This window comes from Notolepis coatsorum (assembly GCF_963971535.1).
Source record: "Notolepis coatsorum genome assembly, chromosome: 13".
Taxonomy (NCBI): Eukaryota; Metazoa; Chordata; class Actinopteri; order Aulopiformes; family Paralepididae; genus Notolepis; species Notolepis coatsorum.
The window spans coordinates 32,506,892-32,578,980 of record NC_140177.1 but is presented as its reverse complement, the minus strand read 5'-3'; the positions used below and the strand labels follow the sequence as shown (position 1 = coordinate 32,578,980).

Here is a 72,089-nt window from a genome sequence, read left to right as displayed (position 1 = left end):
ATATTGTCCACCGTTCAGTGATTTGAATAAAACCACTTGATGCAAGTTAAAAGAGACCTTGTTATTAAAATTGATTCCACGACATCCCCGTCGTCCAGGCAAATGATCTTTGATGGCAACGCGGGCAGACCAGAACCCTATGGCGAGTCGTCTGCATTATTGCTCTAAGGCCAGGGCTCTCCTATCAGCAAGTCATAACAAAGCTGCCGCCGGGCGATAAGAGACACTCCTAAAAAACACATTCATACGCATTGAACGAGATAAGGGAGAGGTTTGCATTATTTGAAAAAGAAAGTCGGTAGCAAGTGTGGAAACCTACCGGGTAAACTGGTCGGCACAAAGTCCCGGTTGTCGGCGGAGTAGCTCTCGCCGTCGGACCCCCATTCCGAGGAAGAGGGGGATGAGAGGGAGGAAGGAGGAGAGGGGGAAGAGGAGTAGCAGGCGTCCGCCTCCTCGTCCACCTCAGCAAATTTTCTTTTTAGGATCCCACTCATAGCTCAACTGTGCTGGTTAATAAATTAATCTGTAAAAAGGAAAAGAAATTACATGAACATTAATATAGTAATAAATACAAGGATAGATACTGTGATCAGGGACTGTACATGAATGCATAAGCTATCAACAAAGCCAATGCAAAAGTGGACCGGCACTATTCATTTGAATGAATGAATGAATGAATGAATGAATGAATGAAAAAATGGGTACAATACAGTACTGCTCAATACATACAATTGTTAAGGGGATGCAGACCTGAGAAAGACGCTTGTCTTGTTTCCATCAGGGTCCCCTGAGCACCAAATCAGACGTTAACGTTAATCCTTTAGTCAAAGTTGCACTAAAGTAACATTTTAGCAGTCGTAACAAATCACGCTCTCTCTCTCCCCGGGGGCCAAATGTACACAGTACGCGAAGTAACTGGATACTTCTCCTTTTGTCAGTGACACTTGGAAGGGGCAGGTCTCTCCTATAGAGCGAACCGGGGAGAGAAAGTAGCTCTGCCGGTCGAGCAGGTTTCATGAAATAAGCTTGTTTAAGGCTAATTAAATGTTGATCTACTCTTATCAGCCTACATTATCAACAGGAACACAAATGAGTATCACAAATCCACTGTATCTCAACACTAGCTCCAGATTTCAGACAGGGGGGGGGGGGGGGGGGAATGTCCCCCTCTGAGTAATTAACATTCCAATGATTCCTCAAGTTCTTTTTTTTTCTCTCATTCTGAAGAACACATGGAAACGAACTGTACAAACAGAAAGCTCTGGAGTGTAACTTGCTACTGTACTATTTTTGGATCCGGACCTGGAGAAGAAATTGCTACACGAGCAAAATACTCTAAAATATTCAGTGATCAGATAATGGGAGAGTGTGTGGCTATGAACGCAAGAAGAAGCGGCTGAGTACGTCGAGAGACAACTCGGGAGACGGGAGCCAATAGGGGCAAACACTAGAACAATAGGTTCAACTATTTTAACCTTTGCCTGTGCTAGCTGATGAAGGATATCACAGAAGAAGAACCTCACTTGCCCCCCTGTGTTACTGTAGCTGATGAAGAATACCACAGAAGAAGCACTATGCTTGCAGGGTTAAACTCAGCGATGCCTGTTCTTAAATATATGGAATATAGTTTAAACTTTGTCATCACCTTAGAACTATAAATCGTTTGGTTGCTCAACCCTAGATTATACAAATGGAAAGGCTCACACAGTGTACACAAGCTTTGTAAAGGTTAATAGTCATCTAAAATATAATCTATCAAATCGCCTAGTTGATTGCAATAAATCAGGAATCGATTTTAAATCGAATCGTTGACCCCAAGAATCGAAATCCAATTGTGATTCCCAATGATCTCACACACTCCCACACAGAACAGTCGTCATATCAGACTGCATGGGAGGCGCCACACAGTATCAAACATTCTCAAATATTTAAGCCCCAGAAATGAATTTAGACCACAAAATTGTATATCATCACGACTCACAAACACAACAATAACCACACTGTAACACTGATAAATGAGTCTGAAGATGAAGATGCTTTTCAATGAAAACATCAAAATGCCACAGCCAATAGAAATGAGAGGAGCCTGTGTTCTAGAGCGAGGGCTATAAGTAGTTCCACCAACACAAGACATGTGTTGTTTATAGGAGGTGGGTTGGTAGCTGGACACGGGACGACGACAACAATAATAATAATAATAATAATAATAATAATAATAATAATAATAATAATAATAATAATAATAATAATACATTTAATTTGTAGTGCACTTTACATTTGGAACCAAATCTCAAAGTGCTACAGGGTAAAAACATAGGCTTTAAAAACATAGGCAATTATAAAAACAAAGCATAAAAACATACAAAAAAAGGGATAAAACACACAAAGGCATTTATAAAAGGTTAAAACTAAGAAAAAGCTTTGGTGAAGAGGTAAGTTTTTAGTCCTCTTTTAAAAGAGTCAGTGGTCTCTGTGGTGCTCTCAGGTAGTCAGGGAGGGCATTCCACAGGCGAGGAGCAGCCGAGCAGAAGGCCCGTCAACATCAACAACAACAACAACAACAACAACAACAACAACAACAACAACCACAACTCTCAAAGACTCTGAGCCGTGCCCCCTCGTAACCCAGGCATGAAAACACAATGTCATATGCCAGGGCAAGAAAAGGAACTTCTGAATGTCATAGTAAGCAGTGTGTGTCACAGCTTCCTGGACTCATCAGCGAATAAGAAGAGCCGCTCACTGCAAGTGTCTGTCCCTGTATGAGGGAAATGTTTGCCGGCCTATGTTGCAATACAGTATTGTAACAGGCACTCTTGGTGAGTCACACTTTTAAAGAGTGGCTGTGTGCCTCTCTTCGGCTTGTTCAAGCCTTAGTGACTCATATGACAGTATGTGTGTGTTGATCATTCATTATATCCCTGAAATGACAGTGTCAGGGATATTATTAGTCACCTCGACTGTAGACCGTAGATTATATTCACCCACGACACGGCAGATCCTTTGTGTGCATGCGATAACTCAAATAGTTCTTATTCAAATGTTTTCTAATTTGCTGTGAACATACAGGACCTCTAGGGGAAGAACACTGTTGGATTCTGTTACCCCCTTGACCTTTCCTTTGAAAATAGCCCCCCCCCCCCCCCCCCCCCCCCCACACTCATCCTAAGCTGTTCACCTCTATCTATTCTCACAAAACCTGCTGTGTGGCATTTAGGATCCAACATCTTTAAATGTATCAGTAAAATGTAATGTACAGTTGACCGGCCAAACCATATAGATCCAAATGAATTCCGGGAAAACAAAACGGTAAACAGGAAGCGATGTGCTACTTGTCAAAGCTTTGTCCGATTTGCCTCAAACTTGACAAAATGAGTTTGTCCTACAATAGCAAGAATGCCTGTGAAACTTTGAGTAATTTCGCCTCATGGTGGCGCTGTTCTTGTTTTGGGGATATAGACCCAATTGTTATTGGCCTTCAACAGCATTAAGTCTAGTTCCTTACTGAATCACTGAGTATGTGTTTGTGGATCACTCATTCCTCGCTGAATCAGATGCTATGTGTGTGTTGCCAGTTGCCACTAAGACCAAATAAATAATTCAAAGTTTCAAAGCAGCACACACACACACACACACACACACACACACACACACACACACACACACACACACACACACACACACACACACACACACACACACACACACACACACACACACACACACACACACACACACACACACACACACACACACAGGTATTATGCAATTAAATCTAGCCTATATACCTAGTCTTTTTCATTTACATTTCTAAGTAGGCCTCTCTATTCAGTAACCATGTATGTTGGCTATATATGTTGTTGCATTTTAGTTGTTATTATTATTATTATTATTATTATTATTATTATTATTATTATTATTATTATTATTATTATTATTATTATTATTATTATTATTATTATTATTATTATTATTATTATTATTATCTTGTTTTTATCTGCCGTTAAACCGAGAACAAGGGTCGTCTCCTATTTGGCATACAGTCATTAACGCGACCTCAACTTCCGCAGCTGACCTCTTCACCCTTGGAGACACTACAGTAATCATGTCAGCTACAATGACAACATTGTTCTCCCTCTAGCCGACTGGGATCGCACTCAACAACAAACTATAAAGCAAAACATTGGTCACACACAATTCAACCAAAAACTCTAATAAACGTATATTATATCTCATTCTTGAAGCGACTCGGGTGGCTATGTCACGGTTTTCACAATAAAGTTTTAGAAAACAGTATCCAAAACAAATTAGGCGCATCTCAATATCACAAGTCTTTGTCTGGATGCGTTCGTAATATGAGTGTCATAGTTAGGCTACTTACCAAAATGGGATCAGCGGCATAATAATGGCAACTGAATCGGAAATTGTCAGTGTTCTCTCTGGTGCGTCCCAGCCGTCCCTGTCGTTGCCAGACCCTAAAGGGTTTGCCTGTTCGAGGCTCGACGGGTAGATCCACACATCTCTCCCTCTCTGTAATAGGCTATACGGGAGTACTAGTGCGCATACGAGAGCCGTGTACGTCAGAAGAGAACTCCCCTCTGCGTCTGACGCACACGCACGCACGCGCGCACACGCGCACACACACCACACACACACGCGCACACACACACACACACACACACACACACACATTCTGTACACACAGAGCGGCAACAGCAAGCCCACGGCTTCCTGTCGAAGGTGTGTCAATGCTCTCTAGACATAAATGGTAAATGTTGTAATAGATTCCCTGGACACAGGGAGGAAACTCCCACCCAGTGCAGTCAGACATGGGCAGGGTTAGTCATTTGGGTGTCAACTGTCAAGATAGCATTTTGTACCTTTATTGTCTTAGAAAGGCTTCCATTCCCTGACATGGGTTATTTATAGATTTGTACTGTATATGGTTTACAAAATAAAGGGAAATGCCACCCCTTTGAAGAATTCCTTCCTGTGCCCCAGGACAGTTCAGTATTACACACATGCACACACAGTATTATGCACGCACGCACGCACGCACACACACACACACACACACATGCACGCACGCACGCACGCACACACACACACACACACACACACACACACACACACACACACACACACACACACACACACAGACACACATCACTCTCCTGAAGCTATAGGGAGAGAACCCTCCAATCAGTGATGTCACTGGGATGTATGGTAATATCTGGTGCGGCTCCATAGACAATAAATTGGGCTCTGACTTATGAGGCGATACAGTGTTTGTGTGAGCTCTTACACCCAAATGAGGCTTATGTTGTTATGTAGGGGCGACAGTGGCTCAGGAGGTAGAGCGGTTGTTTGGTATAGTCGGAAGGTTCCTGCTTCGATTCCCACTCCTCCCGGGCAGCGTGTCAAAGTGTCTTTGAGCAAGTGAGCAAGTGAGCCCCTACTTGCTCCTGATGAGCAGGTTGGCACCTTGCATGGTTGCCTCCGCCATTGGTGTGTGAATGTGTGAGTGAATGGGTGAATGTGAGGAACAAAAATACATTTGTATTTGTATAAAATGCACCAATGTGCCATATTCTAGCATTGCTAGAAGGCCTGAACCAGAATTAAAACATCATTTGGGTGTAAGGGCTCACACAAACATGTTATGGCCTCATAAAGTCAGAGCACCATTCACTGTCTAAATGGAGCTGCCCCAAATACCGACCAACTGCCCTGGGGCACATAAGGAAGAACATGAAGTCTTAAAAGTGTGTTTTCTAACAATAAAACAATATTTTTTATCAACTTAAAAAAAAAAAAAAAAAAAATATGACCGGACTATGGCCATTGGAGCTTGAGTGTTTTCTGTGAAACTACGAAGTGGAAATAGTAACAGGATTAACATTCCAGTGTCTCTGGCTCCGCTTATAAGGATATAATGGTACGACGTGTCCCTGGTTAGGATGAAACAGAGGGAGCAATGAGCTCTTCACAGCTGTCATGCAGACAAACACACAATCGCCTGTGTTTATCATAATGCGCTGGTTGTTTGTGTGCTACTGCGCGTCTAGTCTACCAACCATCCACTGTATGCGCACAGGTTCTCCTGTTATTCATGATTACACTCGTTGCTGTCGCTTTCATTATCATCCCTGTATTCTGTTCATTTTAGCGGTTGAATTACGCAACTTTTTTAAACTTTGATTGTGGCTCTGCCTTTTATAGGGCATACAGACTCTCATTTGCACCTTTGTTTACACCGTTCTTTTCTTCTGTATGCATTTTGTATGAAAGTATTCTGTACTTCTGTATGACAACTATTAAAGAAACTTGAGAAACTTCTCATATTTTTATATTCAGAGTTAATTATATTGTTTATTTATAGAATAGAATAGAATAGAATAGAAATACTTTATTTATCCCAAAGGAAATTCAGCACTACAGATCGCTCACAGTAAACAGTGAACATTTAGGTAGTCAGAAACAAAAGTCACGAATAAGGATAAAAATAAGAATAAAGAATAAAATACGGTCCGTGATATACATTCTGTTATGTTTAATATTGTATTATATATTTACACTGTTTATTTTTCTTCATATTTTTATATTAAGATCTAATTTTATTGCCTATATTTATGTATTTCTACTCTTACCCCTATTACCGTGCCCACCTGTACCCCCCCCCCCCCCCCCCCCCCATGCTGCTATGTTGCACACATTTCCCCAAGAGGATCAATAAAGGAATACCTCTTATCTCAGAGCACAGTTCAAAAGCACGCATGGCTCTCAATGTGTCACTCCATGTTTTAAATGGATGGGCGGAATTCAAAGAATGAATGAATCATTACAGACAGACCGGTGGACGGAGTGACAGATATACTGTCTTGTAAATCAATCTCTTGATGGATATAATGGTAGTTAAGCTGTTTATTATTGCTTTTGTGTCTTGTAACTGTATGTAATAAAATGTGAATAAAATGCATCATTATTATTGTAATTATAATAATAATAATAATAATAATAATAATAATAATAATAATAATAATAATAATAATAATAATAATAATAATAATAATAATAATAATAATAATAATAATAATAATAATAATAATAATAATAATAATAATAATTATTATTATTATTATTATTATTATTATTATTATTATTATTATTATTATTATTATTATTATTATTATTATTAAATGGACACACAGACTTAAGCCTATTAGACAGAGACAGACGGAGACTGACAAACAGTAATCTAAAACACTCAGCTATAGCCGCCTGGACGAATGACGGCAGAGGACGAGTTATCCAATAGACACGGCCCCGCCAGCTGTCCAGTACATTACAGCCATGCTTTCATTGTATCTACAGTGGTACAGTCATACAGAACATATTGTATAGTTTGCTTTTGAATTTAAAACAAATTTCTGTCAGGCACCATTTTGGCATCTGTGTGCACATTGCATTATAGGTGACGGGGATAACTGAAGTCGTCATGACAGTAGCCTACATACTACCTGTGAATCCAAATGATCTGGTTGTCATGGGAAACGGTACACGTCTTCACTTGACCACACAATGGGAGAGAGTGACCCACATTGGCAGTCGGGATCACTTGAGTGAGTGAGTGAGTGTTTGTGTGAGTGAGTGAGTGAGTGAGTGAGTGAGTGAGTGAGTGAGTGAGTGAGTGAGTGAGTGAGTGAGTGAGTGAGTGAGTGAGTGAGTGAGTGAGTGAGTGAGTGAGTGAGTGAGTGAGTGAGTGAGTGAGTGAGTGTTTGTGTGAGTGAGTGAGTGAGTGAGTGAGTGTTTGTGTGAGTGAGTGAGTGAGTGAGTGTTTGTGTGAGTGAGTGAGTGAGTGAGTGAGTGTTTGTGTGAGTGAGTGAGTGAGTGAGTGAGTGAGTGAGTGAGTGAGTGAGTGAGTGAGTGAGTGAGTGAGTGAGTGAGTGTTTGTGTGAGTGAGTGAGTGAGTGAGTGAGTGTTTGTGTGAGTGAGTGAGTGAGTGAGTGTTTGTGTGAGTGAGTGAGTCAGTGAGTGTTTGTGTGAGTGAGTGAGTGAGTGAGTGAGTGAGTGAGTGAGTGAGTGAGTGAGTGAGTGAGTGAGTGAGTGAGTGAGTGAGTGAGTGAGTGTGCATGCATGCATGCATGTGTGCGTGTGTGTGCGTGCGTGCGTGCGTGCATGTGTGTGTGTGTGCAGGGCCGTCTGGGAGAAATGCGAGGCCCTGTGCGAGATTTAAACGCGAGGCCCCCCCCCCCCCCCCCCCCCAAAAGGTAAAAAAAAAATATATATATATATATATATATATATATTTTTTTTTTCCCCATACAGTCAACATATTCTTAAATAATAGCGCTGCCCGAGGCTGGGCATGATACAGTCAACATATAGCAAGAGAGAGAGCGAGAGAGAGCTCCCGTTCTACAGTCAATATACAGTGTACAGAGAGAGAGACACATTGGAAAGAAATTGAAATGCTATTTGGCCCTAAACAGAGAGTACACAGTGGCAGAATACCTGAGCACTGTGACTGAAGATCCTTGACTAGGTACAGACTCAGCGAGCACAGCCTAGCCATCGAGAAAGGCCGCCATAAGCAGACTGTGTGTGTTAGAAAGAGAGAGAGAGAGAGAGAGAGAGAGAGCATGTGTGTTTGTCGTGTGTGTGTGTGTTAGAGAGAGAGCATGTATGAGAGAGATAAGCAAAGATGACCCCCTAAAGGATATTCAACTTTTAATGAAAGAACAAAACAGAAGGAAAAGATAACTTCACAAAGGCAACATGAATATACATAGATCCAAAAGGACAAAGATCAACACTTAAATCCAAAGAGAAGAGGGTCTATACCAGAGAAAACAAAGCAGCAAGGAGCCATTTGGCCGACATCAGCTAAAGGCTAGCCAGGTAGGCTACTGACACCAGGCCACACACAGCTTTGGCCAACGGCCCAACGCTACCCAAGCTACACAAACGACCAAGACAATGAATTCACACACAGCACATATCGTATCTCCAAATGTTGTGAAGTAACATATGTTTTGCCTGGAAAAAAACATCGTTATTAACAAAACATTCGGGAGGGGAAGGAAGGAAGAGTGGGGTAATGTCATGACATTTTCATTAACCTTACCTGCACCAAGGAACGCAGGGCGAAAGGCCGCAACACAGGTCTCCACGTTGACGAAAGGCCTCTCGCTGGCGGGACAAAAATAAGCTGGAAGGCCGGAGCCTTGTCATGGTGCAGGCCCGACTACAGCTTCTGTCAAAGATGATGTCGTAGTCAGAGTGCCAGAACCCCCTGCTATTCTCACGACTAATGTCAATGGTCGTAGCACAAGCTAACAGCTAACTAGTCTCTAGGCTAACTGATAGCATCAAACGAACGTTCCCAGCCGAGCGCAGCCGGCAGCTAACGTCGTAGCTAAACAGCTAACTGGCTAACAGTTAGCTCAACCAGGCTATCGCTAACCATTAGCTAACGCAGAAGCAAGCTATGCGGCTACATACAGGTGCTGACACCAGGCCACACACCGTTAGCTACTAGTAGTACTACAACAGCTAGTCGGCCAGTTTAGCTCCAGAGAGAGAGAGAGAGAGAGAGAGAGAGATGTCCACGGCGGGAATAGAATAGTTAATAGAATAGGTTAAAAACTCACCAAACGTCCAAGAGGATGGAGACAACCGCGTGGAGTTGACGAAGTTCATCTGCCAAACGACCATCCTCTTCATCTTGGCTGCATGTCTCTAGGTTAGCTAACGCTAGTTAGCCTTTAGCTAACCTAGCTACTAGCCGACATCATCAAGCCTATATCCCGACTGCACCATGACAAGGCTCCGGCCATTTGTCCCGCCAGCGAGAGGCCTTTCGTCAACGTTCCTTGGTGACCGACCGACTGATAATGACCGACCTCTTCGTCTTGGCTGGCATAACTAAGCATAATAGTCAAAAGCTGCACGCGCGAAATAGTCAAACGCAGCTGACGCGCGCCGGCGTACTACACATGATGTAAGTAACCACTCCCTTCGTTGAAACCAATAGTATGTCTGCTGCAGAGCCCCAGACAGAGCTCAAATAGTGAGTGTCTGCAGACCCAGGAACAAGTCAGACACATTCTACAAACGTGTCTAATGTGAAATATATAAGCATATAAGCAAAACTAGATTTTAGGTCTGTGATGAAAAAGGGCCTCGCGGGAAGGGGGGCCTCGCAAAAAAAAAAATAAAAAAATAAAAAAAAACAATAAATAAAAAACATTTTCTTTTTATTTTCTTTTATTTTTTATTTTGTGAGGCCCCCCTTCCCGCGAGGCCCTGTGCGACCGCACTGCTCGCACACCCCCTGAGGCGGCCCTGTGTGTGTGTGTGTGCATGCATGCGTGTGTGTGTGTGTGTGTGTGTGTGTGTGTGTGTGTGTGTGTGTGTGTGTGTGTGTGTGTGTGTGTGTGTGCATGCATGCGTGTGAGTGTGAATGCTCACTGACCCACATACAGAATATACACCAGAGAATGCTGCAGGACAGCAGCCCAATCAATAGAGCATAGAGATATCCAAGCCACTGATCTATTGTACTCTGAAGAGAATCTGATTCATAACAGCCGAATCACGTGACGAATAACTCAGATGAAATTGTAGATCGATAATTGTATTGATCTAATTGGGAGTGAATGCTGATGTAATGTAATGGACACTGAACTGTGAAGGAAGGACAGTCCTCTGTATCCTCTCTGAGATAGCGCCGTAGACGACCGTGGTCTGACGCGCTCGTAACGCCTGATTGGAGCGCTATGCGAGGTTGAGGTTGAGGTTGAGGCTTATAATACGAATAGCTGCATAAGATGAATAAGGGTGTGTCTTGTTCATTTGTGCAGCCTCATGCGTTGTCTGATTGGGTGGCATGGGAGGGTAGAGGAGTGTTTTTGTGCTGTTAGTCATGTGCTGGTGATGATCCTGCCTGTGTTTTTAAATTCTGTATCACCAATAAAAAAAATAGATGTATTTTTCTTTTGTATATAGAAATGTCGGCCTTCTGAAAAGTATGTTTATGTATGTTCACTCAGTACTTGGTTGGGGCTCCTTTTGCACAAATGACTGCATCAATACAGCTAAATATATAGACTTTTCCACGATATTCTAATTTATTGAGCTGCACCTGTATATATACACCCTGTACGTTTTATTTGAGTACATATATACAGTAGTACATACAGTACAGGCACCGTATTAGCGCTGTTATTAGCTTCAGGGAAACAGAGTCTCATTAGATTAGATTCGATTGTATTGTCATTGTACAGCACAAGTACAGCACAATGGAAATACATCTAACCAGAGTGCAAGGTAGCAGTAAAGTGCACGACAATATACAGTGTAACAAGGGATTAAATGGAATATATATATATAACAAAGCTACTGAGTAAATATACTAATCTGATGTATGTACAGTATTATTATGCACAGTGATACAAGTATGAATACACTATGGTAGTAAGTCATACTAGCCAGTGGTATAACTAATAAGAGTAGGCATTGTATACATTGTATACTGTAGCACTCAACACTTTGATGAACATTGTTACTCAGCTGATAGAGTTGTGCCCTTCCTGATGACTTGTCGTACAAAACTTGTAAGTCACTTTGGATAAAAGCGTCATCTAAATGACTAAATGTATATGTAAATGTAAATGTACAATGTGTACAGTGCAGAGTGGGTACAGGTATGTATAACAGGAGTATATGCAGATATATTCATATAGATAAATATATAAATACAGTATATACAGTGTTATTGTACATGGCTATCATACAGTGTTATATGAGTGGACTATAGGTTGAGGTAGTCATTGGTTACTGGCTCTGGGCTTCACTGACTGACATGATGAAAAGTAAGGGGGGGAGAAAATTAACATTAAATGAATGTATTTTATTTAAAATACATGACTACATTACCTACTGCTTTCATGTCTACAACTGCCCTACACTGTAATCATCATAATCATAACTACTGACCTAATATTATAGTCTACCCATATAACTCTGTATAATAGCATGTACAATAATATATATATATATCCATACTTCTTTACATATCTGTAGATTCTATATCTGTATTTGTACATATCCCTTACCTACTCTTACTAGTTAGGCTGCTGCCAGTATGACTACTACCATAGTGTCTGTATCACTGTACATACAACTCTGTACATACATCTGATTAGCACTATACTCAGTAGTACTCATTTGTATATTATATACCCAGTTTAATCACCTGTACATTGTATATTACTATTGCACTTTCCTGTTACATTTGCACTCTGGTTGGAGGCCAAATTTATTTTTGTTATACTATACTTATGCTGTATAATGACAATACATTTAATCTTAATCTAATCTAATCTAATCTAATCTATTCAAAAGCCACTTGTGCACCGACAATAAATCCACGTTCTTCTCCACCGCAAGCGGCATCAGAACAGCGACGCTTTCCTCGACCGTCCGCTAAACAGATTCAACAGATGTGGCAAACTCTCCCTCCCCTGACCTGGAGAAAACCAAACTCTCCCCCCCCTGACGACCAAACTCTCCCCCCCTGACCTGGAGAAAACCAAACTCTCCCCCCCCTGACCCGGAGACAACCAAACTCTCCCCCCCTGACCTGGAGAAAACCAAACTCTCCCCCCCCTGACCTGGAGAAAACCAAACTCTCCCCCCCCTGACCTGGAGACAACCAAACTCTCCCTCCCCTGACCTGGAGAAAACCAAACTCTCCCCCCCCTGACGACCAAACTCTCCCCCCCTGACCTGGAGAAAACCAAACTCTCCCCCCCCTGACCCGGAGACAACCAAACTCTCCCCCCCCTGACCTGGAGAAAACCAAACTCTCCCCCCCCTGACCTGGAGACAACCAAACTCTCCCCCCCCTGACGACCAAACTCTCCCCCCCTGACCCGGAGACAACCAAACTCTCCCCCCCCTGACCTGGAGAAAACCAAACTCTCCCCCCCTGACCTGGAGAAAACCAAACTCTCCCCCCCTGACCTGGAGAAAACCAAACTCTCCCCCCCCCTAACCTGGAGAAAACCAAACCCTCTCCCCCCCTGACCCGGAGATGACCAAACTCTCCCCCCCCCCTGACCAGGAGACACCCAAACTCTCCCCCCCTGACCCGGAGACAACCAAACTCTCCCCCCCCTGACCTGGAGAAAACCAAACTCTCCCCCCCCTGACCTGGAGAAAACCAAACTCTCCCCCCCTGACCTGGAGAAAACCAAACTCTCCCCCCCTGACCTGGAGAAAACCAAACCCTCTCCCCCCCTGACCCGGAGATGACCAAACTCCCCCCCCCCCCCCCCCCCCTGACCAGGAGACAACCAAACTCTCCCCCCCTGACCCGGAGATGACCAAACTCTCCCCCCCTGACCAGGAGACAACCAAACTCCCCCCCCCCCTGACCCGGAGACAACCAAACTCTCCCCCCCTGACCCGGAGATGACCAAACTCTCCCCCCCCTGACCAGGAGACAACCAAACTCCCCCCCCCCTGACCAGGAGACAACCAAACTCCCCCCCCCCCCCCTGACCCGGAGACAACCAAACTCTCCCCCCCTGACCCGGAGACGACCAAATCATTACTGGGCTTTTAGTGCGGTGGCCATGTTGCATAACTTCTTGTTAACCTCCATCCTGGGCCGCCTCTCAGGTTGCTGCCGTTGGCTCTTGTGGCCCACTTTCTCGGTCAAGCTGTGCTGGTACTGATGGCCTACATACAGCAACACACTGGCAAAGTTGGACAAAGCTGGAGGCCCATGAAAATTCTGTCCTAGTTCCTGTTCCCTTGGATTCCGTCTCCAGATTTTAAGCGTTTCTCGGAGTGCCCTCCGTCTCACCGGGGTGGGACAGGAAGTATCGGATGGTGTCATGCATTGTTGCCTTCCGATCAGGGTGTAATCTAAAGCGCTAGCCTTTTTTGGGGCATTTCCATGTAACTGGAAATACTTACAGTACATCCAATGTTTCCCCCTAGTTTTTCCCCAACTGGGGTGGTAAGAAGAACCCCATCTTGCTGTGGATGATGTAGGAGGATCCATGAAGTTAATCCGAAGTGACGCAAGTTGAGGAAAAAGGAGCAGACTTTATTTGGTAAATGGACTAAATGGACAAAATGGTCTTAATGGACTGCATTTATATAGCACATTTACGTACAACAGTGCTGTATATACGGCATGTTTATATTCTTATATTTACTGCATATATCCATATTTGTCTGAATATACCTGCATATAACCCCTCTATATACTTACTTATACATCCTGCTCTGCATATAACCCATATCGCTGTATGATAGCATGTACAAATGCTGTATATACCATATACACTGACTACAGTATATATATTTATTCTCACCGCATATATAAATATCCACACCTGTCTGTACTTACCTGCACATTGTCCTTTTACATATCTGTAGATACTATATCTATATCTGTACATATTCTACTTTTACTAGTTACGCTGCTGGCCAGTATGACAACTACCATACTGTCTTTACACCTGTATAACTGTACATATTATACTTCAACTCTGTACATACATCGCATTAGCACTACACTCAATAGTACTAATTTATATATCTTGTACCCAGTTTAATCTCCTGTGTATATTGCTGTTGCACTTTACCGTTACATTTGCACTCTGGTTGGATGCCAAACTTCTTTTCTTTTTCATCGGGAGCAGTTAGGGGTTAAGTGTCCAGGACACTTCGACACGCTGCCGGGAGGAGTCGGAATCGAACCGGGAACCTTTCGATTGCCAGGCGACCGCTCTACCTCCTGAACCATTTCTTTGACACTGTAGTAGCTGGATCTTTTCAGCACAGCACAGGACAGGTCGTCTGGCTGCTTGTTTACACAAAGGACCACAACTGTTTGACTGAAATAGAATGATTATTTATATACATTATTCTTGGTGTGGTGGATGATGACCTTCACTGTGACGACCCACCGCAGTGGAAGACAAACACTGCTAACATGATGGTACTTCCTCCCTTCCTCAGAATTTGGTAAAAGAAATTACAAATATCCAATATGTATCTTAATGAGATACTTATTCCAGATCTTAGTAAACACCAAAACCGGCACGGACTACAACGTATGACGTATATCATGCCAGCTAGGGTACCTTGTGTATGTTGTTTACTTTTACTCATCGTATATTCAGATTCAAATTCTGTATTGCCTATATATATTGTAACGTTTATTCTTCTCATATTTTTATATTCACATCTCATTTTATTGCCTATATTCATATATTTCTACTATTACCCTGCCAATACCTGTTCCCCCCTCACCCATGCTGCTATAACCCCCCAATTTCCCCAAGGGGATCAATAAGGGAATATCTTATCTTATCTGTTGGATTAGGACGTTCTTGCCACTGTGTTTACCTTGTATGTCATTCTTCTCATGGCTTGTGGCTCTAAGTGCTGCTCCTGCCTCCAGGTGACAGGAGGTGTTTGAAACAGGATAAATAGATTTCAGTGAAGAGGCAATGATAAAGGAAGCATGATTCACTCACTCACTGATGGAAGACTCCTACTTACTCTCTCTCTCCTTGTCATTCATGCTCCTACTCTCTCTCTCTCTCTCTCTCTCTCTCTCTCTCTCTCTCTCTCTCTCTCTCTCTCTCTCTCTCTCTCTCTCATTCTCTTTCTGTGTCATTCATGCTCCACATCACTTGAGCTCCAATTATGAAAATGTCACATGGGCGCGCGCACGGCCGTTACCGCTGGGCCTGTTTTACATGTGATCTGATGTCATGTATTGACCGTGGTCACTATGGTGACAGGGGAAAAACAGCTGAGCGGTTGGTCAATGTTGTAACAGAAATGGATGAGGGTTGTCGGTAAGTCATCATCATCATCATCATCATCATCATCATCATCATCATCATCATCATCATCATCATCATCATCATCACTGTTTTTCTTTGTATCTTCTTCGTGATTTGACTTCTTCTGCCTCTTCCTCATTTTCCTCATTATAATTATCATGAATATCATCATCACCATCATCACCACCATTATTGTTTCCATTATTATCATCTTCGTCATCTTCAAGTTTCAAGTTCAAGTTTCTTTATTAGTTGTCATACAGAAGTACAGAATACTTTTATACAAAATGCTTCTTTCTGTTACGCTCCAGAGACTGTGCTAGGCAAAAATAGATAAGTATAAAATAAGTATAGCAAGTATAAAATAGAAGTCAAGTACGTAGACAAAAATGTTCAGTATTTACATATATACAATGCTCAATGTAGAGTAGAAGTAACTGAGTTACCATACAATATAGTACTATACAGTGCAAAGCAGAGGTGGGATGAGGTACAATTTAGGTACAATTTACAGTAAGGTGTAATGAGGTATGGGTTGTAGTGCAAATTCTTTACCAATAAATATAAAGTGTGCTTAGGTGTTCTAAAGTGGTTAAAGTGGGTGCTGCAGTGAGTTGTATGTTTAAAGTGAGTGTGTGCGTGTGGATGTGTGTGCTGTGAGTGCATTTGATGGTTGTTACATAGTGTTATTGTTCGTTGAGCCTTTGATAATTCTCTTAGCCTTGCCCATGCACCGCTTGTTGTAAACGCCCTGGAGAGTGGGAAGCCCCCCTCCAATTGTGCGTTCGGCTGAGCGGGCCACTCTCTGTAGTCTGCTACGGTCTTGTGCAGTGCTATTCCCAAACCAGGAGGTGATATTGCCAGTCAGGATGCTCTCTATTGTGCATGAGTAGAAGTTCTTAAGGATCTTCTGACTGACTTGGAACTCCCTTAGGCGCCTGAGGAAGTAGAGGCGTTGCCGTGCCTTCTTCACAACACTGTCAATGTGTGGGGTCCATGTCAGGTCCTCGGATATGTGGACTCCGAGGTACTTAAAACTGTTCACTCTCTCAACCGGTGCCCCATCGATTCCTGAGGGGGCTGTAGTCCCTGACCCCCGACCTCCTAAAGTCCACAATCATCTCCTTTGTTTTGCTGACGTTCAGGGAGAGGCTGTTCTCTTGACACCATCCCGCTAGAACCTTGACCTCCTTCAGGTAGGCCCTCTCGTCGTTTGCAGAGATCAGGCCCACCACTACTGTGTCGTCAGCAAATTTGATGATTGTGTTGTTGTTCCGCTGTGCCACACAGGCATGTGTGTACAGGGAGTAGAGGAGGGGACTCAGAACACAGCCCTGGGGGGCCCCTATGTTGAGAGTGATGGATGAGGAGGTGCAATCTTTCACCATCATCTCTTTCTTCATATCTATCATGTGAGGGCTGGGTAGGAACTGCATGCTTCCCAACGAGGGCGCGTGCCGAACATTCTACCTCACGCACCTGAGAGTGGTTCGCATTCAGCTCGTCGGGAGACTACAAGTACTGCCGACTGCCTTCCACTCTTTGCCAGGTCGTTCTGTACACTACCATCTCCTGCCGCGTCTCCAGGTGTGAGACATCGTGCCATCTCGTTGCTACCATCTACCGCCGCGTCTCTGGGGTGAGACGTTGTGCCATCTACTGCCCTACTCTCTCTCCGTGGGCCTCGTTCCTGGTGTGAGACATCGTCATCGCTCTCTATTAGGGATGCTCGATATTGGCTTTTTTACCGATACGATACTCCGATATTGTCCAACTCTTAATTTCCGATACCGATATCAACCGATATCAACCGATACCGATATATGCAGGGTTTCCCCCCCAAAAAAACTGAATAATTTCAGGTAACTAATAATTTCACTGGATATATATATATAACAAATATTGTTATTGTTTTTTTTTTTTTTTTAACCGATACCGATATTTTCCGATATCACATTTTACTGCCGATATCGGCCGATAATATTGGTCGGCCGATAATATCGGACATCCCTACTCTCTATGCTTCCACGGGAGGATGCCTATGTTCTTACTCTCCGTTTTCATGGACCCCTGTTTCCTGAGTTGCCCGTCGGCAGCATTCCTGGTGAGTCTGGCCAAGACCAGACTCAGAACTTTCACTTCATTCATGGACTCTAGAATATTCACCAGTGTATTCTTGTTCTCCCTTAAAGGGACAGCGCCGCTTTTTGTTTGTGAATAAATTATGCCCAGGTTTTGGCTAACTCTCATACCTTGTGTTGTGCTATTGGGGTCGCATACAAACCGTAACATATCATTTGTCTGTTGGTCAGTTAAATCTACACTGATAGGAAACCTATTTTTTCTCCGAGGAGCAGAAATATGTCATGACTTAGCTATGACAGACAACCAGTCAACAGAACTGTGTCATCATTAAACAAAACCAAAACATTAAAACGGCACTGTATCATTTTGGGATAGAAAATGACTCACCATAGTCACCATAAATCAAAACAGGCAGTGTGACCTAACTCCTCGAAGATTCCTCTTTGTAAAGTAAATAATATAATCACATTATGACAATATCACAAAGTGAAACAGTAACGTTGTAACCTCAGTGTTCCAAGGATCCCGTTTCCCGACATACCATACATAGTGCAGCTTTAAAGGTTGAATCTGTAATGCGGTCAAACAGTGAGCCCCCCCCCTCTTGGTATTGCACTTTGTAAACGTATTTTTTTTTATCTGATGTGTGGGTTGGAGTTTAGTAACGTATTATACTGTGAATTTCTCCAGACCTCTCTTTCTAGAGCCTGAGGTGTGGCCAGCAGTAGCAGCCCCTCCCCTACACCCGCTGAAATCCAACCCAAATATCAGACAAAGCATTACAGATTCTACCTTCATGGAACGACAAATTCATGACACGGACTCCCTGAAGAGGTGACCGCCTGAAAGGTGTTGGCACATCTTCCAGGTTTCATGTCAATCCCTTGATCCAAGTTAATCCAAGCGTGTCAAAAATGTCCGTCCGATAGACAATAAGTCCACTCTCACAGGCTCCCGCTTTGCGATGGCAGGGGGATAAATACAGAGGGTAACGTTTCACAACAATGACACCTTAAGCCGATGAGATAACTTCCATCTCTTTGTCTGTGCAGTGGGTTAATTTCAGGGGTTATTAACAGAGACACTGTGGTCGTTATGACAAGTCTTGGTCTCGCGCAAGGGAGTGTGTACCAAGAGCTACTACCTGGCCCACTGTCATCACCCAGCAGCCACAGTAGTGTTTAGGGTTGTTTTTTTCACCATAGGCTTGGTTTAGGGGGGGATTCCAGGGGACATGTCACCCTCAATATTGAGGAGAGATACATTTGTCCACCTCAAAAAATATAGCTAATTCGAAAGACTAATTCCCCAAAAGAGGTAAACAAATAAATAAGTAACGGTGGCTACGTGGCGTAGTGGGCAAGGCGCTCGCCACGAAATCTGGAGACGCTGGGCTTGCCTGTTCGAGCCCAGCGCTCCACATTTGCTTTCAGTTTAGCTGGTCGTCCATACTAATACACATTGGCCGTATTAGGGGGTGGGAAACTGATGGGTGGGGATCGGGCGTTGTGGACAGCGACTCCTACAGGTCGGTTGGTGCGCCTGCGCAGTAGAATCAGGAAGTGTCGGGGGCAGCGTGAGCCTCCCACGCGTTACTCCTCGCCACTGAGAGATCGAGCTGCGCAGGTGAAAAGATGCGACTGCTGTTACCTCAAGTACCGGAGGGGACTTGTGCTATGTATGACTTAGTCCACATTGCAGCCGGCTTGTGGGAGGCAAGAAACAGCGTTCGTGACAGGGGAGGGTTGAATTGGATGATACGAAATTGGGATGGGAGAAAATATAGAAAATGGGAGAAAAAAGTTGATCAAAAAAACAAATAAATAAGTAACTGTCTTGCACAATATGGCCCACACTATGTATAATTCAACAGACAAATATTGTCTTCTCTCCAGTAACTGTCATGCACAATATGAGACTTATAGAAGTAGCCTAATCTGATGTGAAGATGTGATTTCTTGTGATTTTGACTGTCATGTCAATATTTGTTGTTTGTTGATTTAGGGATGGGCAAAACTCACAAAATTGCTATTATAGTCACCCCCAACATATGATTTGGCTTTTACTTAATAGTGAACATGAGATAATCAAACAAGTGAGGTAACTGGCTGCTGTCATTGCTAACAGATAGATATTTAGGAGTCGCAGTAGGTCAACATTATTTCCAGGAACAAAAGCATTCATTCCGAAAGTTACATCATTGTCTGAGCTTCCATGTTAACGTACAGTATAATAGGCTTTTTTCCTATTGCTAGGTTTTTAGTGAGTTTTTCCTTACTTTCGCTGGGGTATGTCTGGGAGTGTTTTATTGGATTTCATGGTGGTTTTTTGTTCTTGATTTATTGTGATGTTTCTTCTTGACTTGTTTAAAGAAGACTTGTCCGCCCCATGGGGACATTAACTTGTGATTGCGGGCTTTACAAATAAATTAGATTTGATTTGATTTAGTGAGATAATCCAACAAGCGAGCTAGATGGCTGCTGTCATTGCTAACAGCTAACACTAGTAGACAAGCTAGCATATTTCCGGGAACAAAAGCCTTCATTCTGAATGTTACATCACTGATGCTTGAAATGTGTGAGCTTAGTGAAACAACATGGCAAACGTACAAAACATTACTAGAATGTAACATCTCCGGTCTCTCTTTCTATCATCTTTCTTTTCTGTTCTCCCAGCTGTAAACAAACTGTTTTTCTCCCTGGATAGCTAGCAAGGTGCCGGTAAAAACGATATATATATATATTTTAGACAAAACAATATTCTGCTAAAGTAAACTTTTTTTTTTTATAATTTCACAACTATTAGACTATTTGAAAATCTATGCCCATTCCTAACATGATTCTGAAAAAAACAACCCAAAACACATGTTATGTTCTGAATGTGAAGAAACAATATAGGAGAATAAATGTTTGAAAGCAATAAAGAATGTCTGAGAGCCTTACTGCATTATATTCCATTATATTTGTGTCAGCAGGTACCTGAATGTTGTCTTTCCCTTTACAAGACATTTCCACCATAAATTGATGCAGAAAAGGCACACATTGGTGCAGAAAAGTCCACCAGAATGCAGCAAATGCAGTGTTTGATGCTTCTGGGGGAGGACCCACGGTCCCCTGGTAGTAGCTAGTAAAGGGCTACATCTGCTCCTCCCTCCCCATCAACCTGGACCCCCTGCAATTTGCATACCGCCCCAACAAGTCCACGGAGGACGCCATAGCCCATGTGCTGCACACAGCAGCATCACACCTGGACAAGAGGCAGGGGAACTATGTGAGAATGCTGTTCATCGACTACAGCTCAGCATTCAATACCATAGTCCCCTCCAAACTCATAGCCAAGCTCAGGGACCTGGGCTTGAACTATGACCTCTGCCAGTGGGTCTTGGACTTCCTGACGGGCAGAACCCAGGTGGTGAGAGCAGGCAACTGCACCTCCTCATCCATCACTCTCAACATAGGGGCCCCCCAGGGCTGTGTTCTGAGTCCCCTCCTCTACTCCCTGTACACACATGACTGTGTGGCACAGCGGAACAACAACATAATCATCAAATTGGCTGACGACACAGTAGTGGTGGGCCTGATCTCTGCAAACGACAAGAGGGCCTACCTGGAGGAGGTCAAGGTTCTAGCGGGATGGTGTCAAGAGAACAGCCTCTCCCTGAACGTCAGCAAAACAAAGGAGATGATTGTGGACTTTAGGAGGTCGGGGGTCAGGGACTACAGCCCCCTCAGCATCGTCGGGGCACCGGTTGAGAGAGTGAACAGTTTTAAGTACCTCGGAGTCCACATATCCGAGGACTTGACATGGACCACACACATTGACAATGTTGTGAAGAAGGCACGGCAACGCCTCTACTTCCTCAGGCGCCTAAGGAAGTTCCAACTCAGTCAGAAGATCCTTAAGAACTTCTACTCATGTACAATAGAGAGCATCCTGACTGGCAATATCACCTCCTAGTTTGGGAATAGCACCGCACAAGACCGTAGCAGACTACAGAAAGTGGCCCTGTTGAGTTTATGTGTTAATATGATAGTATGTAACTGCTTAACTGTTTCCACAAGAGGGCGCTATAGGCGCAAGGAGACGTAGCTATTGTAGCTGACGTCAGGTAAGAGGGTATATAAGGGATTGTTCCCTCCCCCTCTGTCTCTTCCTCCGTCGCCTCTCACAGAGAGAAGGTCTCATGGTGCATATACGATGTGAAATAAACCACGCCGATTAAAGGCTAAAGAAGGACCTTGTCGTCATGAACCCATTATTGTTGCTCCCCAGGTGACTCTGTCAACAGGCCCGTTCAGCCGAACGCACAATTGGAGGGGGGCTTCCCACTCTCCAGGACATCTACAACAAGCGGTGCATGGGTAAGGCTAAGAGAATTATCAAAGACTCCAGCCATCCAAACAACTGCCTCTTTGAACTGCTGCGGTCAGGCAAGCGATACCGGAGTCTCATGGCAAGTACAGAGAGACTCAGAAGAAGCTTCTATCCCCAGGCCATCAGGATGCTCAACGAACAATAACATTATGTAATAACCATCAAATGCACTCACAGCACACACATCCACACGCACACACTCACTTTAAACAAACAACTCACTGCAGCACCCACTTCACCCACTTTAGACTACAACCCATACCTCATTACACCTTACTGTAAATTGTACCTAAATTGTACCTCATCCCATTTCTGCTTGGCACTGTATAGTATATTGCATATTATTATATTGTATAGTATATTGTATGGTAACTCAGTTACTTCTACTCTGCATTGAACATTGTATATACATACTGAACACTGGTGTCTACGTACTTGACTTCTATTTTATACTTGCTATACTTATTTTATACTTATCTATTTTTGTCTAGCACAGTCTCTGGAGCGTAACAGAAAGAAGCATTTTGTATAAAAGTATTCTGTACTTCTGTATGACAAGTACAACTAATAAAGAAACTTGAAACTTGAACTATCCAGTCCCACTTTATCCAATCAGGAGAGAGAACCCTAGATATTTCTTTTTTTACTTATTTCAAGAAATCTTACTGCACTGGTAGATATTTGCTTAAAACTAGTTTATATTTCTTATTTTTGCAGTGTGGAGTTCTCTCTCTTGATTGGATAAAGTGTGAACGGGATACCAGATGTATTTTGTGTTTACTGCAGAACGGAGAGACTGGGAGAGCCATGTTACTGACCAGACACTCTATATCAGTGATGGCTGTCGGGGACTGTAAGAGCTATTATTTTAACATGTAGGCCACTTGTATGTGTGGAAATTCTATTTGAAAGGGCTAAATCTGTTCTAGTCGGTACAATTTACAGACCGCCAGACCAAAATGGCATTTATCCACTTTTTCTCCTCCTGTTTTTCTGTGTTTTCCTCCCATCCCAATTTAGTCGTTATGCCAATTCCCCCCTCCCCTTCCTGGTCGTTGCTCGCATGTGCCCCCCACTGGTCGGTCTAGGGAGCCCTGAAGTCTATCAGATGCTTCCTCCGAGACATAGGAGACAGCTAGCAGCATCTTTTCACCTTCCAGCGCGGACTCTCATTGGTGAGGTGTAACGTGTGGGAGGTCACACTACCCTCACCATCTCCCTCCCTCGCTGTGCAGGCGCCCTGACCGACCTGTAGGAGTCGCTGTTTACAACGACCAGATTACCACCCACCGGCTTCCCTCCCGCTGACTCTGCCAATTGAGTCAGTATGACGGCCGGCCAAGCCGGAGGCAACGCTGACAGCCGGATTCGATACCAGTGTCTCTCGCGTTGGTGACGAGCGCTTAGTCCGCTGCGCCACCCAGCCGCCCTGGGGTTAAGTGATCATTATATTATATTCTGTACCCGCAAAAAGCTAAAACAAAAGGCCGGCTGTCACAAAACAGTCACATCTAGAGACCTCAAAATCTACTCTAGCGAGGCCTTTAACCTAGAACTGGAGAGCCTGGACTGGTCAGATGAGCTCAGTGGTACACTGGTTGAAGAAACATGGCTTGGTTTCAAAACCAAATTTTCAACAATACTAAACGACATGGCCCCCCTAAAAACCACCAGGGTAAAAAATTGCGCTGAGCCGTGGGTGCACTCCGAAATATTGACCCAGGCAACTACCGCCCTGTTTCTATCCTTACCTCCATCTCGAAAGTCATGGAAAAAATTGTATACGAACAGGTCGAAAAGTACCTCACGGAAAAAAATCTAATCTACGAATTCCAATCTGGCTTCAGAACATCCCACTCCACTGACACATGCCTTCTCTATTTAAACGACCACATCAAACAAGAGGTGGACGCGGGCAAATACTGCGGCATGGTCATGCTGGACCTACAAAAGGCCTTCGACACTGTCAATCACACCATTCTAATTGACAAGCTAAAAGCAATTGGTTTTGATAGTCTATCAGTGAGCTGGATGCAATCCTACCTGGAGGGGAGAGAACAGATGGTGGAGGTAAACGGTACCCTATCCCCCCCCCCCCTCACAGTGAGCTGTGGTGTTCCACAAGGAAGCATACTAGGACCGCTACTGTTCCTAATTTATGCAAATGACATGTCGTCAGCTTGTGACTGTTTGCGGACGACTCAGCCCTGCTGGTCTCTGACAAGAACAAGTTACAGGTTGAAAAAACCCTCAGCTCGGAACTAGGCAAAATCTGCATATGGCTCGCTGATAACAAACTATCATTACACATGGGCAAAACAGAGTCCATTCTCTTCGGTTCAAATAACAAACTCAGCAAGACCGACGGCTTCTCAGTTACAGTGGGTGACAATATTGTCACAAGGAAAGAAGAAATTACCTACCTGGGTTCCATCCTAGAGGCAAATCTTTCCTGTGACAAAATGGCATCCAATGTAATAAAAAAAAGTCAACCAACGAACTCGATTCTTGTACCAGATCTCCTCACTGGTAAACAAGAATACCCTGAAGACTCTGGCAGGAGCACTCATTCAAGGGTACTACGACTATGCTTGCACCTCATGGTACCAAAGCACCTCAAAGGCGCTAAAAACAAAATTACAAACATCACAAAACAAACTGGTCAGACTACTGCTTGACCTTACTCCTAAAACCCACCTCACCCCTGCCCACTTTGACAACCTAGGATGGCTTAGACTAGACGAAAGAGTACAGCAACTTGCAATGGGCCTGGCCTACAAGATACACTACACGACCAAGGTACCCATGTACATGTCAAAATACTTCCCAAAGGTCAGTGAATACCACGATCACAACACCAGAGGGAGCTCCACAAATCATGTTAAACCCAGATTCGACTCAAACAAGGGACTAAACACGTTTTGCAATTAAGATAAGATAAGATATTCCTTTATTAATCCCCTTGGGGAAATTCCAGCAACACACGCATACAGCTCATCGTCTCATTAATAATTATAACAAAACACAATCATTACATTTTTACAGTAACAATGGCACAGCATAAATTCAAACAGACATGTACATTTGTTGACACATGTCATCTACAGAATGCCTGAGACGCCATATGCGATAGTCAGACTGCATCAACAACAGAGTAGTTAAACAAAGTGTCGTTGCGCCAGGTGGGCGGGAGGGAGGGAGGGATGGACAGGCGCATCAATGTGGAACGCCCTACCCACAGCTGTAAAGGAATGTGAATCACTACCCACTTTCAAAACCACTCTCAAAGAGCACCTACGACAAGAGACTGCAATTCGAAACTGGTTTATGCTTTATTGAAAGTGCATAATATCATAAATCATGATTGGCTGCTCAGACAGGTCATCATGAGACGTCATCAGCCATCAGGCCATATAAGGTCACAGCTGTCCACTGCTCAGGCACTCTAGGACAGTGGTTCCCAAACGAAATAAAATAGAAAATGTATATAATATAATTTTAATTAAAAATAAAATTGTAAAACCGTTGTGTAATATAAAACATGGTATTATAGTTAGTTATTTTCATGTGTGTGTCGCTGTGTGCATGCGTGTGCGAGCGCACGTCCCATCTCCGGTCTAGCTGACTGTACCCCTGGCTCTCTTATCATCAGCATTATGAGATAGTAACTAAATAGTAACGCACAGCCACTTGGAAAAGTAACTGTAATCAGATTACTGGCTTGTAAAAAGTAACAAATTAGATTACTATTTACTGAAAAAAGTACTTAGTAACTAGTTACTGGCATCACTGCTGTATTGTACCCATTCTGCAATCTGTTAATAAAATGTTCAATTCAATCAATCAATTGATTGATTGATTGAAAACTTTATAAACATATTGCAGAATGGGTACAGTACAGTACAGCTCAATACATACAATTGTTAAGGGGATGCAGACCAGAGAAAGACTTTCGTCTTGTTTACATCAGGGTCCCCCATTTTCAATTCATCATAACATATATGACACACACGACATACAGATAGACAGTACTGCTACATCTATACATTTATGACATACCAGATTTGCAAATACAGTACTGTTTGTGATACAAAAAGAGTCTAGAAAAGAGAGAATATACATTTGACGTAGAAACTGTACATTGGAGGAGGTTGGGTAGGAGGGGTGGGTGGGGGACACTGTACAACTGTACAAGCAAAACTGTACATTGGAATATTGACAAAACCATACTTGGTAATTTACTGTACATTGGAGGGGGTTGGGTTAGGACATCACACACACACAGAACTGCGGACATATGTGACGGATCATATTGGTCTGCGTTGTGTTGTTAAATGTTAATGTCCCGAGGGGGAGTCGAACAGGGGAGCTCTCGCGCCGCGGGCGACGACACAGGCCACTGCACTAAGAAGTGAATTCACCCCTATGTACCGTACCTATGCGTCTGTTAACCCTGTTATGAGGAAGTGAGTTTAACTTACCAGCCCGTAATGCCACAGTCACTTGTCAACACCCCTGTTTCTGTGACTGTGGATATACTCACAGGCTTCCCCGTTACACATACACACAAGTGATCTAATGTTTTTAAGGCTAAATTGCTTAGCTGATAAGAGTACGTTATTAAGCTAACTAACCTGTGGTATATATAGAGATTCAACAGAGTCCTCAAAAAAGCCGTCTCAGTGTTTGCACTAGTGGCTAGGTACAAATGTATTGGTTACAACGAGCTAAAAAGCTAACTAGTTATTGATTGATTGATTGAAACCTTTATTAACAGATTGCAGAATGGGTACAGTACAGTACAGCTCAATACATACAATCAAATTCAGCCCGGGACATTCAGACGCACCAGCCCACACACACCGGCCCACACACCGGCCCACTAGGGTTGCCACCTTTGACCAATAGAAATAAGGGACACCTATCATCGAGCGTGCGCGTAGCGGTTTTGGGGGCGTTTTTTGGGCAAAAATGGGCGGATTTTGTCACTATTTTTTTTTAAACGTTATTTCGGTTTTAGGGTTAGGCTTAGGGTTATGTTATTTAATTATTTTGGGGAGCCAGCCCCCCAAACTCCTGAAATGCATAGAAATCTATGCATTTTGGAACAGTTACTATATATAGTCAAGAAAGCATTTAGTCATACTTAAAGTTTAAAGTGCTTTATTTGCATTTAACATCGTTTAAATAAATTGGCTGAACTATAGCCTCAACTTGAGCATAATACTGTATGAATATAAAGTGCTGTAAAAACAAAGCCTGGGAACACTTTTACTGAAAGGACAATAATACAATGAAACACTTGTGTGACCCAAATTAAAAGATTAATAAAAAATTAAGTGCAAAGAAGAGCAGGCTCCTGGCTGCCAGGGCAGGTAAATAGAAATACTGACATCTAGTTAAAAACACACCCAGATAAATAAGATGTAATATCCCATACCGAATCTGTTATGGTTTGTAACCGACCTCAAACACAACGGCACAGACAGGAAGTTCAGAGTTAGCCAAAAGCTAGGGCGTATTTATTTACAGAGTCAAAAGAGGGATAAGGTACAGAAATCAAACAAACGGGGAGACTGCCTCCGGCAGAGTCCTCAGCCGCTCTGCAGAATCCTCCTGGCGACAGTGGTGGGAATTTGGCATATGATGTTGTAGCGGCTCTGCAGATACTCCCAGCTCTTCCTCGAGGTGGGAAACGGAGAAAGAGAGAAGTATCAGTGTTTTCCCCAACACACAATTAGCAGAGTCAGTGCAAACAAAAGATGTCTTCAGTGCTTCTTCTATAACACACAATCCGGCTGAGTCCAGTGCAAACAAAATTATATCTTCAGTGCTTCTTCAATAACACTCAGAATTAAGAGCAAACAAAATTATATCTTCTGTGTTTCTTCAACAACACACAATCCAAATTATCCAGAGCAAACAAAATGATATCTTCTGTGTTTCTTCAATAACACACAATCCAAATTCTCCAGAGCAAACAAAATGATATCTTCTGTGTTTCTTCAATAACACACAATCCAAATTCTCCAGAGGGGTTTGGTTCCACTCACCCAAGTGCCACGCGTAACGGGTAACAAGGCGCAGCTCCAAACAGTTCTCCACAGAAAGGTCCTGGAGAGAATAAAGACCAGGAAACAGCAACGGGAAAAAAGCAGGCAAAGCAGTTGTATTCCAGAACAGTAGTACTCAAAACGACCCGGCATCGAATGACAGAAGGTCAGAGTATATGAAGCCTCTGGGGCGCTGATTAGAACACACCTCCGGTGCGTGATGGTAATTGATACTTGACTTAGAAGTGTGCGTTCGGCAACGGACCAATCATCACAGAATCCTCACAGTACCTTAAAGGAACAGAGCGTGTGGCGGGGAACGGACCAATCATCACAGTACCTTAAGAAGCCTGTGGTGGGGAAAGAACCAATCCTCACAGAATCAATCTCAGGAGATGTTTCAGTTATGAAGAACTGTGACACCTGTGCTTGGGTCCTTTGCGTTCTTATATTTCGGGAATATTGTTCTCCTGAGGCATGCTGTCTGATGTCAGTCAGTCCACCATGCGCCACAGAAAACACCTACATACTTTACAGTTTGCTTTGTAAACATCTCCACTGTTGCACGCTATCAAGCCAGTGGTTTGCCTCTTCCCACTCAGGTCTGTATTTTTGGAGGCGTTTTGTCTTTTTAGGACGCGGTGGAGTCAGTGTCTGCTGTAGACATTTTCAAAGCGTCTTCGAAAAGAAATCACGCAGCGCGCAGACTGAGGATTGGCACAACGGCACAGAACTCTTCTTAGCAACGTGAAAGCGCTAATTCGCATTGGTCGGTGAGCTGCTGAGCGCATGCCCATCATACCAGAGTTGCCAAGTCTGTTTATTTTCCGCAACTTTTGGACACAATTTTGCTTGTTTTTGTAGGTCGGCTGGCTTATTTCTCTCACTAAACTGGCAACCTTAAAATACGGGACAAAGGGCGTCCCGTATCAGTTCAATACGGAACGCGTCTTTTAGTTTCCAATTACCGGACGATTCCGTATTTTAAGGGACGGGTGGCAACCCTACGGCCCACATTAGTGGCCCACACACTGGCCCACACACTGGCCCACACACCGGCCCACACACATGCGCCCACATACTGGCCCACACACCGGCCCACACACCGGCCCACATACTGGCCCACACACTGGCCCACACACCGGCCCACACACTGGCCCACAATAGTGGCCCACACACCGACTCACTGTACAACTGTACAAGCAAAACTGTACATTGGAATATTGACAAAGCCATACTTGGTCATTTACTGTACATTGGAGGGGGTTGGGTTAGGACATTTGCAGGGGCCAGTTTCGAATTGCAGTCTTCCGTAGGTGTTCTTTGAGAGTGTTTTTGAAAGTGGGTAGTGATTCACATTCCTTTACAGCTTTGGGTAGGGCGTTCCACATTGGTGTGGCATAATTGCTAAACGTGTTTAGTCCCTTGTTTGAGCCGAATCTGGGTTTAACATGATTTGTGGAGCTCCCTCTGGTGTTGTGATCGTGGTATTCACTGACCTTTGGGAAGTATTTTGACATGTACATGGGTACCTTGGTCGTGTAGTGTATCTTGTAGACCAGGCCCATTGCAAGTTGCTGTACTCTGTCGTCTACTCTAAGTCATCCTAGGTTGTCAAAGGGGCAGGGGTGAGGTGGGTTCTAGGAGTAAGGTCAAGCAGTAGTCTGACCAGTTTGTTTTGAGATGTTTGTAATTTTGTTTTTAGCGCCTTTGAGGTGCTTTGGTACCATGAGGTGCAAGCATAGTCGTAGTACCCTTGAATGAATGCTCCTGCCAGAGTCTTCAGGGTATTCTTGTTTACCAGTGAGGAGATCCGGTACAAGAATCGAGTTCGTTGGTTGACTTTTTTTATTACATTGGATGCCATTTTGTCACAGGAAAAATTTGCCTCTAGGATGGAACCCAGGTAGGTAATTTCTTCTTTCCTTGTGACAATATTGTCACCCACTGTAACTGAGTCGGTCTTGCTGAGTTTGTTATTTGAACCGAAGAGAATGGACTCTGTTTTGACCATGTGTAATGATAGTTTGTTATCAGCGAGCAGATGCAGATTTTGCCTAGTTCCGAGCTGAGGGTTTTTTCAACCTGTAACTTGTTCTTGTCAGAGACCAGCAGGGCTGAGTCGTCCGCAAACAGGAACAAGTTGCAGTCACAAGCTGATGACATGTCAATCAATTGTTTTAACAAACAAAAAAATACCACTTACAGCATCTTTAACAGTAGACAGTAGACATGGATCATTCGTTTTCGACTCTTGGAGATAAAAACATGAAGATATTCTCCTTTAGTTAGAGATCCAACATGCTCGTGTCACGTGGCAGAAATGCATAAAATCAAGTTGCTTTCAGTAGGCCTAATACAGTCACATATTCTTGTTATCAGATCTTATCATTGAGGAAAACTGTCAGGTGCCGATTAGCCTGGTGTCAGCCTGATATCTGATACCAGTATCAGTATTAGTGCACCTCATCATAGTGACGTACAGAATGTGTGCAAGAAACAAGCGGTGGTTGCGAATGTACAAGTCAGAATTGCTGGCATATGAAAGCTATAACGTTTCACTGGTGCAGACAGCTACAGAACATGCGATGAGATCAATTATTATCTAATGCTATCACTTAAGTGCTTGTTTACGACTACTGTGGTGAACTGTAGTCATAGTCGTAGTGAAAATAGTTGTATCTATTTATTACAAAATGATTTGCACTACATCCATACCTAATTTTTGCATTCAAAAGAAAGTTTGCATTTTTTGTACCTCGTTGTCTATACTTCATTTATTAATTTTGTATAGTGTTTGGACTTTATTCTTTTTACTTTTTTACTGTATGAAGCACATTCTCAGGGGGCTCATACAGAACCAATTGCATTTCACTGTAAGTAATGTAGGCTACATGCATCGGCGTATTTAGACCACTATCAGTAGGGCACATGCCCTACTGATGATCATCTGTGCCCCACTGATTTAAAAAAAATATATATATATATATATTTTTTTTTTACAAATGTTTTTTATTTCCCCTTTTTTAACATGATCAAATTATCATTTAACATGATCAAATAATTATTATAATATTTTTTACTTCACTTTGAAATATTATAGTGAAATATTTTGCAATGTTGTCGCATTTATCTTGTTGAAATCCTCCAACAGGCTCTTTTTTGTAAGTTGACTGGTTTGCACACCAATAATACAGTGCAATAATAGAATAGTAGAATAGATAGTAAAATTATGCAATAGAATGGCCAGAGTAAAATAGTGCTACAGTACAATCAACAGCGGGGTGTATTAGAAGGCTATGGTGAAGAGGTACGTTTTTAGCTTATTTCTGAAAATATTAAGAGATCTAGCTTCCCTAATGTCCATAGGTAGTGTGTTCCATAACTTTGGTGCATAGTTACCAAAGGCTGCATCCCCGATTTTCTTTAGACTGTGGCTTGGAACCTTCAATAGTAGATGATCGCAATGTTTATACTTTGTATATAAGGAGGAGGACCTTGAAATCAATTCTAAATGTTACCGGAAGCCAGTGTAGGTTATTTACTTGTAACTTTGGGTTTGATCCAAGGAGTAAGTTGCCCCATATTGCTCTGTAACATTTCTCTTTTTGTTATAGGACCGACTAGTAGGATTTCAGTTTTGCCCTCATTTAATTTTAGGAAGTTGTTCGTCATCCATTTGTTTATTGCTAAGAGACAGGCGGAAATGGAGTTTATAGCTGTGTGATAATTTGGTTCAGCGGAGATGTACAATTGTGTGTAATCTGCGTAAATATGGAAACATACATTGTGCTTTCTAATGATGTCTCCTCAATGTTCAATGCAATGTTCAATGCAAGTAAAGCACTTTAAACTTTAAGTATGACTAAATGCTTTCTTGACTATATATATAGTAACTGTTCCAAAATGCATAGATTTCTATGTATTTTAGGGGTTTGGGGGGCTAGCTCTTTTTAATATAAATGTCAGATTGTTTTATTTATTTCATAGATTTCTATGCATTTCAGGAGTTTGGGGGGCTGGCTCCCCCAAATAATTAAATAACATAACCCTAACCTAACCCTAAAACCGAAATAAAGTTTTAAAAAAATAGTTACAAAATCCACCCATTTTAGCCCACAAACCGGCCAAAACCGGCCAAATTTTTGGTGCCCTTCTGTGCCCTACTGAAGTGCTGGGTCTAGATACGCCCCTGCATGTAGGCTACTTTATATATGTGAATCTACTGATAAATAAAACAAAACTTGAACTTGAACTGTGTGGCGTGGGAGGTCTGCCTGCCACAAAACGCTAACCATGGAGCAAACCGGGGGTTACACATTAATTACCTGCAGATCCTCGACATTTATGGGATCTTATCTGATCGCTCACATGTCAGCTGTCTGTGGCAGCCGGCCTGCGGTGCGATTGGGTCTGACATTTTCCATTTAACAATGAAACTCTTGTCGGCATCGGCTACAGTGGTGTGTTGTGACATTTTCAGCTGTATGACTCAACGTGGACAAAAGGAATGTTGTACGAAGTCCCGTGTAGGAATCCCAACCTAATCGTGAGCGGGGGGCAGGGGTGGGGGTAGCATTCCTTTTGTTTATCTGTTCAGGGTGCACACGTGTTTCACCCTGCACACAGACCACTGCACTTCCGCGTTACATGGAGCTCGTGAGGGGGAGGGGCCAAGGGAGCGAGTGAATGACCGTTGATGAGAGCCTTCAGCCTTGACGTAAGAAGTGGTTGTTGTAGCTACGGCTAGCTGCTCTCTCTCCAATGAACTCAAAATACCAGTTGAGTTGTGGTCTATTCATAATCATAGAACAGCAGGGGTTTGTGTCCGGGTAGTTGGCCTCGCTTCAGTTTAGATGTTATTATATTTGAAAACGTTGGTGGGTAATAAATAATAGTAATTGTGTAGTTTATTTGAACTTAAGTACTGCAATCGACGATATGGCGTTCGTACTCAATTATGTCAGAATAGATTCGACATCGTGTGTTTTCAGTGTTTTCAAATATTGAATTGAATTTGGAATCGGGGGGGAAATAAATCCCACTCCCCGAAAGAATGGAATCGAACGGAGCCCGTTCCCTGTCTGTACTGTATGTACAGTAGCAAACTGTTACCTCCTGTCCTCATCTCTCTGTGCTGATTTGAGTCTCGCTCACACACTCCTAGTGGCCTGCAGTGGGAGTGTCTGTGCCTGTACTAGCTCTCTCTCCTGCACAGCAATTCTCCTGTCAGCCGTCACATGTGGCTCCATGTGAGCCCTAGCAGAGGCATGCAGAGGAAGGAGTCCTGGTCTGTTCTGTTCAATCCAGTACTGACTGTTCCATGGCATCAAGCTGTGTGGCTGAACATGGCTCTCCCTCCCACCTTCCCCTCCCCTCCCCTGCTCTCGGTCTCGCTTCTCTCCCTACAGCTGGTAAAACAGGCATCAGAGAGACATCATTAGATTAGATTCAAATGTATTGTCATTATACAGCACAAGTACAGTACAATGAAAATAAGTTTGGCATCCAACCAGAGTGCAAAAATGTAGCAGTAAAGTGCAACAGCAATATACAATGTACAGGTGGTTAAACTGGGTACAAAATATAAAGTTAGTACTACTGAATGTAGTGCTAATCAGATGTATGTACTGAGTGTATTATATAAATACTGTAGAGACAGTATGACTCCTACTGACCAGCAGTGTAACTAGTAAGAGTAGGATATGTATAGATATAGTAAGGGACTATACAGGGGAGTACAGACAGAGGATAGGTATATATGTGGTGAGAATACATATGTATGGTATACAGCATTATAGTACAGAACATGCTATCATACAGAGCTAGGGGTTATGTGCAGGTGTACAAGCACGTATATGAGGGGTTATATGCAGGTATAATCAGACAAATATGGGTGTATATATATATATGCGGTGGCATGGCAACACAACAGTTGAACCAATCCACTGCCACTCCTATGACATGTTGAATTATTTGCAATAAGCATACTTAAATTAAATAGCACCATGATAAGGTTTTTGTTTCTTCAAAAGAAACTGTCGTAAGTTAATTGATGCATGTATGCATTCCAGAGTTGTGTACTGATCAAGTCGTTTATTTTGTTTTTGTTTTGTTTTGGCAACCATGACAAACAACTTTGCCAGTAAAGCAAGATTAGACATTTGCCAGCCACATGATATCTATGTGTTTGTAAGTGGAGATGTTACTCTAACGCTATCTGCTGGCTGCTAGATGTTGGTGTAAGCTGTAAGCCAAAGTGGGAGTGAGGAACATGATACAGTAGTACACTACGTTCTCCACTGGAGGGCGTCTTAACTGATTGATTGAAAACTTTATTAACAGATTGCAGAATGGGTACAATACAGTACGGCTCAATACACACAATTGTTTTGTTTTTTTAGCCACTTTTTCTCCTTATTTTCTATTTTTCCCCATCCCAATTTCGCTGTTTCCAATTCTCCCCTCCCCTGTCTTGAATGTTGCTCGCATATGCCCCCCACAGGTCGATCGTAGGGAGGATAGAAGCCTTGCATCATGTGTCCCCTCCGGTACACGAGGAGGCAGCCTGTCACATATTTTCACCTGCCAGCGCCGGACTCTCATTGGCGAGGTGTAACGTGTGGGAGGCTCACACTACCCCCGCTATTTCCTGTCTCTGCTGTGCAGGCGTCCCCCAACCGACCTGTAGGAGTCGCTGTCCACAACGTCCAGATTACCACCCATCGACTTCCACCCGCTGACTCTGCCAATTGAGCCAGTATGACGGCCGGCCCAAGCCGGAGGCAACGCCAACAGCTGGATTTGAACCCGGTGTCTCTTGCGTTGGTGACAGCACAATGTCCGCTGCGCCACCCAGCCACGCCCAATACACACAATTGTTAAGGGGATGCAGACCAGAGAAATATTTTCGTCTTGTTTACATCAGGGTCCCCCATTTTCAATTCATCATGACATTTATGACATACACGACATACAGATATACAGATATATATCATGACATTTATGACATACACAACATACAAATATACGGTACTGTTTAGGAGACAGAGATCCTAAAAGAAAATATATACATTCGAGGGGGGAGAAACTGTACATTGGGGGGGGGGGGGGGGGTTGGACATTTACTGGGGCCAGTTTCGAATTGCAGCCTCCCATAGGTGCTCTTTGAGGGCGGTTTTGAAAGTGGGTAGGGATTCACATTATTTTACGGCTGTGGGTAGGGCGTTCCACATTGTTGTGGCATAATTGCGAAACGTGTTTAGTCCCTTGTTTGAGCCGAATCTGGGTTGAACATGATTTGTGGAACTCCCTCTGGTGTTGTGGTCGGGGAATTCATTGACCTTTCGGAAGTATTTCGACATGTACATGGGTACCTTGGTCGTGTAGTGTATCTTGTAGACCAGGCCCATTGCAAGTTGCTGTACTCTGTCGTCTACTCTAAGCCATCCTAGGTTGTCAAAGTGGGCAGGGGTGAGGTGGGTTTTAGGAGTAAGGTCAAGCAGTAGTCTGACCAGTTTGTTTTGTGATGTTTGTAGTCTTCTTGTTTTTAGTGCCTTTGAGGTGCTTTGGAACCATGAGGTGCAAGCATAGTCGTAGTACCCTTGAATGACCCTCCTGTTAGAGTCTTCAGGGTATTCTTGTTTACCAGAGAGGAGATCCGGTACAACAATCTTGTTCGTTGGCTGACCTTTTTTATTACATTGGTTGCCATTTTGTCACAGGAAATATTTGCCTCTAGGATGGAACCCAGGTATGTAATTTCATCTTTCCTTGTGACAATATTGTCACCCACTGTAACAGAGAAGCCGTTGGCCTTGCTGAGTTTGTTATTTGATCCAAAGAGAATGGACTCTGTTTTACCCAGGTGTAATGATAGTTTGTTATCAGCGAGCCAGGTGCAGATTCTGCCGAGTTCAGAGCTGAGGGCTTTTTCAACCTGCAACTTGTCCCTGTCAGACCAGCAGGGCTGAGTCGTCCGCGAACAGGAACAAGTTGCAGTCACAAGCTGATGACATGTCATTTGCATAAATTAGGAACAGTAACGGTCCTGTTATGCTTCCTTGTGGAACACCACAGCTCACTGGGAGGGGGGATAGCGATAGTGTACCATTTACCTCCACCATCTGTTCTCTTCCCTCCAGGTAGGATTGCATCCAGCTCGCTGATGAACTATAAAAAAAAAAACAATTGCTTTTAGCTTGTCAATCAGAATGGAGTGATTGACAGTGTCGAAAGCCTTTTGGAGGTCCAGCATGACCATGCCGCAGTATTTGCCCACGTCCACCTCTTGTTTGATGTGGTCGTTCAAATAGAGAAGGCATGTGTCAGTGGAGTGGGATGTTTTGAAGCCAGATTGGAATTCGTAGATTAGCTTTTTTTCCGCAAGGTACTTTTCGACCTGTTCGTAAACAATTTTTTCCAGGACTTTCGAGATGGAGGTAAGAATAGAAACAGGGCGGTAGTTGCCTGAGTTTAATTTGCTGCCTGTTCTGTGCAGGGGGGGTCACTCGCAATTTTGAAGACTTTGGGGACGTATCCCTGTTTTATGGAGAGGTTTATTATGTGGGTGATGACTGGGGTGATGGCGGCTGCTGAGTCTCTGAGGAATTTGATGGAATTCAATGATGGCAATCCAATGTGGATCCAATGGTAAGAGGACCAATGAATGAATGAATGAATGAATGAATGAATGAATGAATGAATGAATGAATGAATGAAAACTTTATTTAACAGATTGCAGAATGGGTACAATACAGTACGGCTCAATACACACAATTGTTAAGGGGATGCAGACCAGAGAAAGACGTTTGTCTTGTTTACATCAGGGTCCCCCATTTTCAATTCATAGTGACATTTATGACATACACAACATACATGACATTTATGGCATAGGGACATACATGACATACAGGTATTTAGTACTGTTACATTTGTGACATATACGATATGCAAATATACAGTACTGTTACCCATAGATCCTGACAGAGTATATACATGTGATGGGGAGGGGACTGTACATTAGGAGGGGGTGGGTGGGTGGGTGGGAGAGAAATATACATATGGTGGGGAGAGAATATATACATACGGTGGGGAGGAGACTGTACATTAGGAGGGGGTGGGTGGGTGGGAGAGAAATATACATAAGGTGGGGAGAGAATATATACATGCGGTGGGGAGGAGACTGTCTATTAGGAGGGGGTGGGGGGGTTTGGACATTTACCGTGGCCAGTTTCGAATTGCAGCCTCCCGTAGGTGCTCTTTAAGAACGGTTTTGAATGTGGGTAGGGATTCGCATTCCTTTACAGCTTTGGGTAGGGTGTTCCACATTGATGTGGCATAATTGCGAAACGTGTTTAGACCCTTGTTTGAGCCGAATCTGGGTTTAACATGATTTGTTGAGCTTCCTCTGGTGTTGTGGTCGTGGTATTCACTGACCTTTGGGAAGTATTTTGACATGTACATGGGTACCTTAGTCGTATAGTGTATCTTGTAGACCAGGCCCATTGCAAGTTGCTATACTCTGTTGTCTACTCTAAGCCATCCTAGGTTGTCAAAGTGGGCAGGGGTGAGGTGGGTTCTAGGGGTAAGGTCAAGTAGAAGTCTGACCAGTTTGTTTTGTGATGTTTGTAATTTTGTTTTAAGCGCCTTTGAGGTGCTTTGGAACCATGAGGTGCAAGCATAGTCGTAGTACCCTTGAATGAGTGCTCCTGCCAGAGTCTTCAGGGTATTCTTGTTTACCAGAGAGGAGATCCGGTACAAGAATCTAGTTCGTTGGTTGACATTTTTTTATTACCTTGGATGCCATTTTGTCACAGGAAAGATTTGCCTCTAGGATGGAACCTAGGTATGTAATTTCATCTTTCCTTGTGACAATATTGTCACCCACTGTAACTGGGTGTTCAACATCATGTTCACACCTAGGAAGTTAATCTTACTATCATGCATGTTTTCCCAATTGTAATAGGATGAAACTGTCCGATTGCAAAATGTCTACAGTCTTATAAAGCCGGACCCCTAAAATAGTTAATGATTATCTTACTTACTTATGTCCATGGAAAAACAAGGTAATTTGCCTTTAGCCAATCATTGAAAAAACTCTCTTTATGGCTGATGAAATTCACATGTCAACAATCTTCTTCATTTAATTTCAACCTGTACGTTTCTGAGGTTTCCCTCATTTACAGAAACAATGATCATACAAAAAAGACACAATAAAGCAGCAATATTCACAGAATATGAAAAATCTGCTAAAACAGCTACAAGTAGTTACACAATGGTCAAAAACATGCTTAATAAATACGCAAGGGAAGGGAGAACCTCCAACTTCAGAGAGAGTTGGAGGACATTCCAAGACTTAGAGGTGTCATAGTTGATTTTCCTAGATCAGAACATACTCAAGGGACCCTAAGAACCCCTCAGTCATTAGATCAGAACATACTGGAGGAACCCTAAGAACCATCCAGTCCTTAGACCAGAACATACTGGAGGAACCCTAAGAACCATCCAGTCATTAGATCAGAACATACTGGAGGAACCCTAAGAACCATCCAGTCATTAGATCAGAACATACTGGAGAAACCCTAATAACCATCCAGTCATTAGATCAGAACATACTGGAGGAACCCTGAGAACCATCCAGTCATTAGATCAGAACATACTGGAGGAACCCTGAGAACCATCCAGTCATTAGATAGAGTTGAATGGGTTGGAATATTCCATTCTAACAGTGAAGAGATGTAAAGAGGTTGCTTACCAATAAGGGCTTTAAAAATAAACAAATACCAGTGTTTGTTGTGCCTTTCTGCAAGAGAAGGCCAACCCATGCACCCTATCATACAAGACACAGCGGCGAGTTTAATATCTGTCACGACTCACCAGTAATAAATCTAACAGCTGAGTGATATACAAAGTCCAGGTTTAAGAGTTGATGCAGATAAATTCATCATAACTTCCACTGTAAACACACGATGCAGGAGCATTCACTGGTTTTAATTGTGGTGTCAGTTCTGATCCCTTATCATTTTGCTACAGTATGTCCTGCAATCCAGTAGCCCGTCTACAACAGTCCACTAGACACACGTACTGTGCATAATATATTTAAGCATGTTGTGGAACAAAGGAGTATAAAGGTGCATTAGTGTAACTTCCGCTGCAGTAATGAAGCGACTATGATAAGAATGTGAAGTGCAGATAAAATGGATCTGCTTTGAGCACTGGCACGAGATACACTAACAGAGAGGCTATGCCAGGCATTCCAATGCTGACATTTGACTGGGCCAGCTGGCAAAGTTCACATGGGTCTCTCTCTCTCTCTCTCTCTCTCTCTCTCTCTCTCTCTCTCTCTCTCTCTCTCTCTCTCTCTCTCTCTCTCTCTCTCTCTCTCTCTCTCTCTCTCTCTCTCTCTCTCTCTCTCTCTCTCTCTCTCTCTAATAGCCAGCTTCACATACTGTATAGTGTGGGTGAAGTAGGCTCTTATGGTACAATCTTTCATGCTGTCATATTTCATCAGAACAATAATCAACTATATATTTCTCATGGATATTAACATGGATACATTTTTATTTACCTCTCTCTCTCCCTCTCCATCTATCTCCATCTCTCTCCTTTCTCTCTCTCTTTTTCTTCCTCTCTCTCTCTTTCTCTCTCTAATAGCCAGCTTCACATACTGTATAGTATGAGTGAAGTAGACTCTCATGGTTCAAATATTTTATGCTGTCATTATACTTAATCAAAACAATAATTAACTACATATTCCTCATGGATATTAACACGGATACATTTGTATTCACTGTTTCATAAAACAACACAGAGAGAGACTAATCTGGGACTACTGTGTCAGAGCCTCAATAAAGGAACCGGAAGATATGAGGGTCCAAGCTCGGGTTTTTATGGACGCAATGATGACCTGCTCATCTGTTACTGCCGTCTTGAATCCCGGAAGCCTGGAGTCACAGGGTGTCAAAGAAAGGACTTTGTCCACCACCGGCGATTGCTGTGTCTCGTGAGAGATGCTCCTGAAACACAAGTGGACAGCAGGGACGTGTGGAGCTCTCTCTTCACTCAGGTATGGATCGTTTTCTCAAAACAATAGGCTTTATTGAAACGACATCCTCCCGTGGATGTTATTTATTATGTACCATTATGGTACACATTGTATACATTTAAGATTGCAGAGATTGATTGACACCTGCTACACCTTAGAGGCGATTGAAGAGTTTGTGTGAACGCACTTCTCCTTGTGCTGCATTTAGATTGTTAACTTCAGTATGTCTTTGCATACTTTAACCCTTTCACTACCAAAGGGTTAACCCTTTCACTGCGACAATACAGAAGGTTAACACTTTCACTGCCACACGACAAAGTGTTAACCCTTTCACTACCACACTACAAACCGTCTGTAGTGTGGTAATGAAAGGGTTAACCTTCTGTAGTGTGGTAGTGAAAGGGTTAAGATAACAACGGCAAATTGCATAATGTCTGTTCTCTACATTGTGTACATTTCCATTTTAGCAAGACACCGTTATCCAGAGCGACTTACAACAAGTGCAATGGTAGAATTTTCTCTAATTGCAGTCTTACCGACACAGCAAGAAGCCAAACGAGAAGTGCTTCTGCTGCTCTGGCATCCAGACGGACACCGTAGTGTAGTCCCATGTCGTGTTTACTGCCTGAGCACTGCAGCTAAATTCAGTAAACATTAACAAGGTCATCTGACAGAATGCATGACTGTTGTGTTCCACACCTAAAGTGACCAAAGACTGCTGCAGCAGCAATACCTGTTACACGGCTGTTGTGTTACACACCTAAAGTGACCAAAGACTGCTGTTGTGTTACACACCTAAAGTGACCAAAGACTGATTCTGCAGGAATACCTGTTACACAGCTGTCTGTTGGAATTCAAGAATATAGCATGTGTGTAAAAGAAGACAGTATTCACTGTATGTACCTCACTACTTATGTGACTTATGCAGCACTACCATTCCCCTATACTATGTGGCTGTGAATTACATGGTCATAAGGACTTGCTTCTCCTGGGCTGGGGTAACGGTATGGCTGACACGACAGAATAGAAACCAGGGATTGGCAACCATCTGAATCAACTGTCAAACTATCATATACTGTACTATAATTAATTTGGAGGGATTAGTAATGGAGTGATTTCTCTCATATGGCGACTGCTCGTGGTGTTGAGTCTCTAAGGCCACGTTCAGACAGCAGATGAAAGTGAACCAAATCTGATGTCTTTGCTCATAATGTGACTCAGATCACGAAAGTGTAGAGCAGCACAAATCACATGGAATTTGATCTTTTCAATTCTGATTTGGGCCACTTTCTATTTTTTTTTATCCACTTTTTCTCCTCCTGTTTTTCTGTGTTTTTCTCCCATCCCAATTTAGTCGTGCCAATTCCTCCCTCCCCTTCCTGGTCGTTGCTCGCATGTGCCCCCCACTGGTCGGTCTAGGGAGGGTTGATAGATACTATCACATGTCCCCTCCGATACATGCGGCGTCAGCCAGCCACTTCTTTTCACCTGCCAGCGCGGATTCTCATTGGTGAGGTGTAACGTGTGGGAGGCTCACGCTACCGACCAGATTACCACCCATCGACTTCCCTCCCGCTGACTCTGCCAATTGAGTCAGTATGACGGCCGGCCCAAGCCGGAGGCGACGCTGACAGCCGGATTCGATACCAGTGTCTCTCGCGTTGGTGACGAGCGCTTAGACCGCTGCGCCACCCAGCCGCCCTGATTTGGGCCACTTTCATAATGTGGTCCTAAATCAGATACAGGTCAGATTCTTTGCAACGCGACCTCTGTCTGAACAGTCATGCGGCTTTTACGTCACTCTAGACTCATCTTCTTTATTGTTCATTTGTGCATGCAGGTCAGTTCAGCAGTGTGACTAGTTCACACTGGAATCTGACATTGGCCACATAGAAAACGGTGAACAGCCAAAAAAAAGAAAATCAGATCTGAGCACCAAGGCTTGCAGTGTGAACGCAGCCTCTGAGATTGGAAAAGAAGTTTGCTGTTATTGACCATCAGATCTACAACGCTGTCTATCCGTGTAACATCTTGTATCGGCTGTACTTGTCACCCATCAGCATTATCACCTCCCATCGGATTCTGTTTGAGGGATCGCCATGGAGACAAACGTCCTGAGGAGGAGCCAATCGTTAAAGAGCTTGTCCGGGCCTCATGAAGGGTCATGGGTCACGCCAGCCCTGTCCTCCAGAGATAAGTCTGTGTCACAGCTGGTGCAAAAGTAAGGGTGCTTTACATCCACATACATCCATGATCACTTTGCCTTGTTTTGTTTCTGACATTTTGTTTACAGTAGGCCTCCTACAGAGTCACAAAGCGTAACTTTTGTGTCAACAGATACCAAAGCTGTGGAGAACTACGGATCTCCAAAAGAGCAGAGGACAAACTCAAGGTTGGTAATAATCTTAAAGGGACACACCAACATTATGAGAAGTGTGCTTATGGTCTTCTCCAGAGTCAGACAGGAAGATGGATACCAATTTCCTCTCTGCATTCAGTAGAAAGCTATCCGGTTGCAAGCTAGCCCAGCTCAGCACAAATTAATGGAAGTGGATACGGATCAGATAGCCTAGCTTAAAACTCCAGGAGAGGGTGTTTTTGGCCAACAGCTAGGCTAGCTGATCCGTGTCCACTTCCATTCATTTGTGCTAAGCTAGGCTATCTTGCAGCCGGATAGCTTTCTACTGAATGGACAGAGAGGAAATTGGTTTCTATCTTCTTGTCTGACTCTGGAGAGTACATTTCCCATAATGTTGGCATGTTCCTTGGAACTATTGTTAATTATGAATAAAGTAATGAAATATCCATTCAATTAGCATTAAGGTGCCGGTCTTCCAAGAAATAAAAAGGTTATGGTTTGTGGGGAAAATTGGGATGCACTCCAGTCAGTCACTAGAGTGGATTCTAGTAGATTTAATGAAATATTTTATTCATCTTGCAAGCGTTCCTTGACAAAGGATTGCATGCTGAAAGGTCAAGGTCCCAGCTCTGGTTTCTGCTTCAATGATCCCTCACATCTTCAAGAATCAAACGTCCCCATTGTTTTTCCACAATAAAGAAACATTGAACATTAGATTAGATTAAAATATATTGTCATTATGCAGCACAAGTACAGTACAACGAAAAGAAGTTTGGCATCCAACCAGAGTGCAAATGTAACAGTAAAGTGCAATAGTAATATACAATGTAGGCTACAGGAGATTAAACTGGGTATAAAATATTTAAACTAGTACTACTGAGTGTACGTGCTAATCAGCACATTGACCTCAACACCACCCTCCTGTGCCCCAGGCGTCTGTGGTGAGCAGCAGAGTTGAGGTGTGGAACAGGCTGGAGAGCAGGGACCATGCAGCAGATCACGGGTCTGGAAGAGGTGTCCTCCTCTCCAGGAGTCGCTCCATGGAGCACCTGCCCCAGAGGGAGCATGCTGGCACCGGGGCCCTGCGAGCCCTGTTCGAGTCCAAGGCTGCCCTGAAGCACGGCTCCTCCAGCAGCCCGCGGCTCACCAGAACACCACATGCCAGCAGTAAGACAGGGAAAGACTGCCCCCCAGAGGCCAGGAGAGGCCACAGCACCACAAACACTCCGATAAAGGACATCACTACTCAGGTGGGTGGCTGTGTGTGCGTGCATGTGTGTGATCACACCTCCAAGTTATTTGTAAAACAAACAAACAAATATATGAATAATATATAAATATAAGTATAACTTTTTTGTTGTTACTGGTATTAGGCTTTATGTGGACTTATCTGCACCTTTGTTTATTTTTCTCATACACTGTTTATTTTTCTCATATTTCTATATTCAGATAAAATTGTATTGCCTATATTTATGACTTTCTACTATTACTTATATGTATGACTTTCTACTGTACCTCCCCTCCCCATGCTGCTATGACGCCAGAAAAGCGGATCAATAAAGGAATATCTTATTTTATCTTAAATCTTGACCCTGCACATATTAGGGAAGTTGATTACAGTAAGAAAAAAAAGTCTATTTATTTATATTTCTGTATTCTGTTGATTTCCAGAGGGTTCCTCAGGTGGAGCTGCGAAAGACGATAAATGGGGTTCCGGAGACTTACATCAGAGCGTCCAGATACCCCAGGGTGAGATTACATGTTTACAGTCTGACATCAGAGCGTCCAGATACCCCCAGGGTGAGATTACATGTTTACAGTCTGACGTCAGAGCGTCCAGATACCCCCAGGGTGAGATTACATGTTCACAGTCTGACGTCAGAGCGTCCAGATACCCCCAGGGTGAGATTACATGTTTACAGTCTGACGTCAGAGCGTCCAGATACCCCCAGGGTGAGATTACATGTTTACAGTCTGACGTCAGAGCGTCCAGATACCCCCAGGGTGAGATTACATGTTTACAGTCTGACGTCAGAGCGTCCAGATACCCCCAGGCCGGGTGAGATTACATGTTCACAGTCTGACGGGGAGACCTGACGGGGGTGACGGGATGAAGGACTTGCCAGGGTGAGATTACATGTTTACAGTCTGACAGGGACCTGACGGGGGTGGCGGGATGAGGGACTCGCCAGGGTTGCACCGAATGAATGAAGTCATCGCTCTATTTCAGGGCCATGGTTCACAAGGTGTCCTCTGACCATCAAGACTATTAATAAAAAGCCGTTTGTTATCAAACCATTTCCCCGCCGCAAACGGTCCCACGTTGCCATTAGGACGCCCGGTTTCCTCCATGGATCGATATCAGGAGGCTGTGTGAGGTAATATGAGACACTGTGGAAATGAGTCACGGCGACGCGTCCATCGACCTCTCTGATAAAGAGTACTGTTTGCTTGTGCGACCCCGGATTCCTGCGGTATGAAGTGGATGTCATCCAAAGCCCTCCACACACACACACAGACACAGCAAGTGAATCTATCTTAAGATACCACAGCCCAGGAATGTGAGGGGCATGGCATCCGTGTTATAAATATCCGCATGTAATCCATGTTTTCGGCGTACCATGAGAAAGTTAGTGGAGCAAAGTAAACAGTACCTGCTCTCGGGGGGGCCTCTGTATGAAAGGAAGATAGCTAAGTAAGGAGCAGGACATGGATATGTAGATGCATAGCTATGTCACTATGTGCTCTGCACACATGCTTAAGATAGGCCCGGGGGTATCGCTGACAGTTCTGACCATGACGCAGACCTTGGTGCTCTGAACCCACCGCCTCAGCTTCCTAGAGGTGACATGGTTTTAGCAGAACGTCCATGAGTCTTTCACCCCAGAGACACGTCGAGCACTCCATGACTAAGCCGTCACAGACAGGAGTAGGACTGACGATTCTTATTATGGACACGTCAGACGTACAGACGCTTCAGCTCCTGTTGCGTTTCCTACATTTGACGACAGGAGTAGCTGTCTTCCTGCCCAGTCCTGGGTGGGCGGAGCCTCAACCTAACGAGACGCACCTGAACTCTGATTACACCTGAACTGCTCAGTTCTCTTACCTTTTGCCAAGTATTCTGGTTCATCTGTGGCAGAGAGATATGTGAAATGGAATTGATGCAAAATAATAATAATAATGATTGACAAAATAAACTGTTAAATGGTAATGGCTGCATTTATATAGCGCTTTTGTCCAAAGCGCTTTACAATTTGTTCCACACATTTGACCCATTCACACACCAACGGCAGAGGCAACCATCGGGAGCAGTTAGGGGTTAAGTGTCTTGCTCAAGGACACCTCGACACGCTGCTCGGGAGGAGCGGGAATCGAACCGGGAACCTCTGGATTACCAGACGACTGCTCTACCTACCGAGCCACTGTCGCCCCCAATGTCCCCAATAAAAACATACCTTGAATGGTGTGCCAATGCCAGAGGCACTTTTAAACAACCCAGCTACCTTAAGACATCATTTATGATATGATATGATATTTTAATTTATAATGCGCCCCCCAGCCAATTTTTACATCGTTCCGGAGTGCAGTCCGGGGGGGGGGGGGGGGGGGGGGGGGGGAAATAATATGAATAAATGGACAGGACAATGGAGACAGGGAACATAAGAACACCTCAGACACACAACACAACAGCAAAGTAACTCAGTGATCATCCAGAGCGAAAAGGTGGGTTTTAAGCAAGGCCTTGAATGTCATATTTATAAATTAATTTACACATTTATATTCCATTTATATACATTTACACATTTATATTCCAGTATTTAAACATGGAACCTTAAACCACAAATTATTGTATGTCTTAACTGGAACAACATGACACAAAAAATCTTATATTCTAAAAGTCGACTAATACACATGAGCCAATATGACTATTTGACTATATGACATTTACATTTACATTTTGTCATTTAGCTGACACTTTTATCCAAAGCGACTTACAAATTGTGAACAACAAGTCAGCAGAAGGGGAACATCTCTGGCAGCTAAGGGTCAGTGGTATTGTTTTTCAAATAGTGTCGAACTTGAGTGTTACACTCTGAGTGCATAGTAGTATAGACATAATTAGCACGATAGGTAGTCGTATAGTAAGTAAGTATAGTAGCATAGTAGTAAGGTACCTAATAGTAAAAAGACAGTAAGAAGGTTTGTTTTTATTATTTCAGATATTGTTTGAAGTTATGTGTTTTTAGTCAACGGTGGACAATTGACCGGGTCTCAGCTGTCCTGACTATTATTGTGATTAGGGACGTACTTATTATTAGATATATATGCCATGAAACGCAGCCTCCTTGACAGTCTTATCAATCTTACCAAAATAGGGCCACCCCTTGAGTAGCTGAATGTGTCTTTTATTACTATCTTGTCCTCTGAGCACGCAGTAACATCACAGAGTGATCACCCCCTGCGCCCGTTATAGCGAGTGACAATGTCACTACGGGAATGGGAGGTGGGGGGTGCCCCCGTAGTGACTAGAGGCAATTGACTCAGTGGAGTAGCGGCCACCAGCCACCCTCCCAAAATAGCCAAGCGCTCCCCCAGTGGGGCAGTGGGGCTGATAAAAATCAGCTGTCACCAGGGCCAGAGGACTAAAGACTGCCACCAGGGCCTGACAAGCAGACAGACACAGAGAGAGAGAGAGAGACGCGCACCGAGAGAGACACACGCAGAGGAGCAGCTCACGGCTGACAGGCTATAACATCACCAAAGGCTACAAGAGCCAATATAGGAGCTTTATCCAACAAGACATACCTGAGGACTACGCTGGGCAGCACTTCTGTGAGTATCATCAATTAAACCTGAATGGAGGATAAAAAGTAACGCATGGAAGTAGCTTCCCTTGATCTCTTCACTGTGTGAGATCAACATAGTCTTCTTGGCCACTCGAAACCAAATAATGACTCAACGGAATAGAGTAATAATTCCCTTGACTTTTATTTACATTTCAGAAATAGCGGTAGCCTTTATATAATGATTTTATTTCATTTATCTTATGATGCTTGTCCCTGTGCTTGCCTGCTGCTCCTATAGTTAGGATGGGTGAAACGCAGGTGACACATTCCTGGTATGTGGAAATTGACTTTGGCAATAAAGGGATTCTCTTCTATTCTAGTTGACTAGTGCTGTGGTTGCATCTGATACAATGGCTCAAGTCTATGAAATAATCCGAATAAATAGAGTGCATCGAGTGGCTGCTTTTTACCCAGTGATCTTCAGATCTTTGAGTGTTCATCGTGTGTGAATAGATTGAGCATTATTGTTTCATAATTGTTTCAAATGTCATATTGTGCCATTTATATTGGTGATGATTTAGATAGAGTCATTGAGAAGATCAGGGACTTCTTCACATTTATAAATAAAATAAAAATTATACACGCTCTAACATTACACTCTAGGGATAATAGGCAACCTAACCGCTCATCTTTTTGCCTGCATTTAGAAGCTGGGTGCTGTGTGTTGAATATATATAGACACACAGTCACATATCCAGGTGTCGTTATCGTCTCCCTGGCATCTTCATGACGTCTAAGTGACTTTCAAATCTCAGCCTCTAAAGCCTTAAGACGTGTCTGGAATGAGAGGTCAGAGATCAGGATCATTAGCTTTCTCACCGTCATCATTAGTACGATGCTTACAGTGAGGAAAGTAAAGGATATACCCTATTAATGCCACTTTTAAATACTTTTCTGAATCGAGATGTTGGTTTCATCAGGTAACAGGAACTTTGAACGTGATTGAATTCACGCTTGATTGAGAAAGTCGCTTTTGAGTTTTCATTCATGTTTTCCGTTTTGCGGGGGAATGTGGGGGTTCTGTGGGGGAATTGGCAGGGTGGTTTTTTATTACAGTCTGTGAATGTGGCTACAATTGAAAGCAGCTGAGGTGGTGGAGAACAAATACCAACTGCATTTCCCCATCATTTGGACAGCTGCCCAAAAAGCCCTGACATTGCTGCGCCTCTAATAGCTCCTCTCCATTCCTGCACAGGCAACGATGGAAGAGGCTGGCCAGGCCGAGGGGGAACTGACCAGCCCCTGAGAGGATGTCAGTAGAATGAACTCTCCTCTTTAATTAAAAGCCTCGAGGATGAGGTGGCGATGAAGGGAATTGCAGACAGTTTCTTCCGAGTTCTATTTAACCGATCATTGAAAGTTGTTTTGTTAGATCAAAGCAGACAAAGGAAGTTCATTTGAATGCAAACCTGAATTCTACTTCTATCGCTATGTTATGGAACACGTGTGTGAACGTACAGCGGTGATCGATGAGGGGTGACCTCTGGGTTTGGAACTTCAGCGGTCCTCGCATGGCGCTCTGTTGCCTCATTCTGTCTGCTCACCCAGCTATGAAAATGCTTTAAGTCCAGACTCGTGAGAGGCGCCAGCTTGCTGGTCTGTCCTTTTGTCCTGCGAGAGCTTACTGCGTGAAAAGGGAGGTATGTTCGAATCTGGCCATTAGTTACAGCTGGTTGGCCTATGGAACAGGCTGCTGACCACCTCCAACCGGCGGATGCCAGCGCTTCATTATCTGCTGTTTTGATTCTCATAACAAGTTTGAAGTATTCCTACAGTACATCCAGGTGTTACTGTTCAGTGCTTGTTCAGCATTCGTTGAAGTGTTTAGTCTTGATCATTTCTTCATTTCCCTCTGGAAATGGACAAATCCTCGCTAAGTGTTGATAGTTGTGCAGGTTACTGTGTAGTACTATTGGTTTTGCACTAGTATGACTCTATGGGTCTCAGCGATTGTTTAAAAGATGGACATTTCATTTTAGGCAACTGGTGTGGTTTTAACATTCTCCGTGGCAGCAGCATTCCTCTGGTCAGGTGTTGATGGCTTGATGGCGCTGAGCTTCACACAAACAATGTGCAAACAATCAGGGTCACTCCAGCTGAGTTTGCAGTTGCTGTTGTTTTTCCTTCCAGGCCAGGGCTTCACAGTCAGTTCATGACACAGTGTGAGGATCTCAGGCAACTGGCAGACCGGTGTGGGGGTCGTTTGTCTTGTCAACCACATACATCAAAGCTGATCCTTTTGTTTGTTACAGTACAAAGTTGCTCTCTGGTTGGAATGCCCACCCCGTTTGATGAGAATTCACATAATGTGGCTCCTGTGACCCCAGGAAGAGTAGATATTTGTGAACATGCGACAGTCTCTCATGAAGCTAGAAATCCCTCACATTTGGACCTGTGCAATGAAAGGGCCACTGACTTTGTGGGGCCATAAAATGTTTATGTGAGCTCTCTTACGAGGATTCAATTCTCTATACTAGAATATCAACCTCATATCTGTATGATAACTCTACACTGTATGGCTCTGTGAAGTCTGTGGCCCATTGCTCATTGAGATCCCTGATTGGGTAGACATCAAGTCTGATCTGGTCTTGAATAATTTAATTTCCTTAATACTTACACTCAGGTCTACAACTACTATACAGTCTCTGTCCATGGCTATGCCCACTATGAATGTGATATGAGCTAGGCTACACCAGAGACGGCATAGTTTCCACAAGCTACCAGGAACAACAATAGTAAACAGATAAGAGACATTCCAACGTCCCTATATATACACACACCAAACTTAGACTCGTCTTAGCCGACGCCAGACACACATTTTTATTAACTGTGCATACCATAGCACACAAGAATATCACAGCCGTAACATTATAAATGTGGGTCACAACACTTCATGAATGTGTCATTCACGCAAACTAATATGTTCCCCGATATACGATCAAACCGCCCGGTTAATGTTTGCCTACTGTTATTCAGCGTACCAAATTTTGTGCATTTAATCTGAAAGCGTACCATGAAATGCCTCTGTGTATTGAGCTCCCTTTCGTCTGATCCATCGTAGATGACAGGAGGACTCCGCAGTCTACTTTGAGAGAGAACTTATCAAGACCAAACAGAGACAGGACCCCCCACTACGGCTCGGTGAGAGACAGATCGGCCCTCTACCTGTCGAGAGCGGCAGCTACAGACTTTGCGGGAGGCTCGACGCATTCAGTGAGTGCCTGGCATGCTCCCCATTCCTCCCCATCCCCCACACACGGGGGTCAAGTGTTGAATGACCGCTATTCCCCAAGGACAACAGAGTCCAATGCGTGCTTTTGTACTATTCCATATTATCGCACAGTGTAAAAGCAGCACATAGCAGCACATACAGCACAGCATTAAAGGTGCTCTAAACAGCATAACTACAGTATATCCGTCAAAGAGATTGATTACAAGACAGTCTATCTGTCAATCTGTCCACCTGTCTATCTATAATCATTCATTCATTCATTCATTCATTCATTCATTCATTCATTCATTCATTCATTCATTCATTCATTCATTCATTCGGTAGCACTTTATAATAACACCCTGTTATAATACATTTATAAGGTATTTGTAGATAATGAACTAATCATGAACAAACCATTTATATACATTCATAAATGATTATTAAATCATTTATAACTATATTTGTATAAAATTTACAAATGAGTTCTACATTATTTATAACTCATTATCAACATTGTTTGTACTTGATTTGTTCATCATTAAATAATGTTGTTTAATGTGTAGTAACACATTTGTAGATGCTTTGAAAAATGGATATGAAAAAACGACTATACTGTATCTCCATTTATTTTTCATGTTCAACAAATGATTTGTTAAGACATTCATAAAACATCTATAAATCATTTGCAGATGCTATTGTGTGCCCTAATCTAAAGTGAAGCCTATTCATCATTAACAAATGTCTAATACAGTTAATTATTTGTTTACTTTTTCATCACATGTTACAAATGTTGTAGACAGCTTTCGGATACACCCTTCTTTGTGACATCAAACAGTGACAGAATTAGGACTAAAGATAAATGCAATTTTATTAACATATAAAATACATGTGCATGATATAGTGTAACATGAGGGGGGCACTAGGACCCAGGAGTACCCTGGCCAGGTATTGAAGAGTATCTAGAGAGGAAGTCTCACGCGAGTGAGACTTGACTTCACGTATGTTGCCGTCTGTTTGAATGGAAGCACGATACATGCAGAACCAAGTTATCCGTGCTGCTCCTGCCCCACACTTTTAATAAGGTATGAGCAGGTTAAACACCTTTTTTGTTGGTAAATCTATTCCATCATTTCCGACCTACAAACAACTCTTATATGTTGTGTAGACATATTTGATGTGGTGGGCGCTAACGTTACATTTGTTCCTAATGTGTGCTCAGTGCTCGGTATATTGCGGTATGTGATGATGACACGACACACAATAGTAATAATTATTTGTATTTTCAGGCTGTATCGGCGCCTATACAGTCTGAAAATACAAATAATTACACTATATGTCATGCACATGTATTTTATATGTTAATAAAATTGCATTTATCTTTAGTCCTAATTCTGTCACTGTTTGATGTCACAAAGAAGGGTGTATCCGAAAGCTGTCTACAACATTTGTAACATGTGATGAAAAAGTAAACAAATAATTAACTGTATTAGACATTTGTTAATGATGAATAGGCTTCACTTTAGATTAGGGCACACAATAGCATCTGCAAATGATTTATAGATGTTTTATGAATGTCTTAACAAATCATTTGTTGAACATGAAAAATAAATGGAGATACAGTATAGTTGTTTTTTCATATCCATTTTTCAAAGCATCTACAAATGTGTTACTACACATTAAACAACATTATTTAATGATGAACAAATCAAGTACAAACAATGTTGATAATGAGTTATAAATAATGTAGAACTAATCTGTAAATGTTATACAAATATAGTTATAAATGATGAATGTATATAAATGGTTTGTTCATGATTAGTTCATTATCCACTAATGCGTTATAAATACTTTGTAAATGTTATACAAATATTGTTATAAATTATTTAATAATCATTTATGAATGTATATAAATGGTTTGTTCATGATTAGTTCATTATCTACAAATACCTTATATATAACAGGGTGTTATTATAAAGTGCTACCATTCATTCTTTGAATTCCGCCATCCATTTAAAACATGGAGGGACACATTGAGTGCAAGCTCTCTTTTTAAAGGTGCTGTAAGTGGTATTTCCTTGTTAAAATAAGTGTTAAATAGCTACATTTCGACAGCCATCACTGATATAGAGTGTTTCAGTCAGTAACATGCCCAGTCCCTCCGCTCTGCAGTAAACAGAAAATAAATGTCCAGTGGTATCCCGTTCCCCCTTTATCCAATCAGGAGAGATTGGATATTTCAAGAAACCTTGCCAAGCCAGGTTTGCTTACTGCACTGGCAGATTATTTGACTTGTTTCAACCATATATTTGCTTAAAACTAGTTTATATTTCTTATTTTTGTCAGACTTTTTTTGTCAGATTATTTGCAGTGTGGAGTTCTCTCTCCTGATTGGATAAAGTGGGAAGGGATACCAGATAATGCATTTTCTATTTACTGCAGAGTGGAGGGACTGAGAGACCCATGTTACTGACCAAACACTCTATAGCTATTATTTTAACACTTATTTTAACAACAGAATACCAATTACAGCACCTTTAACGTAACAAGATAATCAGTGTTTTTAACATGTTCCAACACATTTCATTTTCTTTATTTTTTTTAGGAATTCAGAGGAACTTCAGAACAGAAGGCTAAAGTCAGTAACAAGGTAGGTTAATGTGTACAGCTTACTTATAAACACTAACAGGAGTGTGGATGCTGCTAAACGTGTGCTTTGTGGTTAACTCACACCTAAGACTTTAGACCTGGGTTAACACGTGGACAAAAAGTTCTTAATATTTGACTATAGTACCATACAACATTCTTATATAGTTAATATTATATATATAATTTATATAATATAAGAAAAGAGTACAAATAAAAGGCTTTCTGGCAGCTCTTGTTGTAATGGGTTATTTATTATAAAGTGACACTGGAACTCTAGTTTTGGGATAATGCTATTACGAAACCATCAAACCACAATTAATATGTTGAGTAAATTACCGGCAATATTATTCAAATTCCTACATATAGTGGATAACATAGTCAATGGCTTATAAGACAATACTAGTTCACAGTTATGAGTAGAAACTTTAGAAAGTCATACATTTAATATGCAAATAATCTTTCATGTATTATCGCAGTCTCAAGGATTTATAACATTAACAATGACACACAGTGTCATAGATGCAAAGCCTCTTAACATGAGCTGACTAATAGACTAGGTTACATATATTTGTGCAAGGATCTTTCTCTTCGTGTACATGCCGTCCTTGCAACAATTAATGTACTTGAGGCTACGAGTCCACTGACAGTGGTAAAGCTACCACGCATATTTGACGTGAAAAAAAGTTAGCGTTGAATTGTGGACCATGAGATGTCTGGCTAGCAAGCCAGCTATGGGTTGCAGGTTGGGTAGCAGATTAATTTAGAACCACAATTAATCTTGAGCCAAACTACATGTGCATTAAACAGTTTTAACGCACACCTGCCGGCCAATCAGGAAAGAGTATTCACCCAGGGCATGGTATAATAGCCTACTAACAACCTTGAAGTGTTTTGCTAACCCTTGCGTGATAGAGGATGGTTTGCTGTGAAAAGACATCAAATGAACACAGAACAAGGTAAAGTATGGCTTCACTTGCTACTTGCATGGCTCTCTAACATGTTCAAATACCTAACTAATACCAGTTTTGACGATTGAATACTGACACTAACACAGGCTCCTCCCCTCTCTCTTCCCATTTCAAGATGGCCAATATAGGCAGACAAATCACAGTCTCAGATGCACCTCGCGACGAGGATGACCTGCCCCCACCTCCCCCCGTTCCCCCCAGACCCCTTGACTATGAAGTGCCCCCATCGATAAGTGGCCTGCCTGAGCCTCCATCGAAAGAGATCCTCTCGACGTTCTACCAGCAAAGACAGAAGAATGAGCTGAAGAGGCTCTTCAAACACATTCACCCGGACCTGAAGGGAAACCTCAGCGATGTCGTGGACGACGAGCTGGTAGAAGCGATGCAATCAGACATCGCAGCAGAGTCAGATGCAGGGTACTGCGGTGAAGTGCAGTCCATGAGGTGGATCTTTGAGAACTGGACTATGGACAACATCGGGGATCCTCATGCGACTAAGAAGCTGCTGGACGAGGAGAACTTACAAGAGGCACGAGGAGACGTCAGAGGCACCTCCTCTATGTTTGAGCACATTGACGGCACCCAACAGAGCTTCGGTGCTAAAAGGCAGACCTCTGTCAGAGGGGATGTCAGAACATCAACATGGCTGTTTGAGACCCAGTCCTTAGATGCCCTGAATAAACTAAAACCAGAAGAGGGTGAAGTGGTCGAGGCAGTGTTGAAGGAACCTATCCAGAGTGGTGATGTGAGTGGGGCTCGGCTACTCTTTGAGTCCAAACCACTGAGTGCCTTAGGACGCTGTGACTCCATCGAGGACCACAGCTTCCTTAAGCTCAAGTCTGAGCTCCAAGAGCAGAAGGGAGATGTCCAGAAGACCGTGAAACTCTTCCAGGCAGAACCTCGCTGTGCCATCAGGGACAACAGTGGCAATATCCACGAGATCAAGTCCATCTGCAGGGAGGAAATCAAGAGCAGTAGCACCTGCACTACTGCACGCTGGCTATTTGAAACCCAGCCCTTGGACATCATTAATAAGGGAACCGATGGAGTAAAGATTCTCAGAGGTATATCACTGGAAGAAGGCCAGAGAGGAGGAGTTGACAAGAAGAGGTGGATGTTTGAAACTCAACCCTTCAGCACGATTAAAGAGGGCATTGAAGAGGACGGGTTTGTGGGAACTCTGGCAGACTGTGCAGGGGAGGCTGACGTTGACAACAAAAGGAAGCTCTTCGAGACACAATCATTAGCAACACTGAAAGGGGACTCAACAGAAACGGCTTTGCAGAAAGAGGAAATAATTGGAGGAGATGTCAGGACTTCTTTGTGGCTGTTTGAAACACAACCCATGGAGACTCTGAATGACAGCTACGAAGTTGGGCGCTTGCAGAAGATTCCCCTCTCAGCAGAAGAACAAGGGGAAGTGAAAGGCAAAAAGGATATGTTTGAGAACTACAACGTCGAAACAAGCGTCAGAGTCAGAGAACATGAGATTGAAAAGGGCGATGTTAAGTCGTTCAAAAATCTTTTTGAAACGATTCCTCTTGGCAACATTGCCCATTCTGGTGAGGAGGTGAATGAGTGGAAGGAAAACAATATCACAGCAGGGAATGTGAAAGGTAACAAGACATTGTTTGAGACAACTCCCTTATATGCCATCAAGGACAGCTCGGGAAATCTCCATGAGGTCAAAACAGTCAGTCGAGAGGAGTCCATCAAAGGAAATGTCCAAAACTACAAATGGATGTTTGAGACCAAGCCTTTTGACCAGTTTGCAGAGGGGAAAGGAAACATTGAGGTAATCAAAGGCATCACCAAGCAGGAGGACATGACAGGAGATGTCAAGATGGCAAAGTGGCTTTTTGAGACCCAGACAATAGACGGAATCCATTCCAAGTTCAACCAGACTGAGCAAAATTCTTCTGCACAGCAGGAAGAGTCTCGTAAAGGCGACGTCAAAACGTGCAAGTGGCTATTCGAGACACAGCCGATGGACATTTTGTATGACAAATCTGACAAGGTGCAGGATAAAGAAGCCATTGAAAATACCAACGTCAAGTCCTTCACTTGGATTTTTGAATCACAGCCTCTGGACAGCATTAAAGATAGCGAAGAGCAAAGTTTGAAGTTGTGCAGCACCAGCCAGGATTCTGTTAAATCAGAGCTTGGCGTCAAAATGGTGAAACATCTTTTCGAGACAGAGACGTTGGATAGCATCAGGAAGGATACAGATACAGAGCAAGATGTGAGATGTGTCAGCCAGGTAGACGTTCAGTCGGGAGACGTCTCACGAGTCAAAGAGATCTTCGAATTGCAGTCCCTCGATGAAATGTGTTCAGAAATGGTGCAGAAGGTAGACGAACAGAACCAAGAAGAAAGGATCCGGAAAGGATCAGTTCATAAATTCACCTGGCTGTTCGAGAACCGCCCCATCAATATGATAAATGACAAGGAAGCCGATGAGACAGACAGGCACAGAGTCTGTGGTGGTGATGTACACAACAAGAAGTTTATATTTGAAACCTTCATGTTGGACAAAATCCACGATCAGCCGCCTGAACTGGAGTCACCCTGTGTTGAAAAGCATGTGAGCGATGTTGACGTGAAATCCAGTACCATGATGTTCGAGTCCCAGCCGCTGTATGCCATCAGAGACAAAGAGGGACAGTTTCACGAGGTGACTACTGTGAAGAAGGAGGAGGTGATGAGTTGCGATGTAAAGGGAGCCAGGTGGATGTTTGAGACAAAACCCCTCGATGCCATCAAGGCAGAGAATGAGGTTTATGTGATCCGAGCTGTGACCCAAGAGGATGTCCAGAAAGGAGACGTCAAGTCGGCCAGATGGAAGTTCGAGACACAGCCTTTGGACTCCTTCACAAGCCAAGACGAACCTTCCATCAGAATTGTAGAAGATGTCGGAAGCAGCAATGTGCAGCTCAACAAACAAGTCTTTGAATCTGAGCAGTCTGCCCGCAATAAGTACGTCAGGATGGTCAGTGTCACTGATGTCCAGCAAGGCGATGTGAGGACCTCCACTTGGCTCTTCGAGAATCAACCCATTGACAGTCTCAAAGGGGAACCCCAGGAGCAGGGTCCAGTAAAGACTGTGCACAGAGAAGACAACCAAAAGGGGGAGGTGAAACGCTGCACCTGGCTGTTCGAATCGCAGCCACTGGACAGGATCAAGGAGACCGATGCTACATCAGTGAATGGTGTTGAGGAGGAGATACCTAAAGCTGACGTGAAGAGCACAACCTGGTTGTTTGAAACCACTCCACTGGACGAAATCACAGCCAACAGTGTGGCAGATACTTTGTCCCAACTATATCACATGTCGTTTATTCACTCGAGTGGCATTGCGATAGAAGCAAATGAGAGTAGAAATGTTAACATGGCAAAATATCAGATCATCAGCAAAGAGGGTGTACAAATTCAGAAAGAGGAGGTCGTTGAGGGAAACATCAGGAACATTGTGCTACAGCTGTTATATAAACCAACCTTAAAGCCCCAGATTACTATTCTCAGAGAGGTGGAAAAGGGAAAAGTAAACACGACAGTGGTAGAGCTCCCAGTCAATCAACCAGCATCTCCCGCCGATCTGGACAGGGATCAAAGAATACAAAACATCGCCCGGACCATCGATAGCCTGCTTGTTCAAACCAAGCATTTGAGAAAAGGAATCATTATGCAAGAGTCTACAGGGGGCCAAGCAGAGATGACGGTTTACTCACTCATCTGCAATGAAACCAAAACAGAGAGCCAAGACATCGAGAGGGGAGATATAAAGTCCACAATAGGAAATCTCTTAGCCACTGCCAACAATCAAAGGTCTGCAACTTCCTTTCGACTAGATGAAAATGAAAAAGGGAACGTTAACTTGTACAGAAGTTGTATCGAGAAGGGAGATATGCAGTACCTGAAAAGTCTCCAAACCGAGGCCTCTGAAGACGAAGAGCTTAACGTTTTGTCCAAGGAACAGATTGAAATAGTGCAGGGAGACGTGAAGCAAGCAAAGAAAAGCCTCTCTCTGCTAAAAGACCAGGTGGAGCGAACAATCTCGGATGTCTTGCCAGGGGACGTGAAGAACACCAAAAAGGTTTTTTCATCAGAGGGCTCCTTCAGTGTTGAGAATTGTATCTCAAAGGAGGAAATAGTCCGCGGGGATATCTCATCAGCGTTGCAGCAACTCACAGTCAAGCAACCTATCATGGTGGAAAAGGAGGAGATTGTGGCCGGTGACATCAAAGCAACGATGCAGTCATTAGAACGTGCACGGAAACAGAGTATGCAAGTGGAACGTGAGGTCATCAAGCCTGGAACCATCTATGACATGGACCTATCAGCGCAAGGTCCCGAAACAGAGGAAAGCCAGACACAGAAGGAGGAAATTATATGTGGAGACGTGAAGGCAGCTAAAAAGTCCCTTGAAATGGCCAAAAAACAGAGCATGCACGTGGAGCGTGAAGCCATCGTTCCGGGAAAGATATACAACATGAATGTCTCAGCGGAAGAGCAAAGCTCCACAGCGGTGAAGCAGTCTGCATCATCATCGGCTTCCTTCAGATGTGAGAGGATCACAACAACTTACCAAAAGGTCAGTGATACAGAGAGAAGTCAGGAAAGCCATGGTACATTTCAGACTTGCCAACAGGGTGATGTTTCACGAACTGCAGTCATAGTCAATAATTGTGCACAAGACTCCCAGGCACCCATTGTTAATTCTGAATTTGATGTTGAGACAACAGAGCAAGAGGCAGAAGTTATCAGAGGAGATGTGAAGGCAGCGATTAGGTCTCTCCAGAATGCTGCAACGGAGCAGAGACTCCTAGACAAAGAGCATATTGTAAGAGGTGATATGCAGTTGGCACTGCAATCTCTTGAGAAGTCTAGTATAAATATATCCAAAGGAGACTTTAAAGCTGCAATGTTATACAGGAATTCAGGCAAAAATTGTTCAGGGAGCAACAAGACTGTTGACAAGCGGTGTGTTGTGGTATCTATGCCTCCGTCTGACGCTGAATTGTCTCCTTCGGTTTCAGTAACTTGCGGAGAACCACCAACCATCACAGCACAGAATTCGACACCTAACCCTGTAGAGATCTTAGATGGAAACTCAGCTGCTTCTGGAGGTGCAACACCACCTCCACTCCCTCCAAAGGCAAGTGAGAGACTACAGGACCAGAAGCCAGCTCTGCCACCCAAGCCACAACAGTCAAGATCAACAACCGATGATGCACAGAGTATTCCTCCACCACATTCTTCCAAAGCATATTGCCCTGTCAAAGATAATGCACAAAGTCCAGTAATTCTTCCAAAGATTAAACAAAGCAAACAGTGTTCCACTCCCTCTTCACAGAAACTACAGGAAAACAAAAAGCCAAACACTAAGAACTTACAAAACAAAGTGACCTTGCATGAAGCGATGCAGGGTTCAAATCACACCAGGGCTACCAATGAAATTCCAGCACAGGAATCACAGGCTGAGAAAACTGAGAGAACACAAAATAATGCATTAGAACATGCCGAACAAACATTGGATTGTCTAGTGGATAAGAAGCTCACCACTTCAAACTGCACTGAAATGGAAATGGCCAGAAATGAGATACAGAAAATCGATGCGGCTGAGGAGATCCGGATGTGTATGCAGACTCATGCAGTAGATGTTAAACATGAAATGAACATAGGCTTTCAGGCTTCTCTGAAGAACTTTGCATGGAAGGACAAGAGCACCGTGGACACAGTCCCAGTTTTGCCCAAGAAGATTAAAGTAGCCAACGACAAGGTTAGCCAGGACAGACCAACAAAACAGACCAAAAAAGCCATTGCACAACAAGAGAAATCACATGAAATCACTCCCGATAAACAGCACTGCGACAATGGAATGCAAAACTCAGCCAATGACATTACAATGGATACATCTCCTATAAACCAAAACAACTGTATGGAGGAGCAACGAAAACCTGAGGATAAAGTTGTTTTCAGAGAGAAGAAAGCTAAGAAAGAGACAGAGGATCAGCGGCGACAGAGGCTCTCTGTCCACAAAGAGGATATCATGAGAGGGAACGTGAGGGCGGCCATGGAGATCTTTGAAAATCTGAGGAGACGAGAGGAACTGAAGATGATCCTAACTCAAGTCCAAGAGATGGAAGGAGAGACCAGCGATGTAGACGTTTGCTCCTTGAAGACCTTATTTGAGAATGTCCCTGCTTGGATAGTTACACCAAGTAGAAATGTGAAGCAAAGTTATACAAAAGGGGAACAGAAGGTTGAGATGGAGTCACAGAAGGACGAGATGGAAAGAGGGTCCTCGGTCGAGACGGTGTTTGGAGATTTGGAAAAGGCAAGCAAGGAAATAATGTATCTGAAAGAACAAACCATAGCGAAACTCATTGACATTGAGGAGGCAATAAAGAAGGCGCTATACTCGGTCTCCAATCTGAAATCCGAGGCCGACATTGCAGGGTTATCGGGGCTGTTTGACGAATCTTTAAAATCCGAGCAAAGCTATCAACCTGCCAAAAACATCAGGAAAATCAGTATTGTGTCCAGCAAGGCTAAACCAGTGCAAATACCTAAAGAGAATGTGAAAGAAGATCTGGCTTTGAATGCTTCACGAATCCCAGAAGCTGCGGCCACACAAATGAACAATAAGCCACTTATCAGGCAATGCAGTGCTCCATCCTCCCCATCGTTCATCTCCATTCACTCCGCGGCCAGAAAGCGTGCAGAACACCTGAAGTCGCCCACCTCAACATTCAAGCCCAAAAAGTTGGGGAATTCTCAAAGCTGCACCAGTGCAAATGGTGACCTGGGCAGAGCATCTGCAACTGCAGAGTCTTTGAACCACATCCGTAGCCCTGCAAGTCCAAAGCGCAAGGTCAGTGTACTCGAGGTGAAAGCCGTTCCAGAGCCCCCCGCAGGGATAATTGGCACAAAGACTGTCAGCGAAACATACGAAGAGACCGACCGCTTCGGCAACTCGTACGTTTCGTCCCAGACTTCGACATTCATCACACAGCAATCCGAGAGGAAAACACCCGGAGGTGGCTCGACCAGATATGAAGCAATGGCGTCCCCCTCGATGCGAAGATCAGGCTGCCACTTTTCAGATAATGCTCAGTCCAGTGCCAAGGAGGGAGGAACAGTTTTTGTCACATTTGGACACCCAAAGCCTGGAAAGCACTAAAATGCTATATTTCCTTTTTATTTTAGATAACAAATATTTCTTTTTGTTTTCTTTTTGTATTTATTAAATTATGTATTCAAGGTGATAGCCCTAAGTTTTGTCGATTATGTCATATGAATATTTCATCTTGATTTAACAATTAATCTACTGAATGAAATCATAACAATGTTGACTTTTAATGAAAGAAACACGCTGTTCAATGAAGTGTCTTATGAATTTTATACTGTAACCATATAGTAATATGTTATGTATTTTTATTAAGTTCTACAATATGCTTGAGATGTTCTCTTGTGTAAATGATCAAATAAATGTGATATTAAAGACAAATCAAAGAAAGAAATTATTTATATTTCCTAGTATTGGTTTCAGATTATTTTATCCCAACCTGTAGAAGGTATTGTACAATAAGATTCATAGGAATTTCAACTGATCTTGAAGCACATCACATGTAATGGAACAAAAACACAACTTTAGCAGATACAGATTATTAGCTTAGCAAAAATTATTGTTAACCTTTTACCATGTATATATTTACCTCTCTTGAATTGTAAAATGATTGTTAACCTTTTACTACCATAGATATATTTACCTCTCTTGAATTGTAAAATTATTGTGACCAATCTTAAAGGGGAATCTTTCTGATTTATATTCAGAAATACTGACTCAACTGTCCTGGGACACAAGAAAAACATGGTATTCCCCATTAATGGGGCTTTGGCCATATTAAAAACGTCTTCCAGAAGCAGGGAGGGGTGACCACCTGTTCTCCTGAGTATAGTTTTAGTTTTTTATTTGTTTGTTAAAGCTGGGGTGACAGCTATTTCTGATCTAAAAGATTTTCACATTCATATATTTCTGTGGTTTTCTTTTTCTGTGAAAGAATGGGTTCAACCTTTTTGAACTCAGGCACTATTTAAAACATTGTGATGATGGCCATAATTTCACTGATCGCTTTAGTATTGAGAAACTCCAATGGGGTAAGTGTTTTATAGCCTTCAAAACCCACAATACATGCTATAATTACTGTATAATCAGACATGTCTTCATATTCTAGGAAATGGTTGAAAACCGTACATCGTTTCAAACATGAGTTTCATAAGATAAGATATTCCTTTATTGATCTCCTTGGGCGAATTCAGGCGCCATAGCAGCATGGGGGAGGGGAGGTACCGGTATGTACAGGGTAATAGTAGAAAGACATAAATATAGGCCATAAAATTTGATCTGAATATAAAAACATGAGAAGCAAATATTAGATAAATAGGCCTGTGCTATCGAATTTGCCCAGGCCATATAATGGCCTATGAAACTGATTATAACTTTTGATTCAATGTAACCAGTAGAACATAATGTAGAATTATCTAATTATCTAGAAATCTAATTATACTGCAAGCTTCCTGTTTTGTAAAAGGACATGTATCATGGTGTTTGAAGGCTGAAACATTTGCCCCATTGGATTGGATTGAAGCTTGGTGAGAGGATGCAGCAGGGTGCTACTGAATACTAAAGTGATCTGTGAAATTATGGTCTGTACTCAACATCATGTCAACATCATGCCAGACAATGCTTAAATAGGGCCTGGGTTAAAGAAAAAATAAACGTCCTCTTGATGGCATTTTGGCCTATTGATGGCATTTTGTAACATTAGCAAAATAACAAGATTGTTGCCATTACACACAGTAGCCCAAGTTACCTGCTTTATGCTTTCATTTGGTCCAATGTCTGGTAAATTATTGTTCAAAGGCACCACCCTTGTGAAAAAGTATCATCATATTTCAAAGAAGTATCATGGTATTTCCAAAGATGTTTCTACCATGATTGTAGTGACCAAAGATAATGATGGAATAAGGTAGTGAGTGACCAAAACAATATGGAAATACCATAATATTATCACTGGTATCACGGTTTAAATTGGATTATACCCTGGCCTGGTGTTGTGCAAAATGTGCAAACATTGTACCAGGCAGTACCATGGTAAATAAGTGATATAATACCATGTTACCATGGCAGTACCATGGTAAATACGTGATATAATACCATGTTACCTTGGTAAACCGGAAATGACCATTGAACTACCATGATACTTTCTTGTAAGAGCAGGGAGGGAAAATAATGAAACACATCAACAGTAAACAGTCAAACAGGGGATGTTGGATGTAACACAAATGTATTACAATTAATTTTAGAAAATTCCATATTTAGGAAATACCATATACCCTTGAAGACACACATTTGATTCAAGGTTTTGTCATCATCATAGTTCCAGTCACACGCCAAGGAAATGTGTTCTGCCTGTTTGACACCAGTCTACCCAATGGAGAGAATGGTGGCCAATAAACTTATCCTGCACACCAACTGCTTCAGCTGTAAACACTGTAGAAAGAAGCTCAGGTGAGACAACAGACACGCTACAAACAATGGAAATCAGTCCTTTAAATTACTCTTAAATTATTCTTTCTTTCTTTCGATTGTTCGTTCTTTCTTTCATACCAGATTTGACCAAAATCAAAATACTCTGGACTGCGGCAAACAAATATAAGTTACTATGATTCAAAAGACGATTGGACAGGATTATTGGAGTGACTTCACAAATTCTTCTAATCATTAATGCAATTAAAATAATTCAAAACTGTTACTATAACTTAGTATTATGTAGTCTTTCAATAAGAAGTCAACCACTATGACAATTCAATAAAAGAGTAACCTTTTTAAAGGGGCGGTTATAATATAATATAATATTATATTATTATATATAATATATAATTATATATATAATAATAATAATTATTATTATTATTAAAAAGAAAAACTATTTAAATACATATTTTCCCCCTTAACCGGAGGTCTATCTGTCAATCCAATTTGTTTTGGTGTGATTGGCTTAGTTTTGGAAATATCTGCCATAGAGATCTCTGCTGTCACTCCAATATGGAGCTGAATGGCACTCAAAGCACGAAAAGATGCATTTGAACTAAAAAAAACTCAAAAGCAACATCTCTTTGCATCATTATGACCCATTTATTCAAGACAATCCACAGACCTTGTTGTGAGCAGTTTCATGTATAACTATTTTCATTATGGTTGTGTAATTTGGTTGAAAATTGTTCCTACATGAAACTGCTCACAACAAGGTCTGTGGATTTTATTGAGTAACCAGGTCATGATTTCTGGAAAGAGACGTTGGTTTTGAAATTTTTAAATTAATTTCTTTGGTGCTTTAAACGCCACAAGCTGAGCTCCACATTGGAGTGACAGAAGAGATATATATCTCCAAAATGAAGCAAATCACACCCAAACTATATATATATATATAGTTTAGTTAGTTTAGTTTATAATATATAATTATATATACTTACTACTGTATATATAACTTTTTGGGTTATATCCATTTTGGGTGAACTGCCCCTTTAAGTGCATTTAACATTACAACAGAGTTTGTTCTTATTTTCCACAGCATTCACAACTATTCATCTCTTTACGGAGAGTTCTACTGCATTTTTCACTATCAGCAACTTTTCAAAAGGAAGGGAAATTATGACGAGGGGTTTGGGCACAAACAACATAAAGACCTCTGGCTTGAGAAGAACAAAAAAGCAGCGGATGAGCCGGACGCCATGAAGACCCTCAAAACCACCAGGGCCCATTCAGACACCGTCAGCGGCTCGAGGGAGCCCCCTGCTGGCAGCTTTGCCCCAAAGTCATCTGGGAGAGAACCCACACGTAACGACAATGGTCCTGATGTTGGGAGCAGGCTGAAAATGAGTTGGCCGCCAGAGAGAAAGAGTGTTAGGGGTAGTCCAGGGCAGCAGGCAAACGTGCCGACTCTAAGAAATAAGATATCTGATGTAGACAAAGCTGCCAAAGTGTTTCCTAGTGCTCCTGTTTCAAGTCGTCACGCCAACGTGAGTGAGTCAAAGGTCATCGGCAAGGGCGCAGTGAAGACATTAGAGAGGGAGAAAAGGTTATTATCGAGTTCTTCCGTCTCAAGCGTGGCTGAGCGATCTAAAACGGCAGGGTTTCACTCCGCTGATAAATTACCTCCAGTGGAAACAAAACCGTGGAGTGTTTCCACCAAAAGATCACTCTTCCAACACAGTACCTCTGCGACAGAGGTTGATTTTTCTTCACCTTGTTTAAGAAAGGGCACCACTATCATGTCAAAACAAAAAATAGAACACACGAATGTGACAGCCCCTGCGATTATGAGCCGTAATTCAACACCTGACAGGAAGACGGCATCTCTGGGCAAATCAAAGAAATCCGTCCGCTTTGCTCCGAATGTCGATGCCGCTGATCGAGATGGCCCTTCGCCCTTTGAGATGAGTTCGGAAGCTGGTCGAGATGGCCCCTCGTCCTCTGAGATGAGTTCGGAAGCTGGTCGAGATGGCCCCTCATCCTCTGAGATGAGTTCGGAAGCTGAACATGAAGACCAAAGTAAGCGTCGGTCAGGTCAAAGTGAGGAAGACCACCCTGTCGTTGATATGTCTAAACAAGGGAACGAAATCAGCACAAAGATGGAAGCTGAACATTTGTCACCTGAGTTTAGAAATAAACAGGCAGAAAGTGAGGTTATTCTCAATCCCTACGAGTGCAGAGATAATGTAGATAATGGGAAAACAGCAGAATTGACTGTAAATGTCTCAGTATCATCAGCTATAGAACCTGTCAACATGGAGATCAGTCAGGATAGTTTGCATACATTTGGTAATGGATCAAAAGCTGTGAAATACAATTGTAATTCATCCCTTGATGAAAATATAGCGACACACCAAGAGCCAACTGAGAAAGTAGATATCGTAGCAGAAAACACACTAAATGAATTTGATTCAGTAGATCAAAAGATGATAGAAAGTCAGGCACAACATGAAACTACAGACACGAAGAGTCTTACGAATAGTGAAAATCCAATTGATGAGGCCAGTTCAGTAGACGAGCAAGAGGCCACTGTTGTCCAGAACGGTTGTCAGCAGAAAGGTGTTGCAAGATCTGATTCTCTCAAGGGTTCTACAGACACAAGGCCAAATGTAAAAAAGGGATCCTGGTCCAAGAGGCCCTTTTCCATGCTTTTCACATCTGGTGGCAACGAAAAGACAAACAAGGCCGACCCGACGGACAAGAAGAAACCAGAGACCAAACCAAGGGGCATCTTGGGACGGCTGTTCCAGTCGTCATCATCAGAGAAGACCACACCCGCAGGCACGCAGGAGGAGAGGAGCGAAACCACGTCTGTTCAGGCTGGAGACAAACCCGTAGCGGAGGCGGAGATGGAGCTTGAGGATGAACATGCTAAAGATGATGACATGTCTCAACTCACACATGTGGAACCGGGAGTCGTAGGCAGTATAATCCACAACTCACTCTCCACTGACCCCAATCCACTGAATAGCACAGTAGTCGAGGGTAAAACCACAGAGCCGTCCCCCCTCACAGTTAGTGATATTACAGGTGGGGTTCTATCGATCAAAGAACCAATTTCATCAACTCCGGTACAAATACTCAGTGTGGAGGACACTGACTCCATTAATCCATTCGCTACTCCAGAAAGAATCTTACAGAGCAGTGAAGCTCGGTCTCTCGCTGTTACCGGCATGTCTGTCTCTGATGATGTGATTTCTAGTGTTTCTGACAAATCGATGGCCCAAACATCCGACGTATCCTCCAATCTGACAACAACCGAGAAAAGTGGTCAAATGTTGGGCGATGCATTTCAGGAGATACCCGATACCAATTTTGGAGATTGTTTCAGTCCGGCTCCCATTGAGCCACCGCCCATGCAGATGGATACGGGTAACAACATCCGGCAATCAAATGATATGGTTGAGGCGCCAGAGTTTGGAGGGAGGGGCCTCGGTGATGGGATGCTTTTTGATCTGGACAGCAACATCAGTAAAGATGCCACCAATTCACTTGGCCTGTCAAAACTCGATGACTTTGATATATTCAGCTCAGAGGGAAATATTCCTGCTCAACCCTCTGCCGACCATGTTTTTTATCAAGGTGGAGCACACCCAAAGCTTTCAGACACTCCTGACGATATCTTTGGGATGAGCGACATCGTAGCGAGTACAGATGTTTTCCCAGCACAGCCAAGTCAGACAAATTCCAACACATTTGGCGATTTCCTGGGTTTAGATTTTTCAGCCACAGCTAACCCTACCTCCAATGATCTTTTCTCTGATGGCATGTTTGCAACAGAACCAGAAATGCAGGCCGCACCTGCACAGAGTGAGACTAATTCATTTATGGACATGCTTTCAGGGCCAGTGAGCAGTAATATTGAAACAGAAAAACCCAATACCAACAATAGCTGGATGGATGACTTGCTTGGGTAATATGTCAATAACTTGTATACAGATTAAAACAAATGCAAAATTATTTGATTTAAACCTGTACTATAAAAATTATTTCATGAAGAAATGTTGCTCACTCTGCAAGTTAAATCACAGAGTTGGACCGAGTTGGACTGAACAAGAGAACATCCTCCCAACAGTGATGCATGAAATTGCCTGTATGAGCTCTAATGGTCTGACATGACGATTGGTGCAAAATCGGTAGAAGACTACAGTCTCCAGCTTGAAGAAATGTCTTTTTTTGTTGCAGCTATCTCTTATCCTCCATGTTTAATCATGCGGCAGTTACTTCTCACGGCCACAGGCAATCGTACACAGTGCAGCTTTAAGCAAGTGGGTTGCATGATTGATGTTAAGAATCAAGTTTAAGTAATATTTTGTACGCTGCTTCAAATGCAATTTTTGTTTTACAAAACAGGAAAAGTTCAAAGTAAAGACAATCTATAATCTTAGAATTACACGCACGCATGCGAGCACACACACACACACACATTCACGCACACACGTGCACGCGCGCACACACACACACACACTTGAATATAGGTGCCCTTTTATACTGGAGATAAAATTAACAGTTTAAGTACCCACAGTGAAAATAAAAATGATTTGTGTAACCAAGAATAACTGAATTCATTGAAATATTGAATTTCCTTCACCTATAAGTAAATGATAGGATGTGATGTGTACATACATGTATTCAACTATAACACTACCGCATAGCTGTCCATTTCAAGGTGATGAAAAAAATCATAATCATCATAAGACTGTGTGTAAGCAATACAGTATGTGCAAAATAAATATTATTCTAGTTTAAAATGTTATCTACATGCTGAAAAACCTGAATGTTTGAATATGCTGATGAACAGAATCGTCTTGTGCAACATGGTTAAGGTTTGATCAATAAACTCAGATTTTCCTCCGGTGGCCTTGTTTTGATGAATGACAGTCACAATCAGATCCACAGGTTCGGTATAGCCCTTTAAGCTGCAAATGACATGTCATCACCAGGGAGTATAAAATGCTTGTGACCAGATAATTGCCTAACTTGACAATACAAATTTGATACTTTATATGAAAGCATGATGGATTAATTATATTGATCATTACAAAAATAGTAAGAAAGGAGATTGAAACAATGGCTTCAATGTTGTGATGATGACCACAACTTACATGTAATTAGCGATATGTAATTTAAAAGGTTCCCATATGTTGCAAATACACACAATGCACACGATATTTATTATTTTTATGTGACAGGTGTGTAGGAGAACAAGATACAAGATACCTTTATTGCCACACAACCAGGTTGGTGGTGTTTGTGTTCGGTACAGAGTGGTTGAAGCTCTGGATATACATGAAACATACAGTTACCCCCCTTCCCAGCAGAGAAGACTGATGGTTGACAAAAAAGAGATGGTAAACTTTGACAGAATGTGGAAGTGACAGCTATACATGTTAATAATGACTACAGCAGAACCTCAGACTTCTCAACTGACCAATAACTGATGAAACATGTGGTAATGTGGAAATCAAATGTATTTATTATACGCAATGGATTTTTGTTGTTGTTGATGCATTCAAAAGCTTTTCAGTGGAAAATTAGACTACAGGGGATTTTACAATCTGTGTATTTATCATATTTGTAATCAGGTTTGGCCCATATTTCTGTCTTTCAGTCATTGTTTCACTGGTTTGAACAACCTCAAAGGATTCAGATGAAGGACATTCTACTCCTATAGGCAAAAGATAACTGCATGAAGTGATAACAAAAGGATTGTGGATACATTATTTTACGTCACAAATTGCACTGATTTAATATGAGCACATTGTGGTAAATCTAACGTTTTCACATGTTTCCAAATAGCAAATTGTTGTCGTAAGATATTTGAAATACATTGGAATTGTGAAAAAAAATTACATTGTCAGTTATGTAGATTCTATGATCTCTAATTACATTAGTCAATTTATCTCAGTTTTTTTATTTGATTTAATTACATACATGCTGCTTTTTGTTTTCTGTTAGAATTACTTAACTCATTTGGATGGAAAGTTCATATTTACAGACTAAAATATTACTTTGAGTGTAGGCTATTGTTTTTCTAGTTAGTGCTACACAATGCTATCTGTCTGTTAAGCAGCAACACGACATATTCTCAAAAAAACGATACACAGAGTTGGAGAAAATAATTACGTCATTTAATTTAGTTATGTGTACATTTTGTACAAGATGTTTCAAAGTAAGTCAATTATTATTAGCCTGTCATCACCATCATCATGTTAATGTGATATGCTGTTATCATGCCTATATTGTACAGTATATTTCAACAAACAAAACAAATAAAATATATGTATTCATTTTATTATCCAAATGGTGAGGGAGAAGGAGGTCAGTCAGGTAGGGGGAGCCAGGCTATGGAGGGCTTTAAAGATGAGGAGTAGTAATTTTAACTGTATGCGTTCCTTAATCGAAATATCCTAATCGTGGGCAATGGGGCAACATTTAGCTAAACTCATCCAATGGTCATTACGCACAACAGCAACCAACTCGTAAATACGCACAACAGAAACACAACCAATTCGTAATAAAGCATGAAGCAACCATGTTATTTACAGTTTGATACTATTTTCTGTACAGCAGATAGACCTTTAAACACACACACACACACACACACACACAGAGATGACCAATTCAACAGAAAGTGCTCTGTGAGACAGAATGTCTCAATTACCTGCGAACACACACACTGTCTCACACACAACACACTGCAGCACCCACTCTCCACACTTTAGATCACACAAACACACTTTATATTTATTGATAAAGGATTTGCACTACAACTCGTACACCTACTGTAAATTGTACCTAAATTGCACCTCATCCCATTTCTGCACTATATAGTATTGTATATTAGTACACTGCATAGTATTGTATATTATATGGTAACTCATTTACGTCTATTCTGCATCGAACATTGTACATATGTCTATACTGAACACTGTGACCTCATTTTTTTACTTCTAATTTACATGCTATACTATGTTATTTTATTTCATACTTATCTTGTCTTGCAAAGTCTCTGGAGCGTAACAGTAAGAAGCATTTTGTATAAAAGTATTCTGTACTTCTGTATGACAACTATTAAAGAAACTTGAAACTTGAAACACAGGGGCGGAGCTACCTAGGCTACATAGGTGGTTGCCTAGATCACCACTTAGAGGGGGGTGCCAAAAACTGCCCCAGCTAAAGAAATATATTATATATATTATTAATAAATTATTTTGAGTTTTTTGTGCCCCCTTCCATATCTGCAACCAATATTTTGACATAAAGAAAATCGAACACAAGGGAAAAATCTAAAATGTTAAAGGTCGGTCTGGAATAGGTAGAGTTGTCATTGATGGGTATCGGTCAAGTGTGTGTTAGAAGCGAGCGTCGAGGAAAGACTAGAGAACTATGAGGAGGCAATCCATGGTGCGGACAAGAAAAGAAACGTGCCAAGCAGAAAGGTATGCCATTTTGATTGTATTGTCAACTTTAGCAAATGGATCATGCTACTGTAGCATCATGTTGTCTAATCTGGCTAGTTATAGCTAATGTTAGCTAGCCAGTGAAGGGGTGTGACGTTCGTTATTGCCATTTAGTCGAAACTGACATCAGGCAATTCTTTTGCTAAATATAGCGCAAGTTTACCTATACAGTCATTTTCGTTGTGTCATGAAATAAAATTTTTTTTTTATAATAACAATGTTGTAATGTTAGCGTTAGCTTGCCTAGGGCACCAACTGTGCCAGGTCCAGCCCTGCCCATACTCATATTGAGTATCATGAATGTCCCTTGTCCAGTCATAATGCATCAAATAAATTGTATAAGCCACTTCATCACTTCAAATATGAACCCATAGCTGACACACATTATAATTCTACATGGAACCCATGAATGGTTTTATATGGAACCATTAGGGGCTATATGTTTTTATTCATTCATTTATTTTAACCAGTGAAGAAGTAGAGGTTTAATTGGTTCTGTGAATAGTAAATCTATGAAGCACAATCTTACTCATAATAACCTGTCAAGTATTGATT

The 72,089-nt window shown here is 42.5% G+C and overlaps 2 protein-coding genes across 4 annotated transcripts in view; one reads left to right on the top strand and one right to left on the bottom strand.

The window, feature by feature from the left end:
- Positions 1-4,476, bottom strand: part of LOC311238943 (cysteine/serine-rich nuclear protein 1-like) — a 12,981-nt gene extending 8,505 nt beyond the window's left edge. The window contains exons 1-2 of one of the 3 annotated variants that reach the window (XM_084327148.1): positions 4,382-4,476; positions 320-523 (exon numbers count right to left, since the gene is read on the bottom strand). In XM_084327148.1, coding sequence (XP_084183274.1) covers positions 320-494 — 175 coding nt within the window. In that variant the 5' untranslated portion in view covers positions 495-523; positions 4,382-4,476. Of the gene's footprint in view, positions 1-319; positions 524-729; positions 885-4,381 lie in introns of those variants that run through there. The other 2 variants (XM_084327149.1, XM_084327150.1) reach the window with 2 other exon arrangements.
- Positions 4,477-42,535: 38,059 nt separating this feature from the next.
- Positions 42,536-61,656, top strand: xirp1 (xin actin binding repeat containing 1; the record flags this gene model as incomplete). Its single annotated transcript, XM_084327625.1, has 8 exons — positions 42,536-42,657; positions 42,774-42,828; positions 43,728-44,045; positions 44,467-44,544; positions 44,667-44,748; positions 50,707-50,858; positions 53,462-53,506; positions 54,589-61,656. The coding sequence occupies 8 exons, from the start codon at positions 42,536-42,538 to the stop codon at positions 61,654-61,656; spliced, it is 7,920 nt and encodes a 2,639-aa protein (XP_084183751.1).
- Between the last annotated feature and the right edge of the window lie 10,433 nt (positions 61,657-72,089).